Below are 67,309 nucleotides of genomic sequence, written 5' to 3'. Positions count from 1 at the left end.
CTGATCACCTAGTCAATGTCTGTAATGAACAGCTGTTCACACAATCAAAACTTACAAATTCATCCAGGGGTCAACTGCATTTTAATGGTAAGTGCAGTAGAATTTGGCATTTTAATGTTTCTATAAATCTCATAATAAGAGCAGTCTTCAAATTACTTGAAAATCAAGACTACTGGCCATTCAACATGGCCACCTGTCTATAATAAATGAAATCATGTGTCATGTGTTCTCATTTTACCCAACGTTTGGGCTCATAAATCAACAGAGGAGTCAATGATAAGGGAGCGTGATCACTATTTTTAACTATGACTGTTTATTATCAACAATGAAGGTTGGGTTGTCAAAGGCAGTGACACAGGGTGCTTATGGGTAAATAAAAAAGGTGGGTATTAGAAGACGTTTTCTTAAGAATGGGACAGAAGGAAAAGAGGAAAAAATGATGCTTGGCACCGAGTGCCTTGTAAATTGAACATGGACTCACATCAATGATCACATACACATATACGCCGAGCGCATGATGGGAAAATTGAGGTGTCGCCAGGCAGGCTGGACGCTTCAGTTTCCACAAAACCGTTCACATGGGAAACTTCATGGTCCTGACTTCACTGTAGCCGTAATGAACGCGCACACCAGATCAAACAAGCTTTAATCAAACAGACTTTTTTTACACAATGTTTCCATTTAATTCCCTGCAAATCAGGCACATGAGGTCATTTTTTTAACTATGCTTCAAACCAAAAACCACATCACTTTTCTAAGCGGAATTACTGGGAGTATGGAGCGGGAAGATTTGGGGCCAGTGGAGTCAGGAGCTTGGATAGTTTCTGGAGCACCTTTTTCTACGGGGGGAGATCCAGCCCTGGACCATGACTCGTTTCACCCATTTTATCTGGCTCTGTATGCTTTCCCCCTTGCCAGGAGCCAGCCAATACCAGGAGACCAGCTCAGGGCTAATTCATTCATGAGAAATGTTTATGTTTATCTACTGTTAGGAATAACAGTGTCATGAGACAACAAGGAGCAATGGTGACCCTGAGTCTCTTCCATCTGTCTCTGTCTCTCTCTGGTGTATGGAGTCTCTGTTATCACCCTCACGCTAGCCTGACCCCTTATCAAGGCCTTGTACAAAGGTGATGATTGTTATGGTACAATGTGAAGTGTTTGCAAGGGCACCCGCAGCCCCACAAGCCATGGAGGACACAGAGCTTGTTGTGTATGTTCAGAAACAGTGTCTGTCTCTCACTGTCTCCCAGGTAAAATGTCTTTCTTTCTTAGAAGAAATGGTGCCTGTCTCTGTCTCCCAAGTGAACTTTTGTCTCTCTCTTGAGTGAAATGGTTTCCCCCACCCCAAATAAGATAAAATGCTGCTTGTCTTTGTCTTCCCGGTAAAATATTACCAGTATTTTCTTCCCAAGTGGAATTGTAATTGTGTCTGTCTCTCAAGGGAAATGGCACCCGTTTCTCTCGGGTCAACTGGAACCTGTCTCTCTCTCCCACGTGAACTGGTGCCTGGCTTTTTACTAATATTTGAAATGGTAATCATTCCATCCCCCTTATCCTTCTCCATACCCCTAAATGAAATAGTACCTTTTTCTCCTCTTAGCTGAAATGAGAAGTGCCTCTCACCTCAGATAAAATGGTGCCTGTCTCTCTCTCCCAAGTGAAACAGTGGCTGTCCTTCTCCCAGACTAAATGGTGCCTGTCTCTCTCGCTATCTCCACAGAGCAGTGGCACATCCAGGTGTCAGGCTAAGGGGATCAGGTAGAGACTCACAGAAGATGAGGTCAAATCCCCCACTGTCACAGCATCCTGGGGATTTGATATCAGGGCCACCACCTGGCTACTGACCTCTTTACTTCAGGTAGTTTACACCTGGACTTTCATATTCTTTCACCGCCTCAGTGCACGGTGGAGGGGCAGCAGTTGTGACAGAGCATGCCTAAAGACACGGGTACTCTATATTGACTTCACAAACGTATCACTAATGTCCTCCCTGTGGTGACATCAGCACTGTTGTCATGGTGCCAGGGATTGTCTGATGTTGTGGTTTGTGTTCCTTCGAGGAGTCACAGAAGAACACTTACAAGAATGATTCCCCTCATTCAAAGAAACACTGGAACATATCCATGCTTCTGATAAATACAGCAGAAACCTCCTCACACTCACCTACAATGAGCTATGCTCAGCTACTGTGATGCTAAGATATGACTTATTGAACACCTGATAAAATGGTGTAGAATATATATTTTACTCTACTCATCTCTCCCTTTCTCCTTCTTCACTCATGTCTGTGGGGCAGCAGTGTTGTGCAGTGGTGAGGAGCAGGGCTCATGACCCAGAGGTTGCCGGGTTAATTCCCAGTTGGGCCACTGTTCGCAGTTGCACAAGATACCTAACCCAGATTGCCTCACTAAATATCCAGTTATACTGAAGGATAACATTTTGCTAAACATGTCAAATGTGTCAGATATAAAATGTAAATAATGTGCAGCTGGATGACTTCAAGAGCCCTTTCTTCAAAGATGAAACAAGCCTGATATCCCAGCATGACTTTTGTTTCACAAGTAAGATTACCACATTTCACCAGTGTTATACCTTTTACACCTGTTCCACCTGTTCTCTGCCTTTGAGAATAACTGTCTAGAATACAGTATATAAAATCAGTCATAGACACCCAATCTCTCTCTCTCACACACACACACATCTTTCTATCTCTCACTTACACACACACACACACCCATACACACGCAAACATGTTTGAATCGAGAGGCCAGATGTTTAGTCTGTGTGGGTGGCCAAGGGTCCATGGGTAATTCTCTGTGCAGCGCTGAGAGTCAAAGCGAGACAAAGCGGCGCGGGTTTCAGTCTCACCCCTAGGCTCAGCTGCTTCCCTTCTCACATGTTGCGTGGGGGGCTGTTCTGGGGTTTGCCACAGTGTCCCCACTGAGCACATCAGTCCAAAGAGTCTGGCCTCAAACAGGTCAGGCAGTTCTGCTACCCTTCATCGAGCAGCTCTTTCCAGCAGGAAGTCCCCCCCCCACACCCGCAACATTGCGTACTCTTATGCAAAGTGATTGGTACATGGGCAAGTAAGTGAGTCGCTGTGTGTGCAAACACTGTGTGAGTCAACACTCACAGTTCCTGGAGGACTGCCAGTGCTTTGTTATGGACAAGCGTTCCTCAATCTTCATTGCCATTGGAGACCCAGCTGGTTTTATGCGGCCTCTCCCAGCTCATTTCTCAGGTATTTCACTTCGTAGAGAGAGGCTTCCTGCCCCTCCACAGGGCGGCCCTGTCCCAGCACGCCTACTCTCGCTCCTTCAGTGGAATTACAGCATCGACAGGAACTCTGTGCCCCCCGCCCCCCCACCCCTTTCCAAATCTGACGCCCCACTGCGCTTCTCCTTCAACTCAGACACATCTGTGCTCACATCTGGGAAATGAGTCCGGCTGCACATTTCCTGTTCGCGCCATCGGTCCGTGTGTGTCTGTGTGTGTATGTATGTGTGTGTGTGTGTGTGTGTGTGTGTGACCGAGGGAGACAGAGAGGGGAGCTGGGTGTTTGGCAGCATGGGAGGGAGGGGGGCTCTCCCCTTGACCCCACCCACAATCAGAGGAAGTCACCGTGTTCATGCATACCCTGCTGGGGTGGAATGAGGACAGAATGTGAAAGAGGTAGTCAGTACACACACTTCACTGCTTGTATGCCTTTGAACCTCACCACACAGAGAACCAAACACACACGCAAGCTCAGCACAGAGGACTGAACACACATGCTGACACCACATAGAGCACTGAGCACACACCAGCACTGCACAAAGAACAACACACAGACACACATATCAGTATGTCACTGACATAACACATATATGCCACACACACCAGCACCATCACACAGCACTGTAAACACACCTTTCACACACCAGCACCCCCATAAAAATACGTACACACATCAGCACCACACAGAGAAGTGTGCCCCCCAAGATACAGACAACCATAGACACGCACCACACATACTGCCACTGTGCAGGGAAGTGTGGATAAACCTCATATTCACTCCCTCAGACACGGAAGGAAATTTTTCTTTAAAAAACACTACATAGTTAAAGGATTTTGCATTGTTTCAGGTAATGGTGGTGGCAACCAGTGACCTCATTCTTCAATAAAAATGGAAAGAGGGGTGAATACAGCAGCCTGCAACCCATTTGCTCATTCTGCAGAAGTTCCATTACTCCAGCTGCTGAGGGAAACCAGTACCAGCTTTAAATATGAAACCAGTGGCACAAACAGTGCCCTTCACACACCTCATACATACTGAATCTACAGAGATAGATTCAATGCACCTCCTATTCTGACCACTGAAGCCGTGGGTCATTCAGCTCACTGCAGCACCGACCACCGAAACCGTGGGTCATTCAGCCGAGCACAATACTGACCAGTGAAGCTGTAAGGTCATCCGGCCCACACGCTGGCCGCTGGAGAACAGGACCTCTTTTGCCTGGCGCAGTTTTATCAGCCGCCTCAGACTCTGTTCTCGTGGCATTCCTGAACTTTAGATTTACGTCTGGATCACCGAAATAGCTCTGCGGCGGGGAATAAGCACATAAACATGCATGATTTTAGTCCGCGCTGCTTTTATGATCTGTTAAGAGTACGGTGGTTGAACTGTCTGTGTTACCCGTGAGGGGGGGGGGGGGGGGGGGGGGGGGCAGGACGAACGCCAGCCTGCAGTGAGATCATTCTCTCCATCCAGCGAGTGGGAGAATGAGGGAAAAATTCCGCGTATCAGCACATTTCCCCCTTCATCCTTCTGGAAGAAGATGGTGAGCTGAGACAAAGACAGGGGACCCGGGCCGGGAACCGTGAATGGAGCCATTCCGTGTCAAAGCATACAAACGACAGTCCGGGATGTAAGGAATATTTTATAAGGCGGAGAAGAATGCATTGCACATGTTGGAAGATATACAGATTTTTACAACTTTAATATACATGATTTTATGCAAATATTGCAAAGTGCACTGTGGATAACCTGACGTGTAAAATACATTGTGCAGCTGTGAGCCTAAAACTGCATCTGTGAAAGTAGCAAAACATTAATACAATTCGCAATGTTTGCCAAATATTTTGTGTGTTATAATCATATGCAATCTACTTTGTGTTTCATTTTTTTCCGTACACATTGACATTTTGCTTTTACATAAGACAGATGGAGGAAAAGAGGACAGAGCAGCTCTCCTCTCTGAAAAGTACAGTCCATGCTGTTTCCTCATCAGTGTCTGCTGGAAAATAGAAAGACATGGGATGAGTGAGAGATGTATCAGTGCTTTTTTGTTTTAAGTTGTCCTGCGTGGCTCTGTGACTCATTTTCCCAAAGGGCTGAACGGATTTGTAGAACACCACTCTGGCATCTCTTTCTCATTTTCACTTTTTTGCCCTGGCCCCAAATGTTAAAAGGTTGCATCTCTGAGAGTGTAAATGAATCTAACGGGAGAAGGGAATCTCTGGATCCGACATGATTAAAAATGAACAGTATTCAGTATTCAGAGCTTTACTTCCTGGAATCTGGGCGGTGTGACCCACAGTGACAGGGACACAGCTGGAGGATTGGAGAGGAGGCTGATGGATGCTGTGAGCCAGGAAACGCGCTCTCACGAAGCTTCTGAAGGGGTGGGAATCAAGGGACCCTTCACACACACACACACACACACACACACAAATACACAAGGGCACACACATGGACACTTAAATGCATACATACACATTTATGCATGCAAACACACAGGTACACGCAGACACACAACCTGATGTACATGCATTTGATTCTCCCCCATCCACTGTGTGTTTCTCTGTCAGCCTGCTGTGCTGCTCACCTGTTGCACAGTACAGGGACACAGACAGGAAAGAGAGGAAACCAGATGGTGAGAGAGCACACACAGCCAGTGTCCCCTGCTCTGGAGGCCAACGCCCCCCCCCCCCCTCAACTCTGCCCCCTTTCTTTCTTTTCTCTCAACGAGTGATGAAAGGTGCCTTGGACTCGGAGTGACAGAGAGAAGAACATGTTATCCTTTTCCTAGAAACTCAGCCCTGGGCCCCCCCGCCCCCACTCCCTCTCGGGAGACTGACTGTGACGTGCACTCGAGTGTTCAGACCTCGGCCCATTCAACCTCGCAGTGGGAAAGGATTATTCTGTCAAAGCAGCTCCCTTTTGTCTGGCCGGTCCGCGGTGCTGTGCAGCCGCAGGGCATGCTGGGTACCCCCGTTGACCTCAGCGGGGTATTCTCACACTCCCGCTCGCCCTTCGTCTCCAGGATCCCCTCCTTCAGACGCGCTCAGCCCTCGCTGCCCCACAGCACGGTGGAGCAAACTGGAAACCTCATAAAACGGCATCTGGGTCTCAGCAAGAGCCCGCGGCCACATCCTGCAAACTGGCCTCTGCAGACTTCCTCTCGTTGGGGGGGCTGAGGACCTGCAAAAGTGGCTGGGGAAAACCCTCTGCCTTGCAATGCCCCTCCCTGTGCGAAGATCAGTTTTGGGTAGTGGCCATTCAAAGACCGCAGATCCACCAACCCCACACTGAAAGCCAATCTCTATCCCAAAGTTATGGATCTGATTTGTCGACTTCCTTTGCCTACATTGTTCTGACATGCCTCAGAGACCTGCTGCAAAGTGGGATCGGCCCCTGACAGTTTAAGGTCTCTGAATCACTAGATTTGTCAGAGAGGCGAGGAGCCAGAGATACCTCTCTGGTAACACAAACAGAAGCAGACTGATTTGTCTTCTCTGGCTTTTGTAATCCAGCCATTGGTTTTTGTGTCATCCTTTCTCTCAACAGGAAGTGCCACCCAAGGCTGACCCACTTCCAGAGACCCATTTCTCCAGTCACCATGGCAATGCCGCAGTGGAGCAGAGACAGCAGAATTTATAAAGACCCAAGCATGGGCAACAGCCAGTAACTCAAGCGGCTGTATTGCACCATTCTGCCAGTCATTGGACACGGCACAGCAAGGCCATGGCTGGGCAAATAGTTTACCTACACTGTGCTCCACCATGCTCCTAAAGGAAACTCTGCTTTCTTCGTGGAGGTCATCCTTATCTCATGTTCAATTGCAGTGAACTTACTGATGAGGTATAAAGTTATTTTATAACGGACACAAATTGTCACAACCTCTTACTCTTACTTTCTGTCTCTCTCTCTGTTGCTCTCTCTCTCTCACTCACACACACAATGCAGGAAAGTAGGCCAACCTTTTCTGGACCGGCTTCTCTGTGAATTGGGCCCCTGATTGCAGTGTCTCCCTTCTCTCTCACACAGACAGTGGTTAAGACCAGACACAAAGGACCGCGGGCCTCTGCCAGACTGTGCAGACTTGAGAACCTTTTTTCCGCGCCTCTCCCCCCACCCCGCCTGCTGTAGGCACAGTTGGAGTTGAATTTCTTTCGGGGTTAAGATCAAAGGGCTGGAGGGAAAAAAAAGAGAGACTGCGTCATAAAACCAGACCGCTCTTCTTTCTGTACCTCACTCCATCCTGTCCCAACTGGCTTATGTCTACCATTGTTATCGGAGGAGCCCCACACCTCTTTCTCTCCCAGTGACACGCAAGGCCAGTGGCTTCAACAGCAGTATAGGGGGACCCAGTTCCCCTTTTCAAAAAAAAAAAGGGGGTGGGGGTAGATCATTTAAAGAACAGTGAAAGTAGAGAGAAGCAAGAGAGAAGAAAGTGCCCGTAATTGCCATCGGCCTCATGTGTGTGCTGTCCCAGGTAGGCGAGGACATGGGTGTGGGCACACTCCACCTACAAAAAAGAACATTGTTCATAGGAAGAACAATGCAGGTCCAAATGGCAGGTCATTTAAGGTTTAAGTGTGTTAAATCATATTGTTTAAATATATATATATTATTTTTTTGTTTTTCCCAAACACCCAACCCTTACTTTGCAGGACTGCTCTTAAGAAAAGAAAAAAAAACAGGGAAAAAGTAAGAGTACTGATAAAGATGTAAACTTTTCCAGCTCCATCATGGTCTTGCATGGAAGTGTTTGACAGGGAGGCTGGAGGAAATGGAGATTTAGGGAATGGTGTTCCACGTGGCACTTCTTTAGCTTCATTCCATAATGGTGGTTAAGACAAAGCCTCCTCCTTGTCTCCTCTTCCCCTAAAGTACTTCTCAATATTTCCCTGTTCCTCAAAACCAGAAGACGAAAAGATTCGCTTTTTTCCCCTGAACACCACAAATGCCCTTTAAGTACGTTTCAAGGAAAACCTAAGGGCAGGAAAATGTACAAAGGCGTTTGAACCTTTGGTTTTGTGCTAAATTTCTGAAAGGAAATGTTTCATGTAATTTACCGCTGCCACTCCTAGCAACAGCGCTGTCCATGAGTAAAACCTAAGTGGTGACTTTGACGTCAAATATGTGGATGGAAATATCTGCTTCTTTCTTGTTCAGGTGTCTAAGGCCTGATGCATTTCTATTGGTTTACTCCCCTTTGTTCCTTAATATTGTGCTGTACACTGTGTTCTTTGGTTGTGTGTAGCATGGCACAATGAACTGAAAGTATAGTGTACGATGTGCTATAAAGTATTCACAAGACACATTGTGAAATTACTTTTAGTGACACCAAATGGACTTTTCTATAGTATACGTTAGTGATTCAAATACACAAATCTTAATCTTCAGTGTTAAATTATTATAATACAAGACTGGTTTTCTGCATGACATCACTACAAGCAATACTTTCATGGCATATAAACCTGTTTGCTCCCCCTACTACACCTAATATTTGGCTTGGAGTAAAGGACAGCATGGCTAGGAAACCTGACGTCACATTTAATCAGCAGACTAGACCAGCAACCTTGGAGAGGTTGGCTGTAACTAAAACTAATTTTAGGCTACCTTTTCCAAAGGATCTTTATATATTTAAAAAGCAAACCAATAGTTTTTCTAAGACTGACTTCCAGCTGTCCCTCCATTCAGCTCCTCTGTACATCCACACCCAGATGTGTCATTTTTGCTTAATCAATTGTCTCTGAAATCTTTATTTTCTGTGGAGGCGAAAAATCAACGCAAGCACCTCTGTCAGAGTCTATGAGTTCTCATTTTGTATAAACCATTGTGAGCGACGCCAGTGGAAAAGTGGATTTAGGCCTTGTAAACACATAAACTAGAAGATCTACCTGCTGTGTATTTACTTACAATATAACAGGATAAAACTATTCTGTAAGAGACACTGAGACTGCCCAAATGTATGAGTTCAGTGTTACACCACACATCAATCATGAGTCAAAAAAGAACAAAAACTGTCTGTGATAAATTCAGACACATTCAGCTCTCACTGCTAGAAATGCTTTGGGCCTTTCTGTTACCAGTTCTGTTACCAACAGAAATGGTGACTAATATAGGCAGGGAAACCGTGAAAGGGCACTCAAAATCTTACAGTTCACCACAAGTCACTACAGCAACCTTTAGTAAACTGTAAGATGGTGAACTTTCTCAGAGGTTCTTAATTTATTCAAGATGGGAAAGGTGGGGTAATGAAGACACACAGCAGGGAGAGTTGGGCTTAAAAAATTTATGGTCCATGTCTGACACTGAGCACACCTGTTTTATCTCAACAGAAGACAAATTTCAGGAAGGGCTGTTGAAGACTCCTGCCTCCACAGACACAGACTTACACATACATACATGACAGTTCTGTACTGACTCCTCCATGAACAACATTAATTTCTTCAGCATACTTACTGCCAGATTAATAGATTGCATAATAAATTCAAGTCCAATTACAGAGTAATCCTTTACATTCTTTGAAGAACACAGACTTCCCTGACAAATGTGAACATGCACAGTCATCTGTCCAATGACCTGAAAGTGGGTTTCACAATTAGCTTCTCTGGCACGATACCAAAAAAATATCAAAAGTTTTTAAAATTACTATGAGCAACTGTACATAGCCGTGTGTCCTCTGTGAGAGGTCACACCAAACTCCCCTAACTGTGAGCCAGTTCATCGAAGGAGAATTCCACCTCTCCCTCAGTACCGCCCCCTGCCCCGCCCCCAGCCACGCCCGCGCCCGCGGGTCTGCAGGTGTCCGGCGGACCGCCTCACTTTCCTCCTCTCCTCCTGATGCTCCCGCTCTGCCTGCTGCTGACGATGCTGCTGCTGCGACTGCCGGAGAGAGGGACAGACAGGGGGACAGGAGGTCACTGCAATGTCACCTTTAACAATACACACAAGCTCCTGTCTCCCTCATGACTCTTGATGGGGTTTTCGTGAACCGCACGTGCACACTAACACAATCATACACAGACTACACACACCCTCCTCACTGACCCTAACATACACACACTACGCCTCCTGTCCACACACACAAAACAAACGCCAACAACATTTCCTGATAAACATACACACTAAGACAACACGGTGTCCACATGCAGTCCACATACACACAAAACCATGTCCCTTGACATGAGACACAAAAAAGACACCTTGTACACTTACACGGCCCACACTAAAACAGGCCACAGTCAAACACACAAAAATCCAACACCTTTGACACATACACAGTGCGTATTAAAAATAACACCCTCACACCTAACTTGGACACATGGCCAACATCCCACATACATTAATGACATTGATAACATCCAGTATACACACTGCTTTTGCTCGTCTCTCCAATGGCTGACACTGTTGCCCTCTGTCACTGTTTTTGGTACAGAGCTGTGATTTCCAGTAGTACTCTCCTCGTAGTCTAATCAGCCCTCTCCTGTTCAGACAGACAGACACAGCACTCTGCTCCCACAGTTTACTAAACACAGAGCGCCCTTAACCTTGGCTTCCCGCCCCTGTCTCGAGGTGGAAGGGCTTTGCTGTAAACCCAGGGCACCAGCTCTCGTGAGCCTCCCACCCTTCACACTCCGCCCTGACGCCCGCTATTCCCATGTTTACCCTCCTGCATGAAACTGCTCTGATCTTGGAAAACAGAATTTGCCATGTCAGACAAGTCAAAGTCAAATTTCACCAGGAGCCTGTGGAGCGTGACCGAGTTAAAGAGATCTCTAATCTTTAATCTCTTGCTCTAAAACCCAAAACAAAGAGAAGGGGGGCAGAGACGCTCATTTTCTCGGGGGAACAGCCTCTAATGCACCACAAAAATGCTATACATTATTGAAGCTGCACAACAATTAGTAAAAAATGTCTGTGACAAAGGTACGCCTGCAGCAGAATGCCACCAGGTTTTAACTTCAATGGCCTAGAAGAGGGGAAACATCCTGACATTCTGCAGTCTGCAAACGGCGACATTTCCTGGTGGCTACGAAACTCAGCATCAATCACAAAGCTATGCTGCTGCGTTTCTGAGGAGGGACAGCGCACAGAGGCTGCAGAAAAGCGCAGGCCCGGGGAGCGCTCCCTCGTCTGTGACTGACTGCCTGTCCTTGCTCTGACAGCCTGGGGTCATCTCAGGCCACTCCAGTGTCTCACAAGAGAGAGAAGCTCATCCAATCTCAGAACCCTGACACAGAGAAGCTTGGCCCACCTACTCATTCCACTGTCTTGGTGAGGGTGTTATGAGGTTAACCTGGGCCACAAAGGTAACATATGGCCCTGAGCCAGGTGGGAACAGCAAAGTCATCAGACTATGTAATTTTTTGCTACCACCATTTCTGAACAGAACCACGTGGAGCAGTTGCCTTTTTTTTTTTTTAGCTGATAGCAAGTGAGCTGGTCAGTAGAGTTGTGACAAGATAAATATGTGACATTCTTCTCATTGGTGCTGGACACAATGCGGAGGGGAGGAGAGACACAAGCTCTCCTCACCATCTGGGCGGCTCAAAATGTCTGGCGGCAGATTGAGGGTCTGTGAAAGGCGGGATCCAGTGTGGCATGATGGGCCAGCACTGCCATTTCAGAAAAACAGTGGAAAAACACTGGGGCTCCACAGGCTTGTGCTCAAGATCCTGGTTACCGTTCCCAGTCCTGCGGCCCCAAGTGGAAAAGCGGCTCAGGGGAGGGAGAGACAAACCGAGGGAAACTGGATATTTAGTAAAGAAACCTCTTTCCAAGCGAGGAGTAAGGCACTCCCCCTCATTCATGGGCACTTAACACAGGCCTCAAAATCCTGCAGGGGGTCTCAATGACAGGGGCACAGGTATGTCTGTCGTCTCTCCCTCCTCAGCAGTGTTGAGATGGACTTCCCTGCTGCAACCCCTGTAGGAGCCCCAGTTCAAGGAGCTTTGTGCAGCGCACCCGGCACAACGGTTTCCCACTGGGCGAACACTGACCCACTCTACAAAAACACCCTGTGACCCCCGCACTGCTGACCCCCTTCTCCCACACGACTTCACCTCTCGGCTCTGACAGACGTCACAACAAGTACTAAGACAGAGAGCCGAAAAAAAAAGAGACGGCGAAAATCCTTTAAACCAGTTATGGACAGAAAAGGGGTGGGGGGTGGGACACAGTTCACGGCCTCGCTGAGAACGCCCACGGCAGGAAGAATGCACTTGTTCCGCAGAGCCAGAGAGAGAGAGAGAGAGAGAAATGCTCCACAGAGATTAGCACAATGAGTTTCACATAAACGGCAGGACAGCAGCACAGGGTCGTGTGTAAATCTGATGCGGGACACAGCATAAGCCCCTTGTGCGCAGCCACAACCTGGACAGAGAGGAACTGGGGCGAGCGGGCCACTCTTCCACTGCTCTTCTGAGGGCATGAAACACTGTAGAGTGCATGTTTTATGTGTTTGTACATTTTGAAGTATGCTAAATACAGGCTTTCTTTTCTCGTTTTTACAGTTTTGGGTTTAGGTTTTGCGGTTTAAGGTTTAGGGTTTGGGGGTTTGGATTAACGTTTAGGGTTTAGGGGTTTGGGTTAGGGACTGGATTAGGGATAGAGTTAGGGTGAAGCATGAGTCCATATTCCACTTCTTCTAGAGCAGGATCTACTGTGATGTCAGGAGTTTAGGTTCTTGCACCGCAAGGAGCTACTGAGACAGGAGCTGCACTCACCTTCTTGAGGGTGAAAGTGAGCTGTTTGCTGCCGACCGTCGAGTCGGCTACGGTGAGGGTCCCGGAGTGCTCCTCCAACTTCAGCCGGTCCTCCAGCGAGGCCCTGTGACATACACACACACACACACACACACACACACACACAAATACAAACACGGCACTTCAAAATTACTGTGAAAATATACACAGAAACACCTCAATATGGGCAGCGAGTCCTATGAGGGTGAACTTAACAGAAACAAAATGCGACAGAAAAATCAAGCACATCGAAAATTTCTGCAAAGCACCAAGGGAGGTGAATGTCAACAAAATGCTGCATCATCACGGTTTGATGGAAAAAGGGGGCAAAGGCTAACCGAGTTAATGGGGTAAAAGCTTATGAAACCCATGTACCCTGGACTTTTCTGCGCTAGAAAATTCAATGCATACACCTACTGCTGCCCTGTTGCAAAACTGGACCTGCAGACACATTCTTACACACATTCTTACACATACACACAGCAGCTTTCTCTTCTATATCTGGAATCAGCTGACTTGTTTTATTACCCCTGTGCTGAGCATGTGTCACCTGTCAATAACCCGACAAGAGCTTCCGTAATCCTGCCCCAGGTCATCTGCGGGCTGCACATTCCCCGCCTGACAAAAGGACACCTAAGAGAGCAAGGCGCGGAGCCTCGTCTGGCCTGCCCCGCGGACAGAGCGGGGTGAGTGTGAAAGGTCAGAGACAGGCGCACACCCCGCCTGGGCTGTGAGGCCGGCGGCTGCCACTCACTTCTGCAGCTTCTGTTTGCGTGCCGCCTCCCCGAAGCTGCGGAACTCCTCCCCGGCCTTGATCTGGAAGAAGCGGGGCTCGGGGTTCGGGGCGCCGCTCTGCAGGCTGGCGTCCCGGTCCTGCTGCTTCCTCTCCTGCCGCCTGCGGTCCCTCTCCTCCACCCGCAGGAGGCGCCGCTGTTCCCGCACCTCCTCCACCCAGCTCTTGTCGTCGTCGGAGCTCTCCTCTGAGCTGGCCTGCCCCTCCGGCTCCTCCTCCTCCTCCTGGTCCTCCTCCCTCTGCGGGAAAAGAGGGCGGGGCAGGGGGGCACAGAGTAGTCAATGGAATGGGCAGCCAACTTGGACACCTGATTCAGGCCTCTATTCAGGCTAACAGTAATGTAAAAACATTCTTACATATTTCTTCTGCTAGACATACCTGAAATGCCATTCTACTGACAAACACACCTCAACAATGGCTCAAACACTGGCTAGACCACACATAACAAGACATGTGAGGACACTGCCAATCCTGCTCAGTTCACAAATACGCCAAAGTACAATAACAATGTTCCACGCCATTGAAATTCCTGTTTAACTGCTTTAACGATGCAATTTGTAATCTAGGAACACAGCTGACCAGACTGTTTTGACTAAATCACCTGAATATTAACACAGACTTTCAGTGAGTCATATCAGTAACTGGAGAGTAAACTCGGTGAGATCAAAAAAAAAAAAAAAAATGATGTAAGCAGCTGTCTGGCCACACAACTCGATGCTGTTAATAACTGGCAGGGTTATTAAGACGGAGGAGCTAAGTGGCTCAGAGTAAAGCGGGTAAGCCTGCGGGTTCTGCTGGAGTGCTCCCATCATGCCCCTCTGCTTAGCCACCCGAGACCTCGCCGTATGCGCCTCTCACCTGTTGGGCTGCGGCCTGCTTCTCCAGGAGGCGGAGCTTCTTCCTCCTCTTCTGGCTCACTTTGGACACGATGGGGTTGAGCAGGCGGAACTCCTCGCTCTGCTCGTCCACCTGGTAGTCGGGGTTCTCAAACATCACCTTGAAACGGTTGTCGCTGAGGATACTGGGCATGGCCTGGAAGGGGGCACATGAGGGAGAAGGCAAAGAGGAAAGAGGAGAACACAGACATCAGTAATCCTGTCAACTGAGCATGTCATGTACCGGCCTGTATGGGTGTGTGTTTGTGTATGTGCATACATACTATATATATATGTGTGATTCATCGCATGTTTGCATGTGAATGTGGAAACATGTGTTTGCCATTATGTGTGAACATGTATACGTGTGTGAACATGTATGTGTGTGTGTGTGTGTGTGTGTGTGTGTGTGAGTGTGTTACCTTGCCCTTCTTCTTCCTGCCAGCCTGCTCCTCCTCATCGTCTCCTTCCTCCATCAGCTTGATGGCCAGCTCCTTGTTCACCTTGGGCAGCTTCTGTCTCAAATGTAGGGACATCAGAGAAGGAGAGCCACAGCGCCAGCGAGACACTGCTAAAAGCCCATCACAGACACAGCCACCAGAGGGTGGAGCACTGGACATATCACAGGCACAACTGGGATGAACGCTGGACATCCCCGGCATGTAACAGGCACGTAATGTGGCTCTACAGAGCCCTGAATAACCGGAGGAACTGCCCCTCCTCCCTCACCTTGACCTGCACTCTTTGTGTCCTCGTCTCCTCTATCTTCTGTCGGATCTTGTCCTTGCGGTACTCTTCATAGGCGAACGGGTTCGCCATCGTCTTCACCTGGAGAACCCAGCCCAGATAATGGAACACGTCAGCGCCAGGAGTGCCGTTAATGTTCTACAAAGTAAGCATTTTCACGTGTATACACACACACACACACACACACACACACACGCACACACACACACACACACACGCACACACACACACACACGCACACACACACACGCACACACACACACGCACACACACACACGCACACACACAAACATACACACACACCTACCTTGTGGTAGAGTCGGATGTCCATGAAGAAACCGTGCATGTAGGCTCGCAGAAGGGCTGAACCCACCAGGTGAGAGAGACCTATGGAGACACAGGTACAATTAATTAACAGCAAACATAGATGAGCCAGGTAAAAGAGCTGGGAATGGGAGAATGGGAGCACAAGTACCAAGTATCCTATACAAACTATAACGGATATAATGTTATTTGCCTGTACACGCGGTTGCCTTGTCTGACCTGTACATTGAGAACAGAAGGCACAATTGGTAACAATGAAGGTTCAGTTTAACTGGAACGCATGGGGAATTTTCCAACACATGTATGCAGATTTTGAGTTATGCAGTTTATGAGTTACAAAAAAAGCTGTGTCTCACTAATGAAAGACACAGCTAAGTTGTCATTTCAAATTCTGTCCTTGAACATTGTGTTCTCACCAGTTCTGCTTTATACCAGTACTGGTTCAGTGCAACGTTACGCCTATGCCTCAGACACATGCCCCCAGGTGAGCATAACCCAGGTATTCTAGACTACAGAGGTGTCTTAGCTTGCCGAGTGATTACACTGCAAGTCACACGAGCTCCACCCAGCACAGAGCAGCACACAGGGATGCCATTTCATTAAGCGTGGCTGCTGAATACATTTCAGGGATATAAAAATAAAGCATAGGAACTTTAAGACCGCAGCTCCCAGAGGTTGAAGATATTATGAAGTTTATTAAACCACAAGAATCATAAACGTCCTCTGTCACAGCTGCTTGCTACAAGGGCAAGTGTTCCGAAACGCGTCAGCATTTTATGATCCTCGTGGTTTAATAAACTCTGTAACATCTGTAACCTCTAGCAGCTGCGGTCTTGAAGTCCTTCTGCTTTAAGCTTTAGGTGGAGTTCATGGACCATGCATCCCTTCTGGTTCATTTAAAAAAAAAAAAGTTCGTCTTCTGTTTATGTGGGGCAGCACCATTACCAGTATTAATTAATTTTTGGGTTTCGTTAAGCGTTGTGTCATTTCATTAAGTGCAGACGCTAAATTCATTTTAGGGCTGTCCTTCCATTAAGCGTGGCCACTGAGTTCACTGCAGCGCTGTCGTTTCAGACAGTGTGGATGCTGAATAGGCAGAGGTTTTGGAGTGTCGCCCTGGCCGCCAGATCATCCCTGGCGTGACAGGGAGACTCCCTCAGCCGACACCAGACACCATTGGTCTCCCACTACTCCAGCCCACCGTTACATAAGCACGCATTCCACAGCCATGCAGCTCCCCCCCCCCTCCCCCGCCCCATCCAGCTGCTGCTCCCCTAATTATCACTCTTCCTGTCATCAGATGATCTTCTTAGCCCCTCCCAACCCCCACCTTTCTCACACTCTCTCTCCCTCACTGTACCTCCCTCCTGCACTCTCTCTCTACCTGCCCCCTCCCTCTCCATCTTCCCGCTCTTTCTTTCAGCTCCTCCCTCCTTTATCTCTCTCTTCTCCCGTCTCTCTTTTTTTCCCCCCCTCTCCCCCGCTTACCCAGGTTTTCTAGGTCCTTTCGGGTAACGAATTTGTAGTCATCGTAGACGGTGCTCTCCGGGTTCTCCTCCAGTTCCTCCGTCAGGTTGTCCAGGAAGGAGCACCAGCGTGGGGCGGGGCCCAGGGCCTGGGGGACAGGGAGGGGGTGTGAAGGAAGGGAGCATAGAGGAAACGGGGAGGGGGGGCTGATATCCAAAGCACCATCTACACTTCCTCACATGAGGGGGAAAAAAAAAGTGGCTGTGGGACAGATCAGACTGATCTGGGATCTCGCCACCCCGAGCGTCTCTCCATACCAACATGCCTGAGAAAACCGCAAGGTCACATAAAACAGGATGTGCCTCCTGCCTGCGCCACAGGGAGGGTGAGCGCACAGATGGACCGGACTGTGTGACGGTGTCTCCACTCTCCACTGACTTGAGACAGGCTGGTGTGTGTGTGTGTGTATGTTCCACTGTCTGCCGCTCTCCCCCCACTGATGGTGTGCCTGCCAACTCGCTCTCGCTCATCCTCTCCCCTGACTGCATTTCAGGCAGTGCGACTCTAGTCACAGACAGTGTGTTTCTACATACACTATATGGCCAAAAGTATGTGGACACCTGACCATCACACCTATATGAGCTTATTGGACATCCCATTCCAAAACCATGGGCATTAATATGGTGTTGCCCCCCCCCCCCCCCCCTCGCAGCTATAACAGCCTCCACTCTTCTGTGAAGGCTTTCCACAAAATTTTGGAGTGTGTCTGTGGGAATTTGCACCCATTCAGCCAAAAGAGCATTTGTGAGGTCAGGCACTGATGTTGGACGGGAAGGCCTGGCTCGCAATCGGCGTTCTAATTCATCCCAAAGGTGTTCAGTGAGGTTGAGGTCAGGGCTCTGTGCAGGCCACTGGAGTTCCTCCATACCAAACTCATCAAGTCTTTATGGATGTTACTTTGTGCACAGGGGCACAGTCATGCTGGAACAGGAAACAGCCTTCCCCAAACTGTTGCCACGAAGTTGGTTGCTATCCTTCACTGGAACTAAGGGGCCTAGCCCAAACCCTGACAAACAGCCCCAGACCATTATCCCTCCTCCACCAAACTTTACAGTAGGCACTGTGCATTCCAGTAGGTAGCGCTCTCCTGGCATCTGCCAAACCCAGATTCGTCCATCAGACTGTCAGATAGTGAAGCGTGATTCAACACCCCAGAGAACGCATTTCCACTGCTCCAAAGGAACAAAGGAAAGGCGGTTTTTATGTGCTATGCGCTTCAGCACTCGATGGCCCCGCTCTATAAGTTTGTGTGGTCTGCCGCTTCATGGCTGAGCTGTTGTTGCATGCGTGTGTGTGTGCGCAAGAATGTGTCTGTGAGCACGTGTGTGTGTTCATGTCTTCAGTGTCCCTCTGAAGAAATACAATGTGTTTCTGCCTGTTTGCGTGTTTGTGTCTTTGGGCTCCCTCTCTAAAGAAAACCAGTGAATCTCTGTACGTGTGTCCACCCTGTTCCCAAAGTGAGTGTCCTCTCTTTCCTGTCTCCCAACACAGTGACTCTCTGTCCCTTTCCCTGACCCACACTGTCAGCCTCCTCTGTCAGTCCCAGGGTCAAGCGCAGCTGACCAGTCCACTGTTAGTTCAAATCAATCAACGGTCACAAGAAACCAGTCAAAGGCCTGAGTCAGTACTTCACACAAAGAGTGCAGGTCCCCCTTCACGCACAGAGGGAGCTTGACTCTGCAGACAAGAGGCCACACTGACAGCTAAGCAGACCTGAAAGTGGAGCCCTTCCTAGAAGTAAAGGGACAGAAAGTCCACTCAATACTGCAGATGGATATCACAGAGTGACCAGCTATAACTCACAGGTATGTAGAATGTATTCATCTTGGGGTCCTCGTTGGCTGTGAACAGCATTCCTGTTGGGGGGGAAAAGACCGGATTATAACGATCTGGGTCGCATTAGACTTTCTGCCCTCGGCAAGGACGATCAGCTCCGTCTCAAAGAGCAGCCCACAAACCACAGCCCACACAAGAGCACGGAGAACCGTAGTCTGGGGTGGAATGACAACTTGACCACAACATGACCGCAACCAGAGGGCAGACATGATACTGAATCCCAAGTGGGCCATTGAGATGCTGATGCAACTGTTGCATTAATATTTTTCTTTTAAGATCGTTTTTTCCCTGGAAAAAAACCCTACTTAACTTCTTTTCAGTCTGTGTAGGTTTCATTGAATAATTCACAAAGCCACATGAATAATTGTATGAATTTACTAATTATACATTCCAGAGGATACAGACTTTGAGTAATTATACCCTGAGAGAGCATCTTTAACAGTTTAAGTGGAGGACGGTCTTTGAAAATTATTTTAACTGAGTTTAATTGTTCAGCCAGAAACACTTGAATGACAGACCCTGGTATTTAGTGTAATTAAGACAGAGTTGAGAAACTGCAATCTTGCAGCAGTGCCTTGTGATCTGCTGAGCTGATCACAAACAGTCACACACTTGTGCTGCCATCTGCTGGTGCCATTAGACAAATGCACCACATCAACACTGATGGAGGGCCACACACACTGCAAACTGTGAGTGCAAGAGCATAATTAAACTGTTTCCGATAACTGTGCACAGTTTGAACTCAAGAGATGCTTTAACCATAGACAGCCGATGCACCAAAGGCCTCTGTATGATGTGGGCTGACTTGTCTCCAGCAGCAAAGTTCTCAGAAAGGGCACATAAGACCACCACAAGTCCAAGGCAAGTACAATCAGGAACCACTTTGCTATTGCATTACAAACAGCCAGAGCTGTAAGAACACAATGCTCCTGAACAAGTTAGTAGCTACTGTTTAGAAATGAAGAGCAGTGAGGAAGTGCTAGTATAAGTGAGTCAGCCTGCTTCCATCTGTGCAGTACAGTAGGGGTAGATAGGGGAGTCAACCTGGCTCCGGTTCTGCAGTATTGCCAGGTAAGTGAGTCAGCCTGGTTCTAGCTCTGTAGTAGTACAGAGTGGGTATATCAGCAGCCCAGCCTGATTTCTGCACTCTCCATGTTGCAGCAGAACACCAGGAAGGCTAACAAAAGGGGAACCCACCACTTACATACAAGCCAGGTACACACACGCGAGAGCTGGTCACACCCACCTGAGCCAGGATACACGCACACATCATTGATGTCATGCTGGGGCTCGATTGAGGAAAACACTTTGCCCTGCAAAGTGCAAAAGAAAGAAAAATATCCAGTTCAATTTAGCTATCTGGGAAATGCTAACACAGTGAATGTACGGTGTCACGGTTGGTATGTAAAAAAAGGCATGGGAAGAAAGAGCAGACACATAGGAATGAAAATAGTCATAAATACACCTGAGACAGACACATGGAGATTCATCACTGACTATTCCATCTGATGAACTCCCCAGCACAGCAAACGAATGGAATGCAGCATGCCACACTAGATATCACAGGACCGCAAATTAGTTGTATGCTTTGGTGTGCAGGGGACAGTCTTATCTTTCACACAGAGGAACAGAATGAGAGCAAGCCAAACAATACAGGAGGAGACAGATAAATTGAGACACATAATTCAGACTATTTAGGCTTGTCATTTTGCCTATAATGGAGAGCTCCTCGTTTTGCCTGTAATCTAGAGCCCAGACAGATGCAGAGAGACATAGATCCACACAGACAGGTAGACAGACAGACAGACAGACAGACAGACATGCACTCACCGTGTCCCGGTTCCAGATCTTGATGATCTTTGCGTCAGCAGACAGAACCAGGTCCAGCTGGTTTTGGAAATTTAGGGACTTGATGGGTAGGCCGTAGTAATGATCTTTCACCAGCAGAGGGCAACTGGAGCGCAAATCATACAGCAACACCTACAAACCATAAAAGCCTATAAGAAAAACTATACAGATGCAAAACAACTACATTGCAATTATTTCTAGCCTATCTGAGCTGCTTCACTAGATCTGATTCAAATTCTTGTTAGTACATCTGTACTAACTATATGCCCTCCCTCTCTTGGTAGAGTCTGAAGCTGTCTTGTTGGCCCGATACACTACCTGTCCAGTGCTTGTCCCAACTGCCATGTTCAGACAGTCGTTGAACTTGAGGGCACTGATAGATGGCAGGCCTTCCACCCTGGAGCAGAGAGATGACACAGGACAATCAATCAACAAACTGCAGCAGATTCCAACAGCAACAACCTTCCATACCACATAGCACAACTCGCAACCCCTGTCCTATTTACCATATGTTGACCATGTGCTCAGGCACTGTGCAGACAGAGCCTCTACTCTATGTATCCATGAGCCTGTAGGACTGCCACATGACTGCTTAAACGCTGCCCTTACATGGTCACAACTGTACTTACTCTGTTCCCTCGGTAACGCTGCTCAAGGCACAGTCCAGGATGCCCACCCGGCCCCGGGTCCGAGGATCCCAGCACTCCACCTTACCCTACACACACACAGACAGGAAATCACACGGTCACACAGGAAGCTGATGAGTCCAGGGTGTCAGCTGTGGCTTACAGACTCAGCACACCTACCTCTGCTGTTCCCGTAGCAAACAGGTGATGGATGGGGTTGATGTCACACACATTGTTCTCTCTGCAATTAAAACAGAGAGATGTAATCCTCAAAGAGCACTGACCACAGATTAGACCTGAGACAGAGTGTTACAGAACCACAACAGGCTTAGATTAACAGTGAAACACATGTATAAGATGGGCTACAAACACATACACTGGGGAAAAGGAGTAAAAGACTGCAGGGCAGGTACACATAAGGTGTGTAACAGAGACAGTGGGGTACAGAAACACATGTAAACACCAAGCACATAGTAAACAAACACACAGTGTGTAGCACAGGTAGCCACACACACACAGTATGGAACAGGTAAACACAAATATACATTCACACAGTGTAGAACAAACAGACATAAACACAGTGTGGTGCAAACACACACACACACACACACACACACACACACAGTGTGGTACAGGTAGTCGTACAGAGTGGTACAAGCAAACACACAAATGATGAGGTAAAGGTAAACACACTCAGACAGAATGATACTGGTATACACTTACTTGAGCATACACACAATGTGTTACACATTTAAATGAGGTACAGGTGTACACACTTGGGTAAAGATTCATAAACACAGAGACAGACAAAATGCAGAAAAACACAGACACACACACACGTCAACTGATAAGCACACAGTGGATACTCACACTGCATCTGTCTGTAAGGAGCTGAGGAAACGGCCTTGCTCAAGATTCAGCCTGTAAACCTCAGAGCTGAGAGAAAACAGGGCTGTTAGTATGACCGACCCAACTCAACTAAAGCTCATTCACGAGACCTTAATCTGATTTTTCTGACAAGAATCCGTGCGTATTCGAAAAGGAGAAGGATGCACACTGAAGGTAAGGTAAATTAATGCAGATAACAAAAGTTCAATTGCAAGGAGAATTTTGTGCTCTAAATCCTGTTTGCAAGGTTGTGGATGGTCAAGACTTTGGTAAAACCAGAATATCAATAAAACAGTTGCAAAACTGAACTGTGCATTATCTCTTAACTGATAGCCATAAGTTATTTTGCCTTGGACAATGGAATGAAAATTAGCATATAGAGAACTATAACGCATATTGAGAACTATATGGTCAATTATGAGTCAAATAACACCAAAAATGTAGAACATACACATTGTCACTGGCTGTTTTCTGTAAAGCCCAGAAGTCCACTCTCAATGAAAAGTAACCAAAGTCCAATTTATAATAAGTGAATAAATGTTAAGAGCATCAATAATAACACCAAATTAAAATTTAAATTAAACCATGAATGAACCTGTTCACATTTATTTTTTAAATCAAAATTTACCTTATGAGGTTAATGGAAACAATTCCAGGAATACATCAGACACTGATTTGAGATTCAGATGGTATAACTCTGTAATTTATCTCCTGTAAACGTTCTCTTTTATCTCCTGTAACCGTTCATGATCTACACCACCACTCTTACCTGGCGCCCACAAAGTAGAGATCACAGGAGGGGTAGTGGTAGGAGAAGTCCCGTCCGAACTTGGGAATACGTGTCTTGTAGTAGTGTCCGTGCTGAGAGTGGAACTCCACGTAGCGATCGCAGTGCAGAAACACAAGCTGCATAGATACACACATGCGCACGCACACACAAACACACACACAGACAGCAGTGTTGTCAGAAAAATGACGATCGAATCAACACATTTTACAAACACACTCAATTAGTAATGCTTGACAGCATATGAAATTACAGATCACAGATCATTTTACTGTGACGCCTGGCTCCAGTCCTTTTTCACATTGAGAGTGACTTTGAGACATTGTCACCTTTCACAGGAGAACCTCACCTTGGAATAGTCATCAGATAGGATGTCAAAAGCCACCACTGCAGACAGAAAACACACGGGGTTACACATTTAACTAATGAAAATATAGGAAACCCGAATGCATACTGTTTTACCAGACACTGACAGCAAAAACAGCTCTACAAATAACATCACAGGGGCCGGTGTTCCATGAATGCCATTTTCACCACATGACTGCTGATGACCCTGTTAGGCCCTAAACCCAATGTATTTGTTTTGTTACCTGAGAACTGATGCACAGCCCCTTGGGAGCAGACGGGGAGTGAAGCAGTGGTTAAAAATTAATCACCGTATTACTCCTTCACCCATGTGAGCTTTCATTAGAGAGGGTGGCGTTCAGCATCAACAGCGCATGACTGTGAACACCTGACACCATTGCTGAGAGAGCAGGATACTGTTCTCATACAAAGTCACTAAGAGCCGGAACAGAAGACATAGACTACTACCCCATACAACAACCACTGACAGCCCTAAGAAAGAATATACAGTTCTCACACAACGACCACTGAGAGTTGGAGGACAGGATATAGGCTGCTACTGTCCACACAAGAACCACTGATGGATGGATGACAGGATCTCCTCCCACAAGAAAGTCACTCAGAGCTAGACACACACAGCAGCTCCAACACAGGTACTCATAAAGCACCTACACACAAAGTTACAGGTACAATACGACATTAATGTTACACATTAGTTCCCGTTTCAATATAACTGAATATCAGGTGAATAATACCACTGAGACAGCTGAAAGACACTTATTTTCATTACTTTTTTATGTAATGACAACATGTCAGTTTTGTTTCAGAATCATTCTAAAAGAAATATGTGATTCCAGTTTACAGTTAAATTTTCCACTCACCATCAGAATCCAGACACCTTTCAAACTTCAGGGACAGCTGGTAAGTGTCATAACAACGAATCCTGGGTTTGTAGGTGCCTGAAACAGTTTCACAGGTCAATGAGTGTTTTTTTTTTTTAATTTCAATTCAGATATTAACCTTTGTTTACATCACCTCCTCTAACACCTAACAATAACTCTGAATTCATCATGTTTCAGTTTTACAAAAAACTGAACATAACAATGACAAAAAGCGCAAGTACAGGTGAGTATTAACAGACTCATCATCATCATCATCATCATCATCATCATCAGGGGGAGCCGGTGCATTCAGTCCCTCACCTGCAGCCAAAATGTACTGTCCATCCCGAGACACCTTTATGGAGGTGCAGACTGTGGGCATGTCGAAATCCTGGATAAGTTCTATCCTGCGCTGGACGTCTGAGGATGAGAGCGCGGCGGAGCTGGTCAGCACAACACATTCCCAGTCATCCACCCCTACTCATCGCCACCAACAGTACTCACCAACATCTTTCTTTTGCAAGGCTCTTTTCTTCCTGTCTGAGAGCCACTAGGAAAGATAAATGGACATGCCAAAATACAAATGTTAAAAGAGGCCATCTTATATTTGCACAGATATAGAGCATTGTTATGGTGAACGAAGGCATTGAGCTACAAAGCTAATGTGGCTAGGTAGCATAATAGATATTTCTGGGGAAAAGGCAGAACAATGTAAATGGCATACTGACCAAGATACACAATTAGCCACGTTTATTTATGACATAGCGACACAAGTTTAGTGACTAGCAGCAAGTTGTTCTCCTGTCTTCCACACCCAGCCAACTATCACACCAACTTAATAACCTTATGCTTTAGTGACATAACATTACTTCGAACACTGTCATCGATCATTTTATGTCTGCGGTGACAGCTATCAGAACTGTGTACTAGCATGCTGTAGCTATGATGCTTGTCAGCTAACTAGCTAGCAAACAAACGGGATAGCTATACATTGAATTACCTCTGGTAGAGATTTTCCGTGGCTTAAATTATATATCTTCACGTCATTCACGCTGGATATCTGCATTTTCACAACTGCCAGTTGATACTCTCACTCATAACACAAAGTACACTGGCATTAGCCCTAGATAGCTATGATTTCAATCTCAAGCCTCACTCCACGTTGTTCCACTGAAACATCCAAGCCGGTGCATGAGCGAGCCTATAACCGGAAAAACGTCCACCCGCTAGTAGGTTCCGTGTGGAACTCTAGCCAACACATCTTTGTCTACATGTATTGGTTCCTAGGCACGCTAAAACGGGGTTTATTTTGCCTTAGGCTTTGTGAATTCAGATATAAAACTATGGGGGGAAGAGTAAAGGTACATAATATAATTTTAAGATATGAAACTAATAAATCATTTTCATTCTCAACTGGTCTAGTCAACAGGAGAGCCAACAGAAGAGGATGTACGGGCCGTCCAGCATCTGATCTACCATTACTGTATTTTATTGCTGATCTATATTAATTAATACCAGCCTCACGTTGAATTATAATAATTATTGTTTCAATTTTGTATTTACCTATCAAAACATTTCAGTCGAGGAACCAAACAAAATCTAAATTTCTTTGTGGAAAGTGTTCCGAAAATATGACTGTTTGATAATAGTAATTGATAATAATGACAATAATTTATCAAATTTTAATTTATACATTTTTGGAAAAACAAAAAAACCTGAAATGTCCATAATTTAATCTGATAAACACAAGTTGTAGTTAAAATTGGTGTCTAAGAAAGCTCATTATTTATTTATCTTTTTAGTGTATTTATTTATTTATTTATTGTTAATTTGGGGGTGGGGTCTGAACACTTGTTGCGCAGGGCCAGTCTGTTGTACTTTTTTCCCCTTCGTTTCAGCGACCAGTTTAAGCTACCACAAAGTTCATGGCAATTGATGGTAAATTGATTGACAGAAAAATTTCTATGCGCTTTGCTACAAGAAATGCCCTTGCTACCTGAAAAACGGTATGTGAGAAGAGAGGGAGAGGGAGCCGTGACAGTATGTTAATGTTTCACGATAGTGTACCTGCTCGCTCTAAATGATGTAACAACGTTCACCTTAGCAGACTGCCGTTCTCCTGCGTGCCTCAGTGTCGGCTGTCAGCAGGCAGAAGAACGCTGGAACATGAGTGCGTGAGGAACTACCTTCACGTTAGCGCCGCTGCAAAAGGAGATTGCTGGCTTCTCGCGACATGAATCATTTCCAGTAGATATGTACATTAGTGGGTATAAAATGAGTATGGAGAATTTCACTCGAAGGTAAGACAAAATTTTCCAATCGTTTCTTTTGGTGAGTTTCTTTCTAGCAGTATAGCTACTGAAAGTAAAGAACATTTGTGATTAGGTATAGTATTTACAGGAACAACATTTATGTACAATAATGCACAGTTAAGTGGTGATATTACCAACTTGTTTAGTGGAAACAGTTTGGTTAAGTGAGCTGGGCTGACTGTGGGACACAGGTATACTGTTCCTCTCATTACTTTATAATTGACCCATGAAATCATGTTCAGTTCCATTACGTCATGTTTGTTCTATGTATTCATATAGATATATTATAACACTATATCTTGTAAGATGTGTGAAATTATAACCTTCCTGTAAAGGGTAATGGGAATTTCATAACCCTCCTATGTTGTATTGTTTTAGAACTGAGAATTATCTGACAGACATAGTTGAACTACATTAATATAAATCCTTTATTAACTGTTCACCATGTCTTTTCATCATGAGCAAGTAATGTCATAGTAGAAATGGGGAATCCATTTCCACCTTTCAAATAAAATCATATGAAAAATGCATTAAAAAACATCAGTGATATTATTCAACAATATTCAATAAAATGGGACAAGGAACTAATAATGAAGCCAGAGACATTCAAGGGCAAGAGTAGGCCCCATTTTCAAATGCTAGCAAGATGGTGCCTGCAATAAAATGTCTTTCTTTCTCAGATTTTAGGAGAAGTTTGTGAAAGTGAGACAGCAAGGTGGCAAAAGGGGGAAAGGGGCCATTATGACAGAATTCTGGTTGATTTCGGTCCCACTTGACAAGACCAGCCTGCAGTCTCTGGAGAAACTTAACCATGCTGTCTGCAAGGCCAGGCTGGCCTCAAGCTTCAGGTTCCCCATCCCAGAGCTGAAGGTTTGGCTTTATTTCTGTCTCTCACCCCCCAATGATAGACAGAGCTTTAAACTGACCACAGCATTTAAAAATAATTTTAGTGCTGAATTTAATGTAAAGTTGACACGTAAGGATGCCTTCAAATAGAAATTTGTGAAACAAGCCTTTGGCAGTTTGAACAATGTGAGCAAAACATCAACAATAGGACTTGTACAGTAGAAAATGGATACTTTGGGAATGTCCTTGTGATTCTGGTAAGTCACTGTCTTTAATTGAATTAGCTGGGTGTCTGTTAGGGTTAGGGTTAGGGTTAGGGTTAGTAACCTAGCATATATTCTCAGATCTGATCAATTTTTTTGTGGTGAGTGGTCTGGCCTACTTCTTCCAAATGGGAATGCACCAGCATCTCTCTGGATGCAAGACTAAGTTACAATTAGAGTGGATCATTCTCCGCACCAACTGCATACACTGAGTACAGCGATGTGCCTGTATATAGTGCTCCATGAGAACCGGGGTGTTTGGTTGCTTTCCCCGATAAAGTGGCATGCTCAAGTTTCTTTTTTAAGTAGTAGTTTGCAGCCTTTTAGTAGACACTTCCCCCGATATCCTAACTCAAGCACTCAGGTCACAGACAGTGAAGGGCAAAGGGTTAGAGGAAGGAAGAGAGAAAACCAAAGTGTGTTATTGATGAAAGAATGAATAATGACAAAGTTCACCTGAATCATAACTAAGCATTTTGAAGATTCTGTGAGTGAAAGAGAGAGAATGAGAAAGAAAGACAGACAGCAAGAGGGAGAGAGAGATGTTGAATTAAAGTTGCAGATAATGCCTGGATTTCATGCCAAAGAATGGTGTTTTCCAAATGGAAAGTGATATTTTTGCTGGATTGTTCTTTCAGAAATCAAATTCCCATTCCTTGTCTATTTCAGATCTAAAAACCAAAACCTCTGCCACTTTTCTCAAATAACAGACAAGCACACATGCACACACTCTCACACACAGAGTATACACACATATGTCCGTGCACACACACACACAAAACATTCCCACTTTAGGAACAATCTGAACATGTGTCCCAATTTTCCGGTAGGTGGGCACACTGGATGTGCTGATGAGTGTTTCTGACGAGCTCACCAGACTGGACGCCTATGCAGAGAGGCAAGACACTGTGTTTTGTCATGTGTGCCAAGTTGTGTGTTGGACTGTAATGACCTGTGATTTTGTTGGATAAAAATGCATGATCCCAAGGTCCCTTTGGTAGCTTTGCGAGAAAGAGAACTCATTGTCATCATCATCTTTTGATTTTTGAAAAGTCCCTTACTGAACAACTAAGAGCAGTGCTATCCATCAAAAAACACAATCACAATCAATCACAATCAAAAACAAACTCCAGGGTATGGCTTTTCATATCCAGGCCCATAGGCCATGCTGTCATATAATAGCACCCTGTCAATCAATTATCAGATGAATGGTCACTATCAGGGCTTTAACAGGATTTTAAGATCTACAGTGTACTCACAATGTGTGTGTGTGTGTGTGTGTGTGTGTTGTAGATAGCTGGCTGTACAACCTGTGTTTAGTGTAGGGTTGCAGCAGTCAGTCATTAGTAATTGATGCACCGGGGGTTTGCTGAATGTTTTCTTTTTTCCATGGAGCTCTTAAATTCATTTGCTGGAAGGAGAGGAGCGGAGAGAAGAGCAGGCTCCTGTCAGGTCAGGCTCCATTATAGTCTTGGTTTCCTCATTAGAGGGATGTGAGGTCGGGCTGCCAGTCTCTTGAGATACAGGAATCTTCCAAGTGTCAGGTGTGTTGCGTTCTCTTGTGAACGCTGGCAGTGGGGAAACTTCTGTTTGCCTAGTGTTTGCGGTCTGCTGCATATCTGATGTCTGTGTTATGATCAAGCGGGTTTGTAGTCTAACCAGAGCCCAACACTCACGTGTGCCCCATTATCCCAGCGTGATTCGGAGGATATCCCAGTGCATGTCGGAGGTGATGGAACCCTCCAAGGACAAAGTGCTGGAGAACACTCTGGCCAATGGAGGTGAGCCATGTCAGCACAAGTCTTATAACAATAGAGACTCCAGGTCATTGACTCTTTTCTGATTAAACTGAAAAAATGTACAAACTGGAATCCATCAGCATGGAGCAAATAGGTAGCCCCGAGACTCCTCACAGCCCGTAGGTGTAAACAGAACCTTGACTGTGTAGTTTACCTGAGGGATCCTGTTACATGGCAGTGTCATTACAGCATGCAAGGTCATTTGGAATGACCAGTTAGAGAAGGTCCAAGTGCTTTTCTCCCTCCTTCCTCTGAGAACTTCAGCATAGCCCTAGTAATGAGGACTAATGAGTCCACATTGATGCCACAGGGGTGTGTGACTGATCCAGTATGGAAGTTTGTGTATTGCACATGTAGGTGGTCTTTATTACTGACTGAGTGAGCTGGTGTCAAATGAGAGCTTGTGTGACCTTTTCCCCTTGTCAGAATCGAAGACACACCAGAAAATCACCCAGTCACCCTCGAAAGCTTACTTCCAGACCTTGCTGGGTACCATAGCTTGTGTTCTGGTTGTTTTACTTGCATGTGGTTGCCTGGCATCTTTGTTTGTTTTGAGTTATCATGTTGGTGTATAAGTGTATAAGTATTTTTGATACTGTGTGACGTGTTGTTCTGGTGTTGCTGTGTTTGTGATGCATCATACCCCTGTCATGCTTTAGGATGTGTGCTCGCATGTCACGCAGCGCTGTGTTGTCGTACCATTTCTCCTGTAACACTGTGTTCCGTCTCCCAGTGGATCTGGTCAGTTACGTGACACGCTTCCAGTGGGACAGAGCCAAGTATTCCACTTCTCTGCCCCTGAAGACCCTGACAGAGGTGATCTCTAAGGTAATGCTCCCTCTTCCTGTTTGGACAATCTGTACTTTTTCACTTTTCTACTCCATTTGAAAGTCCACAAGTTTTGCCTATCCCTTTCACATCAAAAAGAGTTTTTACCCAGTTTAGTGTTTGTGAAGAATGAGCACTGTATGCTAAATGTCTCTGTGGACTTCTCAGTATTTAACCTGTCATGGAAATGAATAATCAAATTCAAATAGAAAGTAGGTTTGTTTATAACTATCAATGCTTGTGGTTGCCTGTTGAATCTCAGACTGAATGATGAAGTAGGGGTAGATTTCGTCAAAGGCCGTAGTATGCTATTGAAAACAGTGTGTGTGTGTGTGTGTGTGTGTGTGTTTCAGCAAGTGTCCCAGACGGAGTCTGAGCTGAAGTCTCGATCTGCGGCCTATGGAAATCTGAAGGCCAGCCTGCAGGGTCTTGAGCGCAAAATAGAGTGCGTGTCCTTTGCCTCTCCTCTCCTCTATGTCCTGATTCCATGCTCATTTGGTGTTCTGTATTTCCTCTTCTGGATTCCATGTTCCACCTTTCATACATCAAATTCTAGTGATATGGACCATGCATTCCATATTCTCTATTTCAGGTTCCATGTTGTAAATGGGAGATTTATTTTTTCACAATTCTGCATTTTTTAAGCCAACTACAATCCTTTTCAGAAAAAGCAATATACACATTATTTATTTTAAAATAAGAATATATATTTGTATTGTTATGCTTCTTATTGTGAGAACTTTATTGAGCTCCATTTCTCTCAGATGCAATTTTTTACAAAGGTATTTCAAAATCCCAAAATGAATATATTAACTAATACATTTATCATGAATGTAAATTGCATATTTACACTGTGAATATTTACCAGAGGGGTAGTACTTTAATGTCTTGGTTTCTATATGGATCATACTAATGCTCAAGCAGAGTGTGTGATGGGTGAAGGTGGGTGGATGTCATAGCGATATGGTAGACACAGCTGTGGTCTATCCACCAGGGGCAGCCTGCAGATGCGCACATTAACAGATGTTGTGAAGAAGGAGGACCTAGTGCTGGGCTCAGAGTACCTGACCACTCTGCTGGTGGTGGTGCCCAGGTGAGGTGTGGCCAGTTGTGTCTGTCACTCAGGATCTCTGAAGCAGGTCCGGTCAATCATGGAGGGTCTGTCGCTAACAGGGAGGCCCAAGTCCAGACTGCATGAGCCCTATTTTACATGATCTTATATTACATTACATTACTGTCATTTAACAGACACTCTTATCCAGGGCAACCTACATGGGTTACAATTTTACATGTTATCCATTTATACAGTTGGATATTTACTGAGGCAATTCTGGGTTAAGTACCTTGCCCAAGGGTACAGTGGCAGTGCCCCAGCGGGGAATTGAACTGGCAACCTTTCGGTTATGAGCCTTGCACCTTACCACCAAGCTACACTGCTGCCCAATTTATTCCATTTTGTAACAGCGTTAACTGATAGGCATTATAAAAAAAAGTCTCAGCACCTCCTCATTTGTTTGTCTGTCTGGTGCTCTCACAGAGAAAACTACGCACAATGGGAGAGGACCTATGAGTCCCTGACCGACTTTGTGGTACCCCGCTCCAGCAGGTGAGTACTCTAATTCAGTGCAATCTTACAGGGTTATCTTTTCAAGATCTCCAAGGGCTGTGCAGTGAGAGAAGGAACTCTCACATCCCTTACATCACTTGTAACACCCACCTGGAGATCCCGTTTGGGACACTGGCCCACCCATAGTGCAGCCAGCCCAGATCGACAGTACCAGGAGAGCTCGCATTGGCCCAGTCAACACAGACAGACACACTGAGCGCTCTCCCCATTTTGTCCGAAGCCCAGGCTCTCTGGCAGTGTAAGGTTACTCTTGGAAAGGAAGAGTGAGTCTGACCGCAGTGACTCGTGGCAGTCTCAGTGGCAGTAATTGTTCCTGGTAATTCCTCCCATTCATGTGGCCACCGCAGACTAGAAGCAAGAGCCACCAAGGAGAGAGGCAGACGTACACCAGAGCCTTATGGCCTCAGCCATCATGCACATTCCTGGCGTACTGTCAGGCAGATCATACTTATTTTTATCCAGACAAGCCATTTTAATCCAATACTCCCATTAATTAAACATTCAAACTGTTTATAGAGAATATGAATAATCTGTTTAAGTATGTCTCAAATACTGAACAAAGTTACCTAATCATGTTGTAACAATAAACTCCATTACATTGGTGTTGTCTACAGCTGTAGCATGTATTGTATGTTACCATTAAGATGGTATGCATTTACAAGAGTCCCTCCTCATATGTGACACTGACATGACGTCAAAGTGATGTTGACATAATTCTATTCTGCCCATACTGCAGGAAGCTACTCGATGAGTCCGAGGGAGGGATCTTCACTGTCACCCTCTTCAAGAAGGCTGTCAGTGACTTCAAGGCCAAAGCCAGACAGCACAAGTAAGGTCGTGCCTTAATAAGTAATGGTGGGAATGTCTGAAAGGATTTGAGCAGCTAAGACCCTTTATTCACAGGATCCCAAAACAACATTAATACTAAATATTGAAAATTTTAGTAAAGAAGGAATTTCTTTATGCAGAGTGCTTAGCCTATGGAATCCTAAACAATATGCACTGGCACAGGCACAAGTTTATTTTTGTTTCCCAGGGAACCATTTCTGTTTAGGCATAGAGCAAACGCTTCACATTCTCATACTTGTCATCTCAGTCAACACTTATGTCTAACTAGTTACATTAGCCAGTGTCTCCTCCAGTCTTCCCCTGCAAAAGATAAATGATTCTGTACTTAGCTGATATGCTTGGAAAAATAATTATGTGTGAAACAATTAATTCGGCCCTGGCAAGGTAAAAGACATCTTATCACTTACTCAATGATCAATTGTGCTCCAGATTCACAGTCCGAGAGTTCAGCTTTGAGGAGTCAGAGAAGCAGAGGCAGGAGATGAACAGGCTCAACAGTGACAAGAAGGAGCAATATGTGAGTCGAACAGCACCCCACATAAAACTGAGTGTAATACTTAGTGCCCTGTGACTGAAGAAACCCCTACACTGACTGTGATGCCTTTTCACCAAGAGAGTACCTTCACTGGGCACAAACATAAATCCAACCAAGTTTCCTGGAAAGTGTGTGTGTTTGTATGTGTATACTGTCTGCAGAGGAGTGTGACAGGCCTGTGTTCCTCTCTGCCAGGGAACCTTTGTCCGCTGGCTCAAGGTGAACTTCAGTGAGGTCTTTATGGCCTGGATCCACCTGAAAGCCCTCCGGGTGTTTGTGGAATCTGTGCTGAGGTGAGTCTGTGCCCGCTGCAGTTGGTCAAAGTGCTTGTGGGCCAGGCGCAGGAGCAAGTAGTGTGTGATTGGTCAGGCAAACTAACATGTGGTCTGTGATTGGTCAGATATGGTCTCCCGGTGAGCTTCCAGACTGTTCTTCTGCAGCCGGACAGGAAGTGCAGCAAAGCGCTGCGTGAGCTGCTCAGCACCCTGTTCTCTCACCTGGACAGTGCTGCTGCTGCCAGCAAGCCCGATGTGAGGCATTTCACTGTAACTCTTACTGTTACCACTGGGGTTATGTTTATAACATTACAGTATATTATTCACATTGCATACATTTCACATGCACTACCCACTTTGGTATCTGGACTTTTCCTGGAATAATTCAAGTTTTCTGTTTTTTGCAATATGCTTACATTATTTAAACCAATCTGCACAAACCATCCCTTCAACATCTAGATGTATACAAGTATATATTACCTAAATTCAAAATATTTTAAATTTGTTTAATTATTAATATTATTATATTACAATTTATTATATTTCGGGCCACTACTGGATGTTTGTATGCATACTTTTGGATATTTGCAGCGGATGTGCATTTTTGAAAGTGTGTGTTGCTCTGTCGCCCCCTGTCTGCCAGGTGGGGTTGGACATCCCCGGCATGAGTCCTCTGGAGTACTACTCCTACATCTACTTCAAGATCGACATCAACTTGGTGAACAGCTAGAAGTCACACTGCCCATCTGCCCAGGTCCTCAAACTTCCACCTCACCCTCTAGTCCACCCAGGGCAGAATAAAGCCCATTTAAAAAATCATTCAGAAGTGGTGTTTGGTGAACCTGCAGAACACGTGACAGTACTTCTTCCAAAGAGAAAGGAGTAAATACGTTCCGATTTTGAGGAGTGTCATTACTGCAGCAAAAATGGGTAACCTTTAAACACTTTAGCTGGGACAGGAAGTGGTACTGAGTTCTTGTACTAGTTTAAGGACATAAACTGCACTAGACTTTTATAATGTTAATGTTACAATGCACTTTTCTTAATGACAGTAAATCCCCGCCTATACCAGTACTTCCAAAGCCCTCTCCAGGTCAGAAAAAACAGCTTGTTGCTTTGGGGTTACACTTCTGCAAATGTTTATTACTGCCCGATTTTTAATCAAATGAATGGTCTGTTTCATCTGTGTGTCAGACTCAGTGATGTCGAACCCTGGGCAGTACAGACTCCACACCAGGAGCATAACATGTAAATAAAGTGAATAAAATATAATTGCAATAAAAGCCATTTTCTACTCTTACCTGGCCTTCTTTGCTTCCAGGGTGTGCTGTGGTGGGGGGGGGGATCATTAAACAGAATCCTAAAACCTGCTTAACAATGTTCCTTATTTAGTTTTTGGCTCTTAGTTATGGAAAAAGTTAAGCAATGTGCCTGATAAAACTGATATTATTCATAGGAGTAACTCATGACTTTAAGAGTCTGAATACCATACTATATGCACACACACACATACTATCTGACAACTATGGTCTCTGTATTCTCTATATTAACACATGTATACTTTGCGAGGGATTATCAGTTATAACAGCTTCAACCAGTTTCACTTGCAGTAGCTATTGTGGCTCCTTGGCTGTTTGAGCCAAGATGGCAGCTTGAAGCCCCTTGACCCATAACAATGACTTGAATTTTGGTTTAGATATATCGAATAAATTTGCACAAGGTGTTTCAACAATTCTCTCGTGAACCTCTCGTGTAGCACTGATAATAAAAACCCAACGTCAAACTTTTTTCCAAAACCATATTTTTTCCACAATCAAAATCAACAGCTGAGTATGAAAAAATAATATACAAGACAAATACCAATTTATTACCCCCTCTCAGCAAAAAGCACACACAACATTGGCTTTTCCTCCTCGGGCCAAATTACAGCAGGAAACAGGTGAACAGAAATCGATTGATACCATGGATCAGTCTGAAATCACATTTTCTGAACTGAGTCTCTGTGCGTGGGGGCAGGGGTTGATGGATGAGGATTGGGGGGAGGCACGTCTGAATCAGGTCGTGTCCAAAAGCGCTCAGCTGCTGACCCGGTTGCACAGCAAGACCCCACGAGGTCAAGTCCATGAGTTGACATGTGACCACAATTTGACCGCTCAGCCAGGACACACGGCTGAGCCAGGAGGCGCTTGAAGCCCCGCCCTGGCACATCAGGCACGCCTCCCGCTTCCCAGACTAACAGAGAGACAAACAAAAGCTGTGCGAGTGCATTTCTTTTCTTCTGAAGTCAGGTTTTTTTTTTTTTTAAAAAAACAAAAATCAAAAACAACGAAACTTGAGCGTCCTGGTTTCTCCTCATCCACGGGAGAGCAGAAACAGGCTGGGATTCACCAGACCAGGCGCCACTGGACTCACAACTCGTCCTTCCCCAAGTCGTCCAGCTCCACATCACTCAGATCAATGTCATCCTCCACTGGCAGCTGAGATGGAGAGAGATACCAAACAACAAGAAGGAGATGGAACATGAGAAAGACTGAGGAGTTAGAGCCTGGGGGGATTTCCTGGGATCATTCTGCACCACAGTGAGATAACTGACGTACACTAGGGCGCTCCATAACATACACTTTCTGTTACAGGTGGAATAAGGTTTCAAATAGCTTGTAATCAGAAAGCACAGACAAAAAGAATGAAGCAAAAAAGCTGTAGTGGCTCAGATACCATTTCAACAGGAATGCAGGACTCGTACACAAAACAGAACACAAGTCCTTGGATTTAGCTGCAATGTGTTTGTGCCCTTTAGTCTTAAGGACATTACTCAGGTTTGAACTGTAACATTAGCAACATTATTAACTCCAAGAAACTCTGCACAACAGACACTAACTGGCTGCCTTCAAGCCCCCCAACAGGAGGCATCACCCACCTCTCCATCTTTGCCATCCCAGGGCTCAACGGCATGGATTTTGGGCAGCACCCCTCCTCCGACTGATGCTGTGGAGCCCCGTCCCATCGAGAGGTCCCTGGAAAAGGGCGGGAGGGTGCACAAAATCCTCGTCACTCACCTCACAAAACTCCAACTCGCCTCAAGGCAGTCTGGTAGACAACAACACAGGTGAGAGGTCCAGAGTCAAGCGTCTTACCTGAGGAACTCGTGAATGCCTGTTTCACTGAATGAGCCCTTAAGCAGGGCAAACTTCATCTTGCGAGCGTTGATAGCAGCCATGGCAGGGTAGCCGAAGCCCCCGATGCCCAGAGATGACTCCAGTTCCATCTGAGCCCCAGCCTCTGTCCACAGCCAACTGCACACACAGAAACACACACACTGAGTAACCTGAAACACAGTCAACTGCACAAAGACCCAGAGACACTGAGTAACCTGAAGCACAGCCTCCCACACTACTCCACTGATACTGACCCCCACATCTTCTTCTTATACTTCTCAGCCATTTTCATCACCACCTCCAAGTAGGCATTCCTGCCTGCAGCACCTGTCAACAGGAACCACAAGAGTGAGCACACACTTCCTTCAAAAACGACACAAGTCCTCCTCTAGCATTACAGGACAAGGTCTTATTATGAGAGAGAAATTCAAATGCAGAGTCAAATATTGATGTCACACCAAATGTTACAAGCCTTTTTTTCTGAGATTAATATGGACACATTTTGTAAACCCGATTTAAGTAAATACCTAGGGTATAGGCAGTGCGTGTGTGTGTGTGTGTGTGTGTGTGTGTCTGTCTGTCTTTGGGAGCAGCACTGTCTGAGTGGTGGCAGAATGCTTCCCAGCCCAGGGTAGGCACTAATTAAGACTGCCTGGTGAAGAGTGCCAAGTGGCTCAGTCCTACCTGTGTCCAGGATGTGAGGGAGCACAGAGATGACGCACAGCTGGTAGTCTTCACAGGTCTTCTTCAGGATGTCATTGTTGAGTATCTAGAAGAAATATACACAGGGCAGGGTCAGCATCACAGAGGATGGGTCTCAATTTGATTCCCACTTACACCCCAAAGCCACAGAGGAACTGCACCGCACATGCACTGTAAGGTCAGAGGTGAACTGTACCACACTTGCACCCTATCCCAAAGATTCACAGGGGACCTCACCTCCAGCAGCTCTGGTGGGGGGGCATTTGCAGAGAAGAGGTCGAGGGCCCGGGCCACGATGTCCGAGCGGGTCCGTCCTCCATCATAGTCCTCTGGCTCCTCACCCTTATGGAAGATCTTAATGGTTGGGAATCCACGGATCTGGAAGGAGGAAGGGTATTCAGAGCCACAATTCGGACACAGTCCTTCAACTGGTCAACAGGATCACCCCATCAGCAGTCAACTGTAGAAGCTTCTGTTAAGCTCAGCACCGAATCCCTGTAAGGCAGCTGTTATCAGGTATGAGTTTGCTGCCATGGGGGAATGCACTGACGCATTGGACTGAATAACAGACTAATTGCTTCTCTCAGCCCCAACACACATTGCAATGCTCCTCTGGATCCCTCCCTGATTCCCGGGTGTTTGGTTTATCTTAACATCTGCGCGTTCAGGCTGAGGCTGTGTTGATGTGTGCACGGTGCTCACCCCGTAGCGACTGGCCAGGCCCTGGTGCACAGTGGCATCCACAGCTCCCAGGCGGACTTTGCCTTTGGTCTGCTCCTTGACCTCAGTGGCAGCAGCTGCCCACTCGGGTTCCAAGCTGTGGACAGAGCCATGAACTTTCAATAAGGAAATTATTTCATTTCAAATTAGTCAATTACTCAGCAGATGCCTGTATCCAGAGTGGATTACACAGCATCTATTCATAGCTGGATTGCTACAGATTTTTACTGAAGCAGTTCAGGATGAGTATCTATCTTAAGGGTAACAGAGCAGTGTCCCACAAGGGAGAAACGTATGCCAAACCTGGGGTGGAGGGTGGGGGTACTGTACTGTTACGACTGAATACATAGCTCTGCGGCAAACTCACTTCTTGCAGTGGCCACACCAGGGGGCAAAGAACTCCACCATCCACACATCCTCGCCGTTCAGCACCATCTGGTCAAAGTTGTCATCCGTCAGCTCCACCACGTCTTTCTTGCTTCCTCCACTGCTGCTGCCTCCACTCTGAAAACATATGAAGAGTCAATGGTCACACACAAATACATACTCCACACTGCTCAACACTGAAAAACCTCTCAAGCAGCACTGCTATATAGCAGATGCATGACAAAAATGGAATATGCACTTCCAGGTAGGGTTCTTGTGGTGTGATGCTCCAAAAACACTAAAAACAGGACCAGGTCTGGGTGCATTTTCACATCATGACCGCAACAGAACCAGGTAAGACTGTGCATTTACAAACAATGACTGACTTGCATATCCATGACACATACAGAAAAAACACAGACTTGCAGGGCAACTGATGGCTTATTCACAAACAAAAGGTAATGCAAAAAGATGAGAAACATTGAAAAAAAACAGCAAAAAAATCTGCTTCAATACTATGGTGAAGCTCATCTATTTGTAACTGCAGTTCTACATCGGTCAACCTTAGGTGCACACGCTTGGTTACGAGAGGATCACATGAATGCGGAGGTGATATGCAAAGTATGGAGCTCTACCTGTCTGCTTTGGTCTGACCCTCCAGTCCTTCCACTCAACCTCTCCTTGACCAGGGAGCGCAGGGCATTCATGGCCCCATCAACAATGGCCTGACTGGTGCGGCCACCTGAGGGAGAGAGGGAAGTGTCATCAATAGGGGACGGACAAAGGGGGACTCAGGACAACACAGAAAGGAAGGGTGTCATCAACACAGGAAAGACAGAGAGGTGTGTCAAACACAGAATCAGGTGTACAATGGGTCCATCAGCTCAGGTTAGGGTAAGAAGGTGTGTCAAGCAGAAAACAAAAACAAATGCATAGACAGGGGCAATCCAATCCACTCTACTCATCCAGCCACTGCTGAAGTGAAACTTCTGCATTCTATAACTGTTTGATGCGCCTTTTTTAGGAAGTCCCAAAACGCACGTTCGCATGACACCAGCGTGCACCTTCACGTCTACGCTACCTTGGTAATCCTCAGGCTTATTCTTGTTGGCTCCGAAGACCTTGATTGTGGGGAAGCCGCGGATGCCGTACTGACCGCCCAGTGTCTTGTGCTGGTCTGCGTCCACTGCACCAACCTTCACGATGCCCTGAGAGATGAGTGACGTGTCAATGTCATACACACCCATCTGAGCAAACTAAAGAGAATCACTGTGCCAACAGTCACTGGCATTTCATATTCAACATATTTCATTTAAGCCCAACAAACACCCGACATTCTCTGTACAAATGCTGTGAAACTGATTCAAATATATAACATTGCCACAATGCTGCATAAGTATTAAAATAATGTGGAGGAGTTTTCTGAAAGTGGGTGTTATCTGTGCTGAGTTTACCTTTAAGGCTGTGGCAGCTTTCTTCCAATCAGGAGTCAGCCTCTGGCAATGACCACACCTGCAGGAACAAATTCATTCCATTCAAATGAAGCCTTATGACACCACGACAGCAAATCATAAAAAAGATTACCAAAGGCCACAGAGAGTACCACTGCATACCAATTCAGCAAAGAACAGCTCTTAGTTAAGCAGACAAGCACTGTACTTGTCTTGGCAAATTTACTACATTAAAATGGGAGCAACAGCCAGTTGTGGACTGCTGCAGACTCACTGTAATTCAAGAAATTCTCCACTGACTTCTGTAAATATTCTTTACAAGAACCTCTGGTCAAGACAAAGGGATATGTATAAAGTCTCAACCACTGCGCAGCACAGTCTGCTGCTCCTGCAATGCCCTGGCAGGCTTTGACACCACTTCCCAATTCATTCTATCCAGCTGACAACCCAGCGTCCTTCAGTCATTCACCTCACTGGCAACTGAACATTTTTCTCTAAATCAGATTATGCTGAAAGTTACAATTTAGGAGAAATGGGAGAATATTTTGGCAAGACAGTTAAAACACACTATACTGGAGTTAGGGTTAAAATAAACAGTGTGCAGGCAGAGTGGCACTCAGAGGGAAGTCCTGTTAAATCACACCTGTCCCATGCTGAGACTTACCAAGGGGCATAGAACTCCACCAGCCATAGGCTGTCGCTCTGAAGAACCTCTCGGTTGAAGTTGGATGGGTTGAGCTCCACCACGTCGTCGCTGCTGGAGTAGAATCCCTGCACCGTGAGGACCAGCGTGCAAGCTAGCGTACCCGCTGGAGACAGAGAGAGGAGGAAAAGGAATGGGAAACTTGGAGCAACTTGGAGCAACCTGAAGCAAAAAGAGTGGTCTGTACTACCCCAAAAACCCTGTGATTCTATTTTCAGCTATGAGAGTGCACTCAAGCGCACATCCGTTTCTAAGCGTTATTCAAATTCAGATGAATTCAGAATTCAAAGTCGTGTTCTGCAGAGGAATAATGACAGCGCTAGTTACTTGGATCCTTAAGGCAAGACACAACATCTGAGATGTTATCTAGCAAGCTACTATCAGACCCATAACTAGGTAACAGTTAGTAAGCGATACTTTGCAGTCTATATAGCCCCATTTCCTTCCAATCTGAATGCGAGAAAGTAGCTAACACAAGGAAGTAGTTAGTCAGTTAGATACCCAGAGCAACCTGTTAATGAAAATACTTAGCTCCATTTGGTCTACCATTTGGTAAATAGAACCTACCCAGGGATAACTGGTTACCCACTTATTGCCTAGCCTGGTGAATGATATAGTTTAAGTTAACCAGTTAGCTAGCAGTTACTTTCTTTTCTAGAAGAATCCTGTCTGATTACCTTGCAATCCTTCTTGTTGAACTTTTTTCTATTTGGTAACATGGCTAGGCAGCTAACTTACCTAACGAGCAAGCTACCCAACTAGCACTAGCTGTGGATCCAGCAACACAGTTAGGACCAGCGTCATGGTTACCTGGCCATGGTTACCTGGCTGATACGGCTAGCTCATTCACTTGACAAATTATGTATAGTCCGTTCTTTTAAAAATGAATAACTCGCTAGTCTGGGATTTTAATATGTGCGTTAGCTAAAACTGGAAGGCCACAAAGGCTAGCTGGGGAGTCAGCTAACCATGGGCAAAGCTACTGTAGCAAGATGTCTTGCCTGCTGTACTTTTTTTTTTTTTTTTTTAGCAAACAACTATTCTGCATAAACATACGTGAGAAATTGAAAGGATTTTAGATGTCTTACCCAATAAACACTTCATGCTTGATATTGATCTGCGACACCTTTTCGGCCCGAACCGCACTGAACACCAGACCCACGGCACATGCAGCGAACACAATCACGAAAAACTGTCGAACCTTGCCGTGGCTTGCGCTGATTGGCCGTTGGACGGCAATGCAGCGGCGCGCCCAATAGTAGCCCGACGTGTAGCTCCATGCCGGCTGAGTGGCGTGGAAGACTGACAGTGGAAGAAGGGAGAGCGGTGAGGGAGGGAGAAAAGAGGAGAGAGGAGAGGCGAGGAGAAGCAATCGTGGAAGATGCGCATAGGTTGCTGTATTAAAACCATTTGTGGAGTTACAATGTATAGAGTGAGTTTACGGATTATATCACAATCATCAGTGAAGAGGTGTTAGATTGTTTTAAGGCCACCATTCACAATTTCACAATATGAAATTAATGCATTTGTAAGACCAGTTGGCCAACTAACGACAACGTACAAATGTTTATCTTGTACTGTGAAACTTTAGCACTTTTCCCCAAAACAACAGTTCCATCACAGCTGCCAGACACCATAGACAAAACCTAGCAAAATCCTCTGCAAATATCTGGATCCTACACCACAAATCGTGTTGCAATATGATAATGTGTTTGTCTTTACATTATTTTGCAAGAGAGCTCCTGAGGGGTATTCTGCTGTTTCTGTGCATTTTATTGATTCAGTGATTAAACATGTGCTTTATTAGCATGACAAGTTATCTGTTGCCCAAGTATTCAAAGCATGTAAGCACTGTGACACTGCCATCACCCACCATTAACTACACATTTGAAATTGGATCAAGGGTATTTTAGCAAGTGGCAGCTAAAAGGTATACAGTATTTTTGTGTCTCGGATGCAATTTTACAATGTTAGCTATATAAAATATGCTCAAAATGGTGGCTTGGAGTGATGAACATTTCTCTAGGTTTGTTCAGTAGAACAAATAAGTATAGACTGCTACATTTTCTGAAATGACTAATTTGTAATTAATATTGACTTTAAATGCAAATGTCACTTATTTCTTTGCAAACACAGTTTTGGCAGGTTCCACAATCATGAAAAGTAACTTGTAAAAAAATGTGTCTATACAGAAAAAGTAACATTAATATTTGTTTGGTGGACAAAGAGATGGACAAATGTTGGTTGACATGAAGACTGAGTTTGGTCCAGAGTAATTGAGGATATTATCTGGCACCATCTAGTGGCTAATAAGTGTTGAACACAAAGATGAAGAAATGTGTCCTTCATTGTGTTATTAATGTCATGGAACGTCAAAGTACAAGGAGAGCAAATATTTTGGGCAACAAAGTCTTTCTCAGTGGTGTCTCTGATTGAATAGCAAGTCAACACATTCCTGCATGGTTTAAAAAGAAAACCACGTATAAATACACTGATACAATTCAGGAAATGAAAAATGAAGGTTGAATGCTACTGATGGGAAAGTTTAAAAATTCCAGGAAACAGCCCCAATTATAATTAGTAATAATTCTAAATGAGTTTAGTTGAACAACATGGCAGACAGAAAGAACAGAATATTTTAAAAGAATGGTGCATGTCAGCAGGTAGTATGCATGCAGGCAGAGCCTATCACTGTCTTCCTTCTACTTCCTTGCCTATTGTGCAGCTGTGCATACCTCATCCATATCATTTCTGTCACCCTTGTTCTTAGACAACAACCCTCAACATGTGGCATGGTTTCATGGTCTCATCTCCATTATAACAGTTCTCCTGTCTGATAACAGCTTGCCCCCTACAGCTCAGCTCTTTGAGTTACACGTTTAAGAAAGCTTGTATTATTTAAACATGGAAGTGTATTTTTAAAGTGCGATCATACTTAATCATGAACCAGAGAGAGGGGAGGAGGCAGCTAGAGTGTAAGAGAGAGCAGGACGAGATGAAGGAAAAGACAGAGAGGAAAAAAATGAAAGGAAGAGGAGGGGGAAATACAAGACACAGTACAGGAGTGAAGTGATAAGGACATAGGGAAAAGGAAAAAAAACAGTAAGCACTAGATATAGTCATTTTATGACTTAGCAGATATTAGATACAGATACATAGATACAGATATTATGTTGTTATTATATCCATTCTGTGACTTTACTGTTACCCCAGTGCGCTCAGTTTAGTAAATCTGTGTGAGAATATGAAAGGCAAATAACCTGCTCTTAAAACATCATCAGGGCCACACTCCATCTCGGTCTGTAAACACTACACAGCCACTCTGTGTTCACACCACCCTTGTGCTGAGTCAGGGCACCTAGCCGATTTGTGTTTTCAGTGTTGGTTTCCTGAATACAAAGCTACCTAGCAGTATCAGATTCCCTGTATCAGAAAACTTTTAAATACATGTTTTAAATTAATATGTGTTGTACATGTTTGTCATCTATGCTGTAGAGAGGACTGTTCACAAAGGAATTTTAGGGTTCTCTAAAATTGCATGTGATAGAAAGACCATTTCGGATCTGTCAGGTCATTTCTCTTTTCTTAATAGCTGAACTTTTCCCACATTTAAGCTGAGTTTTTTTTTCTCCAACAGTAGCATATTCATCTGCCTGTGATAAAGGAATAGAGTTGCAAAGATCTGTTGTTGCGGTATTTGTACTTGCTTTGATAAGTGACATTTTCTGGAAAAAAATTGCACTGGATTATATTACATTACAATCATTCATTTAGAGGATGCTCTTAGAGTAATTTCAGCACAAAAGAACAGAAGTAAGTGTTCGGGGTGGGGGCTGAGGTGGAACTGAAGTACAGTCTGAAGAGGTGGGTCTTCAGTCTGTGTTGGAAGATGGCCAGTGATTCCACTGTACTGTTTCCTATGGGAAGTTCATTCCACCACTGAGGGACCAGTACAGACGGACATTGTGTCTGAGAGGAGCGATGCCTTCTGGATGGGACAGTCAGTTGCCCCAAGGTTGCAGAACGTTGTGGTCTGGGCAGGACATATGGTTTGAAGACTGATTGTAGATATGAGGGGGCTGTCCCATTCACTCTCCTGTATGCCAGCACCAAGGTCTGAACTTGATCCGAGTGATAACAGGAAGCCAGTGAAGTGAGATGAGGAGGGATGTGACTTGACTACGTTCAGGGATATTTGTTACCTGTGTGTCTGATGCTGTAATTTCAAAGTAATGTCGATAGAGGGAGTCATGTCACCATTAAAACTAGAAAAATGGTACTTCTCTTACATTATATTACATAATTTATCTGCTCACACAATCCTTTTCAAAACGACTTATCAAGCTTACAGTAAAACAATATACATTATCCATTAATACAGCTGGAAACATGTGGAAGAATTCATTTTTACTGCCTTAATTAATGCTTCAACTACGACGTACCAGCTGAAATTCAAACCTCAAGCACTCATCTATACCCACCTATTTATTCATATATCTTATAACTGGGGTCATATGTAATGTCTAGAGAAAAAGAAAATCACACGAACTTCCAACAATTTGTACATGTTCAGGGTAGCACAAAGTTGTTGAATGGACGGAAAATACTGGTCCCAAACACAGTTTTATTACATGTTATTGTTTTATTGCACAAAAAGAGAAACACTTCAGCTTACACGGTCTTCGGACCTGTCAAAGGTTATACAGATCGAAGCATTGTTATTCATTTTCAAAAAATCACTTTAGAATTAGTGCGAGTTCAGCCGCTTTCACTCTGTCATATTTCATAGTGATCAATGACACCGAACATAGATTTATTAAATTGAATTTGCACATGGCTTTGTATAGACATGCGCGTGTTGCCTATGCGTGTCCCCTCATGGAAATATGCGCGCTCGTGTGTATGGGGGAGGAGGTTGCAATTTGTTTTGATTGCTCTTCAAACTGTGGATGCCAGTACAGCCATTTTACATGCTGACGAAGCTGTGGTTTAAAAAATGATTTACTGTATCTCGCAGTTCACAGCTCATGCGACTCCCCTTCCCGTATCTCCCTTTTTTTTGCTCACCTTTTATCATTGTTACTGAACTGTTTACTGATGGTTGCAGGGATTTATGAATGTTGTGACGCGCGCTTTGCATGACTGGATAAATACTGTGACGGGTCGAACAGCGCCGTCTAAAACTTTACGCATCGGGCTGGCAGCTGAGCGCTGTAAGATTTCTTCTGCAGAAACATCCTGAGAGCGCAGGAGAGAAGAGCGTGAGCCACGGCGAAGAGCGACCTGTTACTGAGCTGCGCCGGTCTCCATGGGAAGGCGAGGAGCGGCGTGCCAAGTGCGCGCCCGTAACGCACCCGAAAACAGAGACTCCGCTGTTTCAATTAATTTGAATTGATTTACAAATTACACGGAATACTGTTTTGTTGTGAATTGGACACCAACCACCCCTCTTCTTATGTTTTTGTCGCTGTAGGTTGGGGCAGTGTTTTTTTATGCTGCCTCGCAAAGTTTTTTTTCTGTTTCTTTAAAAACCGCAGGGAAAAACAACACACATTAAACAAGACTCCGTACAAGACAAGGCTCGATTTATATTTACGAATATTATTAATGTTCTGACGGCCTGTCTGATTACACAGAGACAAAGATGTGGGGATTACCAAAGACTAGGTATGCGAACTGTAACGCCTCAGACTCCAGCGAAGAGACAGAGATTTTTGTGAACATAGGCGGAATGAGGCACGTTCTGCACGGTAATGTGCTAAACCGCTATCCGGAGACCCGGCTCGCAGAGCTGGTGAACTGCGCCTCGCAGAACTTTGATGTTATTTCCTCCCTTTGCGACGATTACGACCCCGGGAAAGGCGAATTTTACTTCGACAGGGACCCAGACGCGTTTAAATGTATAATTGAAGTGTATTACTTTGGTGAGATACACATGAAGCGGGGTATCTGTCCCATTTGCTTCATCAAGGAGATGGAATTCTGGAAAATTGACACAAGTTTCTTGGACGAGTGTTGTAAGAGTAACCTGAATGAAAAGGAGGAAGAGTTGGCAGAAATAGCAGACAAAGTAAAGCTTATTCTTGACGATATGGAAGGGGACCCCGCTGCCGACCGCTGGGAGCGGTGCCAAAAGTTCCTGTGGAAGTTGATGGAGAAGCCAGAATCGTCCCTGCCAGCCCGCGCTATCGCCATCGTGTCCTTCCTCTTCATCCTCATCTCGTCCGTAGTGATGTGCGTGGGAACCATTCCGGACCTGCAAGTCGAGGATGCCGAAGGGAACCCGGTGGAGCACCCGACACTGGATGCCATTGAAACCGCTTGCATCGGCTGGTTCACCGTGGAGTACTTGTTGCGCCTGATCTCCTCCCCAAACAAAGTGCACTTCGCCTTGTCCTTCATGAACATCATTGACTTTTTGGCTATCATGCCTTTCTACGTGGTGCTAGTCCTAACGTACCTGGGAACGGCTGTGATGGAGCTGGCCAACGTGCAGCAAGCAGTACAGGCGCTGCGCATAATGCGCATTGCCCGCATCTTCAAGCTGGCGCGGCACTCCTCCGGGCTGCAAACTCTCACCTATGCGCTAAAGAGGAGCTTCAAGGAGCTGGGTCTGCTACTTATGTACATGGGCGTAGGTATCTTCGTGTTTTCGGCACTGGGCTACACTATGGAGCAGAGCCATCCTGAAACCTTGTTTAAGAGCATCCCACAGTCCTTCTGGTGGGCTATCATCACTATGACAACAGTTGGGTATGGCGACATATACCCCAAAACCACTCTAGGCCGATGTAATGCTGCTATAAGCTTCCTTTGCGGAGTCATTGCCATTGCACTGCCGATCCACCCCATCATCAACAACTTTGTCATCTACTACAACAAGCAAAAAGTGCTCGAGACCGCTGCCAAGCACGAGCTGGAGCTGATGGAGCTGCAGTCAAACGAGGGTGCTGCACGGAAGGCGTCTCGAAAGTCGCGAAAGTCCAGCGGCAGTGGGGGCGTATGGGACAACACCATGCGCACCTCGCGCAGTGACACTTACATCCCACTGCTAGCAGACTTACACAGAACGCGGCAGCAGAGTTGTAAATAAGGACAATCACAATAGACGTTTAACATTGCTACTGCTAATTGGTGTGCCATCAAAGACATTCAAGCTGCTTTCTCTGTCCATGCTGCGCCAAAATTGCATTCAGGCATCGCTTGCTGTGCCATTAAATTTCATTAGCTGTCCATTCGAGCACAGGTCGAGAAAGTGACCATGCAGAGGTGAAACTTTTATTCCCTGCTGATTGCAGGTCTGAGGTCTATTATCTGACAACTGTGTGACAACTGTTTCCTGTTGAGGTGTTTACTTGATGATTATTCAATAAACTGCTTGCATGAGAAACTGCAGTGCGCGTAAAGACTGTGCATGGAGTGAGGGAAAACACGTCAGAGTTATATAAAAGTATAAATCCAATTTCTTTATTCAGACTAATAACTCATAGGCTCAGGTTCAGTATAATGGTTACATAGGCTATTTTTAAAGGCATTCACAACTGCCAGCTATGGTGCAATTTTCAGTAGCACCTTAATGTATCACCGTCGTGACTTTTCTGTGACCACCTGCTGAAAAATACTATGAATATATCTGCATAACTCATTAGTTTGGTTATTTCAGCCTGGATGTGAGTAACGTTTACGCTAAATTGTAATCGCAAGGACGCATTACGCCAGCAAAAAGGGCTGATGCGGCTATTTTACTCAGCCTCCAAAATGTCATGCACTGAAGCGCAAACAATAATTCGTGTCTTTGGTAACAACTGACTTAAAACAAGAACTGTAAATAGAGAAATTTAAACATAATGCATTTAATACATGACGTTGGTGCATACTGTGATATTAACATTACATTCTGAAAACACAAAAAGGCAGAAACAAGAAAACGGCACATAACTGCACTTTCCATGCATTAAATAAGGACAAACGACTGTCGTTACTCCATCTAAATCCAGATCCCAATAATGTGTTTACTGATTTCTCTATTTTTTCCATGTATTTAGTATGGTGGCCTTTTAGTGTGTAAAAGGTATATTGGGAAAGATCCTTACATCAATTAAAATACAATTTCAAAAGATTTTTCAGATGAAAGCAATTTTACATCCAATTATGAATTTAACGATTGAAAGGTCTCGAGTTTGTACGCGTTTGTCGGACTGTGACGTAGAGCTGTCCAGTCAGCACCCCTACCAGTCTCGCTTGGGGAGATTACCGGTGTACTGCAGCTAGTCGGAGGGTTTTGTAAGAAAGCTTTTTGAGTCCTTTCAACTTGCACAGTTCATACACAAATCATTATCATATTAGTCTGAATCTTGAAAATGATATTTTACAGGACATCTGTTCTACATTCGTTCATATCTAATGTCGACAAGTAGACAGTTTATTAAAAACGATCTCTCCAGATATTATCAGTGTAACGACTGATGAAATATAGTCACTGTCAGTTATGTAACGTTTCACTGTCACAAAATAAACACATATAGCAACTTTACATTAGTTGAAACGACTATTTACATGGCAAATCACGATGGCATATCCTTATTTTATTATCCCGCTGACAATGAAGTGCCTCATTCCCCATACTTTACGGTCACAGATATTACATATTCTGCTCTAAATGTCCTGTAAATTATAAGGACATGCAGTACATGCATGCCTTTTAGGTCACAAAATGCAGTACAATAAGCAGCCTACATAGTGGCCTTGAATAGCTGCAAACTGTGACTTGCATTCTGACTAAATCACCATTAATGTTCATGAAGTATTCCCCTTTGTAACTACCCAGGGAAGCACAGTTCCGAGTTGCTTTTCCTTCGCTCGCCAAATTGCAGCTAAATTATCTCTGAAGAATGTATTATTCCAGAGAAAACCTGCCCCGTATCCTCAATGATGTGTAGGTGAGCATGAAGTTTTCATCTGTGTGCTGCTAAGGGCAATTGTTATCCCTTCTTTTTGTCCGCGGTCACGTTAATATCCTGTTCCATCACGCCGTTCTTTGCCACCCCAATTGAAGAGGCACAAATAATGGATACATAAATGCAGTATGAATCGTAATTATACTGTACAGTGCCCAACAACACACTGTCAAGAAGTGATGCAGCAGTAATCTGTAAAATGTATTAAATATAATTAGGCTGCATATTTCCCTCATTTTTGTACAATGTCAAATAATACAGCAATTCATTGCCAAATAAATAACCTATATCTCAGTTTAGTAATCATTTTGGTCAAATTAGGCCAAATGGATGAAAGAGCCCACCTTTCAGATCTCCGCTGAGGCCTCGCGTTATGACTAGGACAGAAGGCACTCTGCATCTCTGTCATTCCATTTATGACCAGATTGCATTTTTATTGTATAACCATGTACGTTGCCAATAACCAGAACAATCCAACTGTTTGGAAAAACCGAAGCAGGGCGTGTGTTAAAGAAAGTTGATGCAGTGACGCTCAGGAGCTGTAGGCCACGTCCTGAATGGATTATAACTCCGTATTATTGTAGCAGTGGCTGTAACCACTTCTGCGACGGTCTTTGATTGCGGGTTCATGTCTGTGATATTTTGGGCTGCTAACTAAAAGAGCAATGCTGGCCCCATATATCCGACCTTGAAGCTCGGCAGACTCGTGCCTGTCGGGATTGCTGCGCACAGCTTTATGGCCAGTGACAGACAAAGAGATTATCTTAAACATTGTCTCATAGCCAACAGTGAAGGGAAGAAAATACCATACTGCACACCATGTTCACATTCAAGGAGCAAGCACCTAAGTGAAAACTGCAAGGATAATGAAGACATTGCCTCTACCCTGAAAGGAATCGTCGTCTTTTGACGCTGCCATTTAGCAGATCCATTTATCCAGGCGAATTACAATAGCTTACATGAATTAATTACAATAAATACAATGCTCAACAGAAAACCGAACACGTAATACCTACACCAAGGTTGTCTGTTAAAATGGAAATGCATTTAGTGTGGGAGAGTGTGTATACTGTTCAGACAAAATACAAGCCAGTGTACAATGAATCACTCAGGGGAAACTCACTGCTGTCACCTAATTTGCTGAAACATGACGATTCAGTCAGTGACTCTCATCAGAGCACGAGCTAAGGAAAATATGACTGGTGTACTTTGTGTTTTGTGTGTATTTGTGCTGTCCGTCTATCTAGAGTCTGTTCTTTTTCACTTTGGACAATACATTTAAGGTTTTAATGATTTAAGCAACATGTCCATCTGAATCATGGACGCATGTTTTTTTATATCCTCTTATCCTGCAGACGGTTAATGCATGTGCCCCCTCCAGCGCTCGCTCCATCGGTCCAGAAAACAAAACAGCCGTAAATCCCATTGACATTTCACCCTGTGTCAACATCTATCACATGTTTCATTGATTACCCTTCCAGTGCGGTGCTGATCATCGGCGCAGTGAAGCTGTTGGCAAACTGCCTCCTCCAACCGTGCTGGGGTTATGGCAGCTAATCTCGCAGCTCTAAAGAGCTCCGAGCGCCACTTTGGAGAGCTCAGCTAAAAAACTGTGCTCTTCAAAAGACTTTGCTCACCTAGAGCGAGGGGGGAAATTTACTTTGTAAAACGAGCAGAGACATATGCATAATTGCGGCTTTCCATTTGCTATTATTTGTGTTTATTCCTTTATTTGGTGGCCTGATATGACCTTATCACTATTGATTCAGTGGAGGGGGGGATGTGGTACACAGTTCACAGTTATTTACAGACCTGTCGCCTTCCATATATTTCTACACGAATAATGCATATCATAATGATTAATATGTTAATTGGACAGCTTCTCAATCCACCCTCTTCCTTCTAGCTAAGACCTTGGACATAACAAAAATATATTGTAAGGTCGAATACAGAGGCGGCTCATGTGCCGAGAAACTCAGGAGGTGTGTCATATAAAAAAATAAACATTTACTACACTGTTTTTCTACATCTAAGATTTTTTTTCCTGCAGTTAATAAAAATTCTTGCACACGCACACCTGCACACACACACACACACACACACACACACACACACACACACACACAGGCACACACTGAAAGGCTCTGTTCATTTTCCCTGAGAATCAGTTTGCATTCTCACATACCAGTCAACAAATCAGTCTGTGTACATGATGTGTTTAAATAACACGCAGAAGTTCTGATGGGTGATCACATACTCCTTTCCCATGCCATACTGTTAATACCCCTCTCATACCAACCACTTTACATGCACAGCCCCCAAGAGCTACAGTAATTGTAATACCGAATAACAACCTTTGGAAACTTGCACAGTTTGAGGAAATGACCTCCTGAATCAAACATATTACATTTTTTAATGGAATGTCATTAGGTTCAAGGCTCTACTCCATCCACCTGCACGACTTCAAGCAACCCTCCTGAGCAAGTTTTTTATTTTTTTTTTGGGGACAGGTGTACAGTTGTGGGTCGTCCATCTGCAATGCCCTGTCAGGTCTGTTTAGGTCTCACTCAACTGGTGCATCTACTGAGTAAATAATTCATTCCTCTCTATCTTCTTCTCTCCCTCCATTTCTGTCTTTCACTCTCTGTTTTCCAAATTCAGAAATTCAAATGGGCTTTCTTACTATGCCATAAAAACACGTTGTCACCTTTTTAAAAAACTTGCAATCGAATATTATTTAATACAGAAAATGAAAGTCCATCCCACCCCCCCACAATCATTTAACTACGAGCACAACATTTAACATGAATAACATCTCCACTCATTAAAAATATTAAAATGTATGTCTAAAACATAGTTGTATATCAGTCCATACACTCTCTAGAAGTGACAGGCCACAACACGCTGAGCTGCCAACTCTGTGGCTTTGCTAGTTCTCACTCTCAGAAAGATGTTAACACTTCCATTATCAGGCAAGTATTGAAACTGTGTCACCTTTGTTGAAGTTTGTGGAAAGTGTAAGTTTCCAATAAGGAAAATAAATGAGTCAGGATGGCAGGGAGTAGTTCTTTGTATCAACCTCCCCCCGGCAGCAGAAATCACTCAGATAACACTCAGCCTCTGTCCTGGCTTTTTATGCCGGCTTATTTCTAAGGCGAGAGTTTGGTCATTAAATCCATTTTCTTTTTGGACATTTCCATTTTCTTTAATTCTTGTTTCATTTTTTTTCTAGTGTTCTGATGTCTTGTTAAATTTTGTTTTGGTTTTTATTTGTTTGTTTTGTAGTGCAGGCTTATTTGTTTCATTTTTTTGTTAGAACTTTTCCACTGGAACTGTTGCCAGGCTAATGTTTTGAATTTAGGAATCCCAGGTGGTCTCACCTGTTGCTCTGAGGCGCTTTGTGCTGGTGTTAGTGTGGATCAGTTTGGCTGAAATGGACCGGGAATTTTCTGCTTGTTTTTAAAAAATATAAAACACAAGAGGGAAATAGCAGGTTTGTTTGCAGTTCTGTGTGCAGAACATTGCAGGGTGTTTCTGTGTACATCTAATATGGTTTTACTAAAATCTAAACGGAAGTCCATAGCTGGAATTTATCCCACCTATACTTCTTATCCCTAAAATTCCACTGCCACAAATGAGTGTTGGCTGAATATTACAAAATTCAGATTTTTCTTTGCTGCAGAGGTGGGGAGCTAATTGGTGAACTACCTTTTTATGGCATTGCATGCTCTGTGGCTGCAAATGCACAGATGTAGGGAAAAGCACACAGGTCCCTTATGCATTGTATCTCAGACTGAGGTAAGCGGATCCTGTGGTGTGTTCTCAAGGTGAAGCTTTCCTCTGGAAGACCATAACTTCTGTTTTGTTCAGATTTATGGTCAGTGCCCAGGTCTGACAATACTGCTGCAGCAGTGCCAAGCACTGATGTAGACCCTAAGCTAACCACAGCACCGGGTCATCTGCGTAGGGGATGAATTGTATTTCTTTTTCCACTCGACACTCTTTTAGTTGCAGTTATAACACTGCATGTATTCTCTGTATAAATCAATTTTATTTTGCTATAAACTTTACCCCCTGTACAATATTGTAAGTTTAAGAAATAGTCTGTGTGCCAAATTGAATGGAATGGGTTTTTGAAATCAATAAAATAGACAGGCTTAGGAAAAACACTTTTGAATCTTTCTGGTGACATTGCGTCTGGTAGCGAAGGTGACTATCCAGACATTCTTCTTGTTGAATGAGTATGGCATTCAACAAGAGTACTGTTGAACTGTTTCACTATATTAAATGAAATAGGTAAGGAATATGGTTCCATCAAAGGCAGGACTTCATTAAAATTCTGTACATGGTCCTCTGGGAGACAGGCAGAGACATAAACCCATAGGCTTTCCCTGATAATCCCACTTTACTCCTAGGGATTTTTCTTCCATTGTCCTTGTCATAAAATAGGAATGCTACTCTCCTTTCCTCATACCCTGGATCACAATTCCTGTGAAATGGACCACAGTTGCTCCTGTAAACTGTGATGAAGTTCATTGTAAAACAGTGCTGAAAGTACAAACTGTCTCATAGTAACTGTGCTGATTTTCCTGACTCTGAAAGTTTGTCTCCCTAGCAGCCCTTTAGTCATCTTGTCATCTCCATCAAACAGACAGCAAAAAGCTTCAGTGCACTGAACCTACTGGTGAGACCCATTCCCTTTCTCCACAATACAGTCATCAAGGCCACGACGAAATAACAAAATAACATTGCGGGCACCCACATAGTGCAAATTCCTATACAAAAAATTATATATTGAGAAATATATTTTGGAGACTATACTCCCAGCTCAATCAATGTATTTAAAAGATGTAAATTACTGCCATTTCGGTACATTGCAATGCATGTCTGATTTGCATTAAAATAATTTAATTGTATTTGCAATACAGTTTATTAAATTATATTAATGTCATTCAATATATTCACTAATATAGTCTTAGACTGAGCAACATACTGTATTTCTCAGTATATTGCAATATATTTCTTTTCCACATGGGAAGAAAGTGAGTGTCACCCTCATCTGAGCCCTATAAAAAGTGTAAGGCTGCCTTCTAGATCTCCCAGCCCCTACTCTGAGATAATGACAGTTGTGTTTGTGGTCACAGCAGGCCTTGGGCAGGGCCAGTCACAGACACAGGAGCCAAAACTGTGGGGTCTGCAGGGCCATTCCTTAGTTTCACTCACTTCTTCTTGCCTTCCTCAAGCATCCCTTTTCAACAATATTCTTCCCCCTCCCTCTGCCCAATGCTGCCCTGTGTCATTTCTCAAGCGCCATGGGAACACAGAGAACTCTCAAATTACAGTGTGTGAAACTCTCAATTAGGTTTTTCAGTCTTGCCATGGTAATTAAGAGCCGCTAAATAGGCTGCGATGGTATGAAATGTCTGCGTGAATATTGTGTGTGTGTGGTTTTGTGTGTGTGTGTGTGTGTGTGTGTATGTGGGGGTGTTTCTTTAATGTCATGCTCTTTCTAGCATAACGTGTCATACTTCTGTTTTACAGCAGTGTGCAAAGGGTTGTATGTGCACGTATCAGCCTTATTGTGTGCAATCTTTTTCTCTACTAGTAGCATTGCAGGGTCCCTGTGGGATGCAGCTGTGTATTCTGAAGGGCATCACAGATGAGGAGTGGAGAAGCACAGAGGGAGAGCAGGTTCCTGCACTGAACAACATCTCGATTCCGCTGTACTGGTATAAGATAATGAACCTTCAAGAACATGTGTCAGTTATCATAATTGCTATACTACTACTACTACTACTAATAATAATAATAATAATAATAAGAAGAAGAAGAATACATTACATTACATTTATATAGCAACTTTCAAGGTTCTCAAAGCACTTTACAGTGAAAGAGGAGGACCCATCATTCAAGTATTAAACAACCCCATCCCTGCTTAGCTTCAGCCTTCAGACAGAATAGAGTCACCAGAGTGAAAGTGTTGTCAACAGCTCCATTCATAAAGTCCGGTAACTCCACTTCTTCACAACTCGAAAAGACTGACTAAATGCATTGGCTGGAAGCATTAGTGCTGTTTTATGCTAACATGGACATCCTTACTGAAGGTAGCCCATACCTAAGTCCCACTCATCTAAATCACCTAAGGCATTTGATTTCCACTTTACAGCATCATCCCTCTATGTGCACCATTCCACTCCACAGTGCTTCTGTTCCACTCATCCTCTGCATCACTCATAGTCAGGTAAACTCCACTCCATAGGTCTTCTGATCCACTCATCTATACCATCCCATATTCAGCTGTATTCCATTCCACAGCATCCGTTCCATTCCTCTGTATCAGCTGTACTCAGCTATATTCCACCCCACAGTACATCTCTTCCTCCTCTCTATACTATTCCTCACTCAGCCCCATTCCACTCTACAGCTGTGCCATAGTTCAACTATCCAATCCACTCCTGTCTACACTACCTCCATATCATAATGTGAGGTGCTCTCAGAACAGGTTTTGTATCTAATTGGGATGTATGAATGCTTGGCAAATATAATATAATGTATGATATAATACATGCATATTTTACATATATAGTACCAGTCAAAAGTTTGGACACACCTACTCATGGAAGGGTTTTTTTCCCCCATTTTAGAATAATAGTAAAGAAATTTGTATGAAATAGAAGTATGAGATAATACAAACTGAATTATGAAGTGACCAAAAAAGTGTTAAACAATTAAATTAAAAAAAAATTCATACATAGGTATCAACTTCACTATTTAAAAAAACAAAAATTTCAAGCATTTAAGGAAAAAATTATTTATTTATTTGACTACTTACATAACTGAACTGTATGTACCGATGACAAAAACGGAAGAGAAATTCAACTGATTGGAAGATTTAGTATTCCAGGATGAAGAAAAGATCCTGTGGATCTCAACGACTTCACATAAAATCCTTGTCTCCATTATTTAAGGAGTGATGCCACCTAATATAACTGTACTTGAGGTTTGCAATATAATTGCATAGCTTAAATGTAATACCCTCTTCCCGCTCTTGCCACCTGGACCTGGTCTGATGGGCATTTCCCAGGCAGAGATGGAAATGGGGCAGGTAATCTCTGCTTAATTGAAACTTGCAAAATGCATTTAAAATGAAAAAGCCACTGTCATTTCATGAAAAACAAGGCTGAAAGTGGAAATATTAAAAGTCAGTGCACGCCCACATGCTCTGATTATGGGTCCTCATTGGGGCTCTGGCTGCAGTAACAATTACTCCCTCAGTTCTCAAATCATGAACTCAGATAATTGGACAGCTAAACATGTTATTTAAGGGAAATCAGGAGAGTCTGACCTTTTTCTGTACAGAAAACAATCTGTTGCTTCAGGTGTCCTCTGGAACTGGTCAGAGAGAGCTGTGATTCATCTCTCCTTTTTGTCATTGAACGTCATAACTTCTTGTGTTATTCTGTCTCTTAGTTACTGCAGAAATAGACAGTGAGAGTTCATTTTTTCCTCTGGCTTTACTAAAGATCAGTATTCCGTGGTTATTACATTAATACAGGAGGGTTTATTGATGAAGGAAAATAATATATGTCGCAGTAGATTTAACCTGTTTCAAGAGTCCTGACTCAGAATTCTTCCTTGTCCATTACAAAGGACATTTGTAATGAACAATACTAGCTATCAAGAACAAAACAGAAGAGTCTCTGATGTGGTTTTATTTGTTCATTTGAACATTGTTAATTTTGGCATGCCAGTAATTGGACATGAATCAAGGCAAGGTGAAGTGAGCACTCGGAATGTGGAAGGAAAGGGACGGGGAGGGGGATGGAGGCCATTAGCTGGCTCCATGAAAATATTTTGGTTTGTTATGCCTAACTACGTCTGCTTGCTGCTCAGAGGCAGACGCCGTGACTGATGAGACACGGTGATTAAAAAAAAAGTGATGCATCTCATGACCTTCTGGACCTGTGTCACTCTCCTGGCTGCTGCAACCCCCCCACCCACTATCCCCGGGGGGGGCGCAGAGAATGATCGAGTGAGTTTGCCACCTTGTTTGTTCCTCCTCTGAAAGGCAGTGCTCGCTAACAACGTCGTGCCAGTTAACACGCACAGACACATTTGTTCTGCCGCGTAGCGGAGCTCTGTCTGGTGTGACCCTCCGCCTGCTGAATGAGACACCGAGCCGTTACTGACAAGCCTTAAACAGTCGCTTTGTTTCTGCCATGAAGAGTGCTCTCCCATGAATCAAAGCGGTAATTACAGCTGTAATGTACTACAGAGAGGACCCAGATGGTTCTAATAAACATGTCGCTCTCGGGGACCCTTCATCTTCCTCTCGAAACCACAGCGTTATGATAAGCGTGGATTAGCTCACAACGCTAACCATTTCCGAGACCACAGGGGTCACAAGCTCTCAGAGTCTCTTGGTCTTGGTAAACAGGTTGTGTACAACAATCTGAGGGTGACCATTTTCTTTCTTGACTGCCAGGGTTTTGTCTGCGGGTACAGTAGTCACCCCTCAGTATTTCTCAGTTCTGCTGTGTTTTTACTACTCCTGAACAGCAAACATCCCCCTTTGTATTGTACCTCACTTGTAAGTCGCTTTGGATAAAAGCTTCTGCCAAATGAATATATGTTAATGTAAATGTAATGTAAATCCAGCTAATCTGCAGGAGTGGTAGAAATGATTCCATTGTGACAACGACTGTGGCCACGGACTGATGCCAAGACCAAGACCAATTTTTTTTGCCAATTTAACATGTCAAGTGTATGTGAATGTATAATTCATAAGTCTGAATTTAAAACAGAGACCAAGACCAGTACAAAATGTTAACTCTAAGCAAAAACAGACATGGGGACATGTGGGGGAAGGGGGGGGGGGTAGTTCTGAGTACTGCTGTGGCTTTATCTCACAGTTCTTCCTCCGGTGGGATCTGTGAGTGGCTATGGCTGTAGAGTGTCTGTGCCGTTTATAAAAGCAGTGCACCTCTCGCCTTCTCCGCCAGCCCAGTTTGCGAGCTAATCTATTTATATCTCCTTTATGGAGCTCCGCTCTCAGAGACAGGTAGTAATTTCTCTCTGAAGCTTGACTGGGGTTCGGCCCGCTGATGGCATTTCCTGTCTGATTCTATTCGCGGTGTCGCTGCTTCTTTATAAAGCGAGGCTTCATCCGTTCTCGCTCAACCCTACTTGAGAGAGAGGGTTGGAGGAAGGGATGGACAGAGAGGAACGAGGAAGACAATGTTGCAGGGTTCCCTCTACAGTTCATTCAGAATGAAGAGCAGACATTGATTCAATGCAGTCATTTATAGGTCAAAGTTATTACAACTTTTCAAATCTAAGTTAATAATGGGTATGTACAATGAAGTAGTAACAGAAGGCGTATAGCATGTACAGTACTGAACAGTGCTGGATGTAATATGATGCCAATGAAATAACTTTCATAAACCTTGGTGACCTTAAATCAGAAGAAGACTGTTGTTACTATTGGCATCCGATCCCAGTGTGAAATGGACTCGCAATGACATGAGAGTTTTTATTAGTTTTGTAAGCTGAAGATGAGTCTTCAGAGGAATTACCCGAACTGAGCCGTTTCCCTCTGGTCACAGAAATCACTGTTGATCTGCATAATGAACTCCTCAAGACAGGTGATGCATTCAGTGCTAAAAACGTGCATGCGTCTACAGCCCTGTGGTGAATATGGTTATTTAAAATGGTATTCAGCATGGATATCATCTACACCTGTCCTCTCAGAGATCAGGCTATTAATCTGTACGCACCACTCTTCTTGTCCTCTGAACGGCTTTGTGTAGCTGTCTCCCTCCTTTGATATTGACCTGCCCTCTAGTTTCTAAATGAGAACTGTGGCAAGCAAGGGAAGGAGTGTTATATTGAAAGGGCCATCGGACTTTTTCCTGTTGGCAGGTAATCTACCATCAGACAACTCATTTAATTGCCATAAATTTGCAGGGATGAACGTCATTAACTCCAGGAACTTGGAAAGTGAGAGTATGTACCTTGCAATGAGGATCATTCATCAAGGGCCTGAACACAGTTCACTCTGTCAGTGCTCAAGGTCTGATCTACTCTCACACACACACAGACACACAAACACACTCACACACACATATATATATTTATATATATATATATATATGTTTGTACCCCCTCTCAAGAAAACCCAGACACACAGACACATACAAAAAGCTTCTACAGTCTCTGTCACCTTGAATTATTATAATGGTCTAATATACCGAATGTCACCTCTCTGTCTCTACCACAGAATATCAGACATCAGTGTCACTCCGCCCCCTGGTCACTGTCTCATCTACACAAACACACCTTTATGGATTGGTTCAGGTCGTGACCTCTGTCCACAAACCCGTAAATAAGTGGCCGTCCGTGCTAGTATTTCACAGTGTGAGTCATTTTCTAATAGCCCTGTCGGGAGAGTGCAGAGAAATCAGGGGGTGTCTAATTAAGAAAATTGGCTGAGAAAAACAAAGAACGCAGACAGATAGGGGGGGGGGGGGGGGGGGCAGCCAGTGGATCATTGGCCATGCGGTTGCAGGGGGTCAGAGGAGGATGTCTTCATTCCATTAGCATTTCAGGTCAGTCAGAGAGAGGAGAACTTCAAAAGTGTTAGGAAACTGGGAAAAGTCCTAGAAAACATGTTGAATAGAGGTATGCTCTAAATAGAAAGCTCTTCCCTTCTCTGAGCTGGACAGACTGGGTTAAAGTCACCTGCCAAATAGCACTGAATAAAAATAAATAGCTACCAGCATTAAAGCCATAGTCTGGGGAAACTGCCACTGGTACACAGTGTCAGGGGGATGCTTGTACACATTGGGTTCAGAGATAGACACAGGTTTTAAAAAAATGACTCTGGAGACTAACAAAAATAACAAAGGGCATTTACTGTCACTGTTTGTAAATTACAAACATACATATCTGAACACTTTTTTGGCAGCTAGGGCACCAGGTCCTATCTCCCAGGTATCTCTCAGGTAGACAGAACAGGATCTCTCATGTATTTGGTGCCACCAAACCTTCTTTTATTTTTCATCTTAAACTAATTGGATACATGCATTTTAAATACATTACATTCATTTAGCAAATGCTCTTATCCAGAGCAACTTCCAGCACAAACTCGAAGTGTGTCCATTCAAGTTGAATGAGCAACAGCGTCAGACCTGGCTAACAACACTCCCAGACCAGTGAGTATGAGCATAACACTATGTATGAGCATATGAGCATAACAAATAACCCCTTTGAATGAGTTTCCACTCAGCAGTCCAAGGGCAAGCAGGTGTTGCACAGGGATCTGTCCCTGGCACACATGGACCTGTGTATTTCTGTTCCTGCAGGTCAATACTTTTGCCCAAAGGGTGGGCTCCCTGAGTCGTTAAACTCTGCGGACAAGAATAGAGGTTAGTTATATAATCAATATATAATCATCACATGGCTCCATTAGTCCTGATACTATTTCTTTTATTATCTTTTCAAAATGCCAACAATATAGCCAAAGATTTATCTTCACAATTTTACAGCAACTATTAAAATCTTATTTTGTAATTTTAAGTGCTGGTAACATTTTGATTAAGATTATGATTCATAAGGTCCGTGTTCTGCGGAGGCAACTGCAAAGAGTTATGGAATGTGTTTACAAGCTCCATACCATCTCAGAAGCAGATGTTCTGATCATTGTCGCTTGACATGACAAGACATAAAAAGAAATCCCCATGATTAAACGGGCTGATTTTCCTACATCATTAAGTTCTTTCACTCAAACTAAATGAATGCAGATACTTACTGGCCACCTGTTGGCCCTGACGCATGTGGCTGTCTGGTGCAAATTCAGCCTTCTCTGGTCCTTGTTCTTCTCCTACTCCTCTCCTCCACATTGCTCTCAATATTTCTCCTTATTTCCCTTTTCTTCATCCCAAACTGATACAATTAGATTTGTCAACCCCCCCCCCCCCCCCAAACACACAGACTCAAATTCAAATTGTGCCTTACTGGCATTACTTTAAAATGTACTGGATTACTAAAGTAAAATCGCAAACGGGAAATATTTGATTCAATAACAGCAATCGTGACAATACTTCATGTGCTGTTTCCACTGCTCTCCCTCTCTGTTCTTTTCTCCATTTCACAGTGATCACAAAACACAGACCTAATGAGGATCTAAGATGCTGTATCCCACAAGCCCCTGCTCTGTTTCTAATCCTCACTTCTTGCCTCACAATGGATGCACTCCAGGGTTTATGCCCCTGTTATCCGTCCATACTCCAACCGCACTGTACAAGCTTTGCTCAGCCCTTTCCACTACTGTCTCTGAGTGGACCAGGCCGGCTCCCCCTGCTTGGTGAGAGGCAGAGTGCACATGCCTCCCTCATCTCGATGGACAGCTGTCTCTCCTCCCCCGTCCCTGTGCATGAGCGTTCTGCCAGACTTGGCAGGAGCACCGGGGCCCTGCGCCACCCCCGCCCACATCTGCTGGGATACGGGTCCACTGAGGCCTCTCCAGCCCAGCACTGGACCGGCTTCCGTGCTTCACTGCGCAGCCTGTCGGGGGGAACAGCATGAATACTACATGAGGCGGGGAGTCGCATACGGGCTAATGTTCACACACGGCAGAATGCAGAGAGGTGACAGAGGTCTGGGCAGAGATGGGATGGGGGGTGGAATGGATATAACTTCAGGCCTCCATTTCAATCTCACCTCTCTTTCCCCATTATACAGTCACCTTGACTAAATACAAAAAAATTACTTTTGTAAATATAACTTTGTAACAAAGTAAGACAAGTGAGTTTGAGAGAGATCATCCCTGACCTGGAAATTCTCACAACACTCTTTCATCTGCCCAGGAGCAGCCAATGCTGCTCTGATGGAACTACTGTTCCCCCATGGTGACATTGCGCCAGAATGGACAGCACATTCACACAGCACAGCAGGTGGAAGACAGCTCGTTGGCTGATTACACAATCTGAAAATGACACCCACAGAAAGTGAAGGGCTTCAATCAATCAATGAATACTTATTTGTTATAGCATATTTTTACAAGTAAAGTGCTGGGCAGAATGTGTTTTCCAGAGGTGACCGAAAAACCAAAAATCCTGAGGCTAATGGGGGGGAGAAACAAATAAATTATACCCTACAAAAAGATGATGAAGGGACTCTGACAAAATGAAAAAGAAGACAAACATGAAGAATAGTAGATAATAATACCCATCAGTCCACTGCTAAGCCCAAAGACTGTTTGGGTGGCCAGAGGGATGATGGATGCTGGTGGGCTCTGATTGGCTATGGGTAGGGGCCTCCTGTCCACCAGTGGCTGGGCCAGTGACTGTCATGGCTGTTGTGTTTTTATTTAGCAGATGCTCTATAAAGGTCTATAAAGCCTCATTGTCGTATCCATAAGGAATACCATACCAAAACACAAGACATGGCCCCTTTGGGTGACCACAACAACTGCACTGACCATGCTCAACTCATGAACCAGGGGTTATATTTCATACTATTGAGACTCCCTTTGTTATGTTCCCTTCTTGTTCCATGGTTTTTAATACATCAGTCACAGGGGCTGATCGTGCAGATTCAGACAGATGCACATCACTCAGCAATGCTGCACATACAAAATAATGGCATCCCATTGGTTAATGTCACTGACTGGAACCCCATCAGTACTGCATATCGATCCGGTACTTTTTCTACAGCTGGTGACAGTTGGTGACAAGGAGCCACAAATCAAGCATTCTCTTCCCTCTGGTTTAACAGCCCTGATGAGAAAGGACTAATCTGTTGTGCTTGTGCGTTCAGCTCTCTGATAAGGCCCTGGTGCAGTGTGTTTGTGTGTGTCTGTGTATGTATGTGTGTGTGTGTGTCTGTGTGAGTGTGTGTGTGTGTGCGCATGCATATTTATGTGTGTGTGTGGGTGTGTATGTGTGTGTGCATGTTTAAAGGTTGTGTCTGAGCATGTGTCTGTGCACAGTGGGGGGAAAACCTTATCTACCAGAAGCAGGTGGGGGGAGGGTCTCTCTGAGGGAGTGTGGGTGGACAGGGCAGGGTAGGCAGGTGCACCTCTGGCCATTACTCCAAGTGCTATCTGTCTGTCTGTCCATCTGACACATGTAGGTTTCCATTGTCATTGCGATTTGTCCTTCCGGGACAAAGCTTTTTGCTGTTTGTCTGTCACATGGAAAAAAAGGCTCCGGTCCACTGGAATTCGGTACGTCTGTTTAAAGCTCATCTTTGATAAGGTAGTTAATGTTCATTTCTTTTTAGCAGAACTCTGAAGTTTGGCTGACTCTTTGTTTGGCGACACATACTTACTCCTCACCCATTCTGTGGCCCAGAGCTCTTTGCGAGTGGTTGACACGGAGCTGAGAGTGACACTAGGGTGGCAGCTCTCAGCCTGTGGAGCTGCATCAGTCCAGCTGTCGTGTTACTGAGAGCTTGTTTCCATGGCGGGGGTATGGGGGATGGCACGGCACCCCCCCTGGTGGGTTTGTTTGATTGCCTCTTTGCTCACGCAGACAGAAACAGACATAACAACACAGGGCACAATTTGAAGCAGGCAGTACAAAGGCCTCCACTGTGCTTTCTCTGATGGTTCTTTGTTGTCCTGCAGATATTTATGCCCCCCCTAAAACACCCACCCACACACACACACGCGCACACATACTCACACACACACGCGCACACGCGCACACACACACACACACACACACACACACACACACACACACACACACACAGGCACATTTGTTTGTGTATTGCTGAAAATTGAAAAATATAGAACATTCACACACACATACACACAAATATACACACAAGCTTACACAGAGAAAGAGCCCATGCTTACATTTGGCACAGCAAAGCAGAGGCAGCATGGAATGGATCTCCTCCTGGGTGCTGCATCACGGGGGTTGTCTCATTTCCTGTTTTTCATCGGGGGGCTTTGTACAATCCTGATTCATGTTTCGTCTACCCCCGCACCCCCCCCCCCCCCCCTCCCGGATAAAGCAGGACAGTGGGGAGCCATGACTGTTGGGTGTCAGCGCAGTGAGTTTTAGCCCTTTTTGGAGTAGATACATAGGCAATGTTTATACAAACTATGTGTCTGTGCCTGTGCCTTGTTAAGGACTGTCAATATTCATGTGGGTTTATCAATATTTATATCAATATTTACATGGGTGTCAGGCACAGGACAGAGAGCCACTATCTATTTGACACTTAATTATACTGAAAATATTTACAACATTCTCTGACTGTGTGATGATAGTCATTCTAATCTGAAAAATATTTTAGTCTTACTATCTATTGCTATATGGAGATTCACATAAAAATGACATTGTTTTAAAAATATTCCTGATGCTTTAAAAATACTTCACTGTGTAATTAAATTTTAATATTTAAATATCAATGTTCTCCATTTGCATTGCCAGCACATTTCTTTGATGTCAGCGATCGTAAAATTTCACTTTGGGTTTCTCTTGCTTAGAGTCTGCAAACCTCGTGAGGGATTAGAGATGGGTCCATACCATCAGGCCAGGCTCTTGGTGTGGGTGATGGAGTTCTGATGCAGACGATGTGTGTCTGATGTGTTCCAGGATTTTCATTGGAGGAAGGGGCACTGACAGGACTGGTGGAAAGGCTCTTCTCTGTAATTAAAGTGCCCAAGATGAGCGTGGACTTTGGTTTGGGCAGCGGTTCTTATCAAGAGACCTTGTTATTTAAAAGGTTGTGCGTGTGCAATGGTAACATTTAATCTCACCGTCCTCACTGCGTGTGTATAATTCCTGATCTCTCTCTCTCTCTCTCTCTCTCTCTCTCTTTCTCTCTCTGATGGTATGAGAAAGTGTTGCCATGCAGATGGAATTCAGAACTCAGTGTGTGTGTGTGTGTGTGTGTGTGTGTGTGTGTGTGTGTGTGTGTGTGTGTGTGTGTGTGTGTGTGCGTGTGTGTGCGTGTGTGTGTGTGTGTGTGTGTGTGTGTGTGTGTGTGTGTGTGTTCCATGGCATTCCACCACACAAATCCGTGCTGAGTGATGGGCATCCCTTCTCTGCAGGGGAACAGGAAGCAGCAGAGAGACAGGGTAGGAGACAGCAGGAGAGTGTCGTGCTGCCTGGCAAGCCAGGCTGGCGTTTGTGGTTGTCCCTCTCATGCCCGGGTAAACCTCAGAGCAGCGACTGAGGCAGTGAAGTCATGAAATCCACACAGAAATATGGATGAGGGCACATTGCCATCGCCGTCAGTGCTTCAGACGCATTTTCCCCTGACGAACTGCATTACAGCTTCAAACCCCTGGCATGCACCCACACACATACACTTGAGACCTTTCCCATGCTTTTAAGCTTGCACATCTAAATCATCAGCACTTCATCATCTGATCTACTAAAGTCACTGCAGGATTTTATTTAAAAAATAAATGTGTGGATGTGACATGACTGTGAGGGTATGAGATTAAAAGAGAGAATATATTGATCTACCAATTGAAACCTCCAAATTCTCATACATATGTGTCTTAAGTGCATTCATCACATGCGTTCCTCTGTGGATAAAGTATATTCACCACATCCATATCCCTGTGGGTTTGGTTCATTCACCACATCCATTCCTCTGTGGATATAATGTATTCACCACATCCATTTCTCTGTGGAGTGATCATTAATCCTCTCTGCCATTACACAGAGACGTAGGTCATCACCAAGGGATCATCCCAATACTTTAAAAATATGTACTCCAGTCTCTTTCTCATGTCTCTTCCTTAGTGACCCCCAATGAGGAAACAAAGGAGGTACTTAATAAAAGGAGGCACTTAATGCTATATAATGGAATATCCTTATTAAATTCTATATAACGTTTAGGAGGAATCCCTTCCCTCTTCAATGCAGATTTGTTTATAGCATAGAATGGTGTTGAATTGATAAATTTGACTATATTGCTAGCAAAACGTTTCATCCATGATATGGAATGGCATAAACAGCCAATTTATAGTATTTTAAGGAAGATGTAATATAATATATCCCTTCTCTACAAACTAATCCAAGTGACATATTCATAAGAATCATGCAATTGTCCAAATATGTTTTTATGTTGTGATTTGCAACTTTTAATGTGAATTGTCAGTTTGTCTGGCTGCTTATATGGTGAATACTGTTTATATTATTGCAACAATAAAAATATGTGAAATGTAATATGTGTGGGAGGCTACATAGGATATATCCTTGAAAAACTGTTCCACATGAGGATACATCAATGCATCCTCCATCAGAGGAGACAGTCGAGGAAATGTTCTGCTTCCCTCAAATGTATGCAATTGGAACCGTCCAGAAGGAGGGGACCAGTTATTGATTTCCAGGTCATGGAGGATACACGGAGGTAGGAATCAAGGAAAGCAGGCAGTTGAGCAGTCTTAGGACA

General features: G+C 44.4%; 4 protein-coding genes across 4 annotated transcripts; 2 read left to right on the top strand and 2 right to left on the bottom strand.

Moving 5' to 3' along the window:
- Positions 1-9,489: 9,489 nt before the first annotated feature.
- On the bottom strand, positions 9,490-25,685 carry nol10 (nucleolar protein 10). Its single transcript, XM_036542071.1, has 21 exons — positions 25,498-25,685; positions 25,002-25,047; positions 24,819-24,917; positions 24,498-24,575; positions 23,621-23,658; positions 23,254-23,390; positions 22,467-22,532; positions 21,777-21,837; positions 21,600-21,685; positions 21,289-21,367; positions 20,953-21,102; positions 20,369-20,435; positions 19,090-19,142; positions 17,248-17,374; positions 15,743-15,822; positions 15,418-15,516; positions 15,111-15,203; positions 14,672-14,845; positions 13,775-14,052; positions 13,003-13,105; positions 9,490-10,159 (listed from the first exon to the last, which is right to left on the bottom strand). The coding sequence occupies exons 1-21, from the start codon at positions 25,561-25,563 to the stop codon at positions 10,025-10,027; spliced, it is 2,115 nt and encodes a 704-aa protein (XP_036397964.1). The 5' UTR covers positions 25,564-25,685; the 3' UTR covers positions 9,490-10,024.
- Positions 25,686-27,550: 1,865 nt separating this feature from the next.
- atp6v1c2 (ATPase H+ transporting V1 subunit C2) lies at positions 27,551-34,561 on the top strand. Its single transcript, XM_036542246.1, has 13 exons — positions 27,551-27,679; positions 28,749-28,816; positions 29,614-29,699; positions 30,144-30,206; positions 30,451-30,545; positions 30,899-30,990; positions 31,540-31,638; positions 32,083-32,151; positions 32,909-33,001; positions 33,451-33,538; positions 33,752-33,849; positions 33,957-34,086; positions 34,475-34,561. The coding sequence occupies exons 1-13, from the start codon at positions 27,551-27,553 to the stop codon at positions 34,559-34,561; spliced, it is 1,197 nt and encodes a 398-aa protein (XP_036398139.1).
- A 1,146-nt stretch (positions 34,562-35,707) lies between these two features.
- Positions 35,708-42,102, bottom strand: pdia6 (protein disulfide isomerase family A, member 6). The gene is made up of 13 exons (XM_036542316.1): positions 42,017-42,102; positions 40,890-41,034; positions 40,229-40,286; positions 39,856-39,982; positions 39,410-39,516; positions 38,776-38,912; positions 38,391-38,505; positions 37,926-38,066; positions 37,671-37,755; positions 37,241-37,313; positions 36,966-37,124; positions 36,749-36,845; positions 35,708-36,308 (listed from the first exon to the last, which is right to left on the bottom strand). The coding sequence occupies exons 1-13, from the start codon at positions 42,030-42,032 to the stop codon at positions 36,240-36,242; spliced, it is 1,329 nt and encodes a 442-aa protein (XP_036398209.1). The 5' UTR covers positions 42,033-42,102; the 3' UTR covers positions 35,708-36,239.
- A 4,375-nt stretch (positions 42,103-46,477) lies between these two features.
- Positions 46,478-48,153, top strand: kcnf1b (potassium voltage-gated channel, subfamily F, member 1b). The gene has a single exon (XM_036542910.1). The coding sequence runs from the start codon at positions 46,573-46,575 to the stop codon at positions 48,019-48,021; it is 1,449 nt and encodes a 482-aa protein (XP_036398803.1). The 5' UTR covers positions 46,478-46,572; the 3' UTR covers positions 48,022-48,153.
- The last annotated feature ends 19,156 nt before the right edge of the window (positions 48,154-67,309 follow it).

The sequence above is a fragment of the Megalops cyprinoides genome, chromosome 12 (genome assembly GCF_013368585.1).
Source record: "Megalops cyprinoides isolate fMegCyp1 chromosome 12, fMegCyp1.pri, whole genome shotgun sequence".
Taxonomy (NCBI): domain Eukaryota; kingdom Metazoa; phylum Chordata; class Actinopteri; order Elopiformes; family Megalopidae; genus Megalops; species Megalops cyprinoides.
The sequence above is the reverse complement of the archived record's forward strand: the minus strand, read 5'-3'. Positions and strand labels throughout refer to the sequence as shown.

What these genes read in the sequence shown, in the direction of transcription:
- nol10 (XM_036542071.1), bottom strand. Translation starts at nt 25,563, where the DNA reads ATGCAGATATCCAGCGTGAATGACGTGAAGATATATAATTTAAGCCAC. An exon ending in TCCTTACAGACAGATGCAGT is followed by an intron (nt 21,838 to 22,466) that starts GTGAGTATCCAC and finishes TTTTAATTGCAG; the next exon opens with AGAGAACAATGTGTGTGACA. An exon ending in CGCAAACAGAAGCTGCAGAA is followed by an intron (nt 13,106 to 13,774) that starts GTGAGTGGCAGC and finishes TGTATGTCACAG; the next exon opens with GGCCTCGCTGGAGGACCGGC.
- atp6v1c2 (XM_036542246.1), top strand. Translation starts at nt 27,551, where the DNA reads ATGACAGAATTCTGGTTGATTTCGGTCCCACTTGACAAGACCAGCCTG. An exon ending in CTGGACGCCTATGCAGAGAG is followed by an intron (nt 28,817 to 29,613) that starts GCAAGACACTGT and finishes CCATTATCCCAG; the next exon opens with CGTGATTCGGAGGATATCCC. An exon ending in TGACAGAGGTGATCTCTAAG is followed by an intron (nt 30,546 to 30,898) that starts GTAATGCTCCCT and finishes TGTGTGTTTCAG; the next exon opens with CAAGTGTCCCAGACGGAGTC.
- pdia6 (XM_036542316.1), bottom strand. An exon ending in TAAGCCTGAGGATTACCAAG is followed by an intron (nt 39,517 to 39,855) that starts GTAGCGTAGACG and finishes TCTCTCCCTCAG; the next exon opens with GTGGCCGCACCAGTCAGGCC. An exon ending in GGTCAGACCAAAGCAGACAG is followed by an intron (nt 38,913 to 39,409) that starts GTAGAGCTCCAT and finishes ATATGTTTTCAG; the next exon opens with AGTGGAGGCAGCAGCAGTGG.
- kcnf1b (XM_036542910.1), top strand. Translation starts at nt 46,573, where the DNA reads ATGTGGGGATTACCAAAGACTAGGTATGCGAACTGTAACGCCTCAGAC.